Below are 72,089 nucleotides of genomic sequence, written 5' to 3'. Positions count from 1 at the left end.
TCAGAGAGAGAGAGAGAGAGAGAGAGAGAGAGAGAGAGGAGGGGAGAAGGGGGGGGACAGAGAGGACTGTGTGAGATGAACAAAGAAAATAAGTGATAGAGTGACAGATAGTAAATTAGGGTAGAAGATAAGATGATGTTATTGTTTTCCACTAGCCAAGCTTCAGTATGAATGTGTTTAGGGTTTCCTTGATGAATTTTTGTTGAGAGAGAGAGAGAGAGAATATTTTGGATAGAACAAAAGATAAGATTTGATGCTAATTAGAGGTAGATTAAAAGCCAAGATTACAGGCTGATTAGGGGTTGATTAGGGTCTATCAAGACTGAAAGCAAGAGAAAGAGACAAGAACCAACTGGGTTTTAAAAAAACCACAGATATAGTGAATCAAAGGGGTGTAGTTCTGCTATTTGAATGTTAATCCAAGTTAACATTTGCATACTTTTTTTTTTGCAGAATGCAGGTGCAGGATGTACCAAGAGAAAGAGAGATATTCACTTTCAATTGGAGGATGAATATGCACCAATGTTCAAAAGAACTGTGGAAAGAGATAATGCAATAAGATGCAGGATGCAACAATAAAGAAATGCAGGGGAAAAAAATGTGGACCTTTGGGTTGATGGGTGCATTTATCCACCCGATCCACTCACTCGAAGGCCACCACAATTTGAAGGGCTTACATCATTTGTAAAGTTTGCTTGTGAAGGCAATGAAGGATTGTATGGATACACATGCAGACTTGTCACACAAGGAATAGCAGGGGCTCATCAAACCTTGACAAATATGCAGACAAGATTACAAGGGAATATGCAATCTTTGATGGAAAAGGATAGATTATTGGCTGAGAAGGATAGAGAGAACCAGAACCTACAACAAGCAATGTCTGTCATTGAAGATGCTATGCATGCTACACACGTGCAGAATATGGAGTTACAGTCTAAAGTCAATGACTTGGAGAAGGAGAATCAAAACATAGAGAGGAAGCTCACAAAAACTTTGGAGATTGGGCCCACTTTAAAAACCAAAGGGGCACGTCGGCGCATCCGATCCGTTAAACCAATTGGCCAATTAGCCAAAGGAAGTGGACAATATCATAGACGGATATATGCTCAATCTACTACAATGAGAAATATGTTTCCTCATGCAGAGAATGATACTATTGCCAAAGTCCTTAGCAAGAATATGGTAAAAAATGCATTGGAAAATCGTAAATTCAGGGACATTGTGGATGGTGTTGCTAGTGAACGTCTTAGGGATGTGAGCAACTTGTTTACTGCTACAGATGCTCAGGGATTATGTGACAAGGTGGGAATGAGTTCTGAGTCATATAGTATGCTCTATCAACAATTGGATACAGGTTTTAAGCAAGTCTTCAATACTAAGCGAGTAATGCCTCTGCCAAAACCATTTCACGTGAAGAAGGCTCGAAAACAACTAAATGAGAAAGTTTTAGAACTAATTGGTGAGCCTACGCATCTGGAACACACACACATATTGAAGTATGGTTCCAAAGAAGTTGCCTTTGTATTGAATGCATCCAACAACTTTGTATTGGATATATGTAGGGTTCAGATTGCTATGGTCAAGTTTTACAATATGTCTATGGAAGAATGTAGAGGCAAGCTTAAGTTTGTCCTCAAACTTAATGAGAGTGAGATTATCAAGGGGCAAAAACTTGAGCGTGTGAGTATAACACTTATGAATCGAGCATTGGATCCCAACATCGATGAAAAACATCCTTTATACTTGAGTGTACAATCGGAGAATGAAATATGGTGGCTTGCAGCATTTGAAGTACCAAAGGAGGACCATGAAGTACTTAAAGTTTTTTTTAACCTCACTAATATACCCAGTGTTATTCAACAGCAAAATAATGGAGCAGTTTTACATGTTGAGGGGTTTGGGGACTATCAAGTTGAATGGTATCTTGCAGGTGATTTAAAAACATTGAAGTGTATGTTTGGTTTATCAAATGCAGCAAATGCAAAATTTCTGTGCATATACTGCATGCAAACTAGGAAGAAAGGGAAAGATGGAAAGAAAGAATGGCTTGCCAAGGCAGGACAACAGGGTGCTCCGACATGTGATCAGAAAGTCATGAGAAATGGAATGCTAATTCCAGTGGATCCAAACTGGCGCCCTATTTTGGAAATACCACTAACAAGGGTTCACTTTTGCACATTGCATTGTTTGGTTAGAATAATTGAGAAGCTAGTATATGAATATATATGCTTTGCATACAAGATGCAGCCCGTGTCAGAATCTGATGCTACATGCAAGAAGGTAGAACAAGTCCTCTCTGAAGTTGGATTGCACGGAGGCCAAGTAGAAATAAAAAAGGACGAGAAAAAATCGGGGAAGAGTGGAAATGTTCCTTGTAAACCATGCTTTGGCGGACCCAAGGCTAGGAAGTTTTTATCTCCACCTCGAGATGAGGAAGGCAATATACTAGTAAAACAACCAGAGAAGTACGAAGCATGGAAAAAGTTGCACCTTGCTGTTTCAGATTGGAGCAATGGGGGACGAACGAGGATTGCGAAGGCAGAAGTGTGGATACACCTAGATAGATTAGCAGCTCTCTTACAGAAGTTGGGGTTTATGGATGGTGATGCCAATGCATTTAAAGAGACAGCTGCTAAATTTCATAAGTCCATGGTGGAGGCATGGACTACAAATAGCATAACACACTACATGGTCAGTATTATCACCATTGCAAAAAAAAATCATCATTTCGAATTACTTTGTGTTTCTAATCTCTTTTCTTGTGCAGCATATACTTGAAGCACATGGTCCATACTTTGCAGATCAAGGAAGTTTGGCAATATGGTCAACTCAAGGCATGGAAAGATCTCACTGGCAAGCTCGCTGTGCTTTTCAAAAGGCAACTGATCATGGAGGTGGCATCAATGATTCCAATTCTATGAGGCAATTATTCCAATGGTGGTATAGGAGACTAGAGATACGATACGAGGAAAAAGAAAAGAAGTCCAAAACATCTCAAGCAGAATCTATAAGTAGGGCAATATATGAAGTGAGAAAAGCAAGATATGAAAACAGCACAGCTAGACAACGGCACGCAGAATGGTTGGCAACCCAAGAGAGAGATGGCAAAAAATGGAGACCTAGATAAAGATAATAATTTTGATGCATTTAGAGTCCACAAGAGAGCACAAGTCCCAAGGATATGACACATCAATACTCATATCTCTAACATGAGATGTCTTATAAATTTTCTTTAAAATTTCAAAGGTTTGTCACTATATTTTTCAAAGTCGATTTCGAACTTTGTTTTTTAATTATGAAAAGTCCATTTTGAAATCCTAAGACAAAGATATGAAAATTCTAAACATTGGAACATTCATTGGCCTAGAGAGAGAGGGGGGCATGAGGGGGGTGTCAGGAGATAGAGAGAGGTAGGGATGGGGTGGAGAAATGAAATGAAATGATAAATTTAAAATTCATTTACACCACAGTAAGTTTGAAAGTTTCGTATTTAAGTTGTCTCTCCTTTCATTTTTTCCCATTGCTCTCCACTCTACCCTCCACCTTTCTATCCTTCATTATCACAGCCATGGCACGTTCCAAGCTTCCTATCAAAAAGGCGCCTGCGAGAGCAAGAGCTCAACACTCTTCCAAATCTAGTGAGCGTACTGTGAGTGACAAAGATCCCCTGGTGACCGATAACGGTGGCCCTACTGCAGCCAATAATGGTGGCGCTACTGTGGCCAACAATGGTGGCCCTAGTATGGTCGATAATGATGGTTCGCCATTGTCCAGAAATGGTGGTCCACATGCTCCAGCTGCTCCACCTCCCACTACTGCTCCAACTCGTAATACACGCCCTCCAACACATAAAAAGTGAAGATGGAGACCAGGCACAGCTGCGCTACGCGAGATAAGGAAATTCCAGAAGAGTGCCGACTTGATTATTCCTAAGGCACCATTCTCCAGGTTGGTGCGAGAAATACTGCAAGATCTACAGTCAGGGCATCATCACAAGTTCTTTTCGAGGAACCAGGCAAGGAATGTGGGGCGATGGTCAAGCCAAGCCTTGCTTGCTCTCCAAGAAGCAGTTGAAAGCTACTTGATTGATCTAATGAGTGATGGTCAACTTTTAGCCGTTCATGCCCGACGTATCACTATTAAGCCCATAGATCTGGTTCTTGTTCGCCGGATCCGCAATAACAAGGATGCATTTAATCTTAATGTCAACAATATGCTTTGAGAAGCTACCTTGTAATTGGATCTATGTTTTTAGCTCAGGTTTGGTTGTAGATTGTAAGGATCTTAGTTTTGGGTTATCTTTCCAATAGACCTTCAAGTATTTGATAGTAGTGGCCTGCAAAATGGAGCTAAATTTTCCCTAGCTCTAGTCGTACTTGGTGCGATGCACTATCTACCGTGTATTTCATAGTTTCGCAATGCTAAATCCAATATGTGATATTCTATTTTGACCATGTTTCGCATTGTGTGAATTTTCAAGTTTCCAATTTTGTAAGTAGTTTTGTTGAGGATAAATTCAATGTGCAACCACGTACACGTCGGTGATCAGTTGTACATGGGCCGATGCACTATATCCTTACTATATTTAGTGGTTTGGCAACAGTATATCTGATGCGATATTCCATTTTACCCATGATTTATTTTTTGTCAATTTTTAAGTTTCCAATGTTTCGCATTGCGAGGTTGACAATACATTTAATCTGCAGTTGCACACACTCATTATCAATACATTTAATCTACAGTTGCGAGGTTGACAATACATTATCAGTGCAGTATAATGCAGTTAACGCATTTTCAAAAAAAGATTGAACCGTCAAATTTATAAATCGGAATCTGGTGAAACTTCACCCTCATGCTGGGCATTAGAAAAACTCATTTATATTAAAAATTTGGCCCCATCAGAAGCCTCTGGGTCACCTGTCCGGAGGCTCGCGTTTGGGGCCTTGAATCTGGGGATTCAGGGCCCCAGACGCGAGCCTCCGGACAGGTGATCCAGAGGCTTCTGTTGGGGCCAAAAAAATTTTGGATGGTTGATGTGTCCTTGAGGAGCCTACAGGTAAAATTTCATGTGAATCGGAGCACTGGTGATATTTTTCCTAAGCGTGGATTCATTAATTGAAATTTTAGGGTTTTTGAAAAGTTTGGCTATAAGTTTAAAGTTTCACCTCATTTTACACATTTCACTTTTGAGTTCTGAGTTCTCTCTCCTAGAAGACATGGTACGCACCAAGCAAGCGGCCCGAAGATACCCCCCTGGAAATTCCATACGGCAGCCACGTCCTCCAGCTCCACCACCACCACCACCACGCCAGCATCGCAAGCGTCGATGGAAGCCAGGCACAGTGGCTCTTCGCGAGATCCGCCACTACCAGAAGACCACTCACCTCCTGATACCGAAGGCTCCATTCCAAAAGTTGGTGCGGGAGATCATGGAGGGCATACTGATCATAAACAACAGGAACCAGTTTCCAAACACATCACGCGCGAAACAACCGGATCGCTGGACTGCCCAGGCCCTTCTCACACTACAAGAAGCTGCTGAAGCCTACCTCGTCGACTTATTTGGAGACTCAGTCTATGCAGCGGTGCATGCAAGGAGGGTCACTGTCACCGAGAGGGATCTGCGGATAGTCAAGTTCTTTCGGCGATGGAAAGATAGTCCTCGCGGAGGTCAGCAAGGATAGAGGTGTACAAACTCAAAAGCACATGGAATGTAGCTTCTGAAGACATTTTGTAAAGCCTTGGTCGTAATGGACCCCATGTAAAATTATTATTAATACAAATACAAAGTTTTTGGCGCGTCTTATTTTTGTTTAGTCACTTGATATTTGTTTTATTTACGTCGTTGAGTTATCGTTACATGCGTTCGAACAAATACATGTTGCGCACGAATTCGATAAAGCACTGTGTATTAAATTTAGGGTACGAATCGTGTTACGTATAAATTCGATAAATAAATGTAACATTCAAGTAAAAAAAAACAGTAAATGACACGTATCACAAATTACATTGCACGCGAATCCAACAAACATCAGTTTTCATTACTTGAAGAGAAGATTACAAAGTGCAGTACATCAGTGATGCGATATCAGTAGGCAATAAGTACATCTATTCTCTCCTAGGCTTCTTGGAGCTAGGCTCCCCATGGTTAGAGCTATTCTTGATCATAGGCAACAATACATTTTGCCCCAATAGTTCCTGTCTAATGACAGTGGGGTCTTCAACACCGGCAACCATGCCACGGGCCACCATGGAGAAAAGTGGGCCAGACCTAGTACTCATGAATAAGTAGAGAAGCTTCGAACGTCGAAGCAACACTACTTTCTCCAGGCTGGAGTTGGTCGGGATGGTCTTGAAGGGCCCAGCCTTTGTTAGTGCCCTCAACTTCAAGAAGTTCTCTGCAAAAGCAGGGGAGCATGTCTTATGAAATACAATAATGTCGTTGACAAGCTGCCCAACATACTCCTTCAATGCCGAGTCTTGCACCCTTCCTTGGCTACCAGATCGGCCACCCTGCCTAGATGAAAACTCATCTATATAGACAATCTCCTGCAACACACAAGTTCAGTATCAGACTCACTATGCATGGAGTGTGCTGAAGATATATAAATCATATTCATATGAAACTTAACCAGTAGGGCCTCTAGGGCATCGGGAGCACACACGTGTTTTTGTCGGGATCGGGCCCCCAGAAGTGCCCTGGCCGGAGGCTCGCGTCTGGGGGCCTGAATCTGCACGGGAGCACACACATGTGTTTTTGTCGGGATCGGGCCCCCAGAAGTGCCCTGGCCGGAGGCTCGCGTCTGGGGGCCTGAATCTGCACGGGAGCACACACATGTGTTTTTGTCGGGATCGGGCCCCCAGAAGTGCCCTGGCCGGAGGCTCGCAGATTCAGGCCCCCAGACGCGAGCCTCCGGCCAGGGCACTTCTGGGGGCCCGATCCCAACAAAAACACATGTGTGTGCTCCCGATGCCCTAGAGGCCCTACTGGTTAAGTTTCATATGAAACCGAGAACATTACCTTCTCTGCATCATCTATCTGCCGCTGTAATGGAGCATCCAGGTCTGCTCCTGCCACTGGGCTGTCCTCGTCTCTCTCCTGGGTAGGCACTGCATAGTCGGGTCGAGGACCAAACAGGCTTTCCTGCAACCGCTCGAACTCCTCATCAGAGATCTGATACTGTGGCGCCGCATCCTCAATTTGCTCCTGGATGCTCACAATGGCAGAGATATCATCGATGCTCGTGCCATCATAACGAGCCACCTCATCAACATGTGGTGGGGCATCCTGTAAATCAAAATCTATGAAATCACTAGGTGCATCATGCACCATGATACAGTATAGTTCTTCTTCCCTAAGCTCCAACAACTCTAGCACATCCTGCATGAGTAGATATTCCACCCCCTCGATGGTGATAGCATGGAGAGAAGAGAGGGGTGGCTCTTCGCTCGTGGGCATCTCATCAGGGCAGGGAGGTGGGTGCACAATGGCCAAGCTCTGTGCTGCCTCAACACTCAGATCGAGAGTAATCTCCTCAGGCTCCCTCTCAAAGTACTCTAATAGTGGCCGAGAGGGTGCGTCGATGTCCTCGTCACTGTCCTCTTGCACCTCAGTGCACATAACATATATGGCAAAGGCGGCATCCCTCTCAATGAGATCCATCGTGACGTGGTCCTGTGACGAGGTGGGCACTGCTCTAGCGCGGAGATGTTGCCCCACATGCACCAGGGCTCGACTTATCACCTTTGCATGGCTGGATCCGGCATACAAACTATACAAAAAATCCATGGGAACCCACCTGAGAGTGGAGTCGGGAATAGAGCAAGTGAGAGGGTTCACTGCATCACAAAACGATGCTAGTATACTAGAGTCAGGGTCTACAGCGGAAAGCGAGCTCTCTAGACTCAAGGTCACGCAAAACCTAGGGTATATCTGGTCCCCTATGTGCGCGTAGCATGTGGAACTGATCCATGCGGCGAAGGCGGGAGTGGTAGCCATGGCACACAAAGAGAGAAGGAATGAGAGCACAAGTGTAGGGAAGTGGAGAATGAAAGCGAAAATGAGTTTGGAGTTATAGCTTTTATGTGTCTAGGGTTTTAAATAAAGGTTCTTTATAAAGTTATTAATTCTAAAGTTTCAAATTAAAACTCTTACATTAGTTTCTTTATTTCAGTACTTTAAAGTCACTGTTAAAATTACTCATACAGACAAACGCTTCGTTCTACATTATTATATCCTCGAATATGTTTGGGTCGCTGAGTATATTCAAGTCTAACGAGAGAAAATATATAATTTTTTAAAGAAAATAAATCTAAAAGGCCTTGAAATTTCCTTTGGATCCAATTTAATATTAAAATGTAATAAACGAGCAGCAGAGATGCGCTACAATATATCATTGTGCAAAGACAATATTCTCTAGATTATAGACCTCTAACCTGCAATTTAATTATTATTTTTAACTGCACGATTGAGTAATTACAGTATGTATTATCGCACGCTTGGATCACAGTAAACTAAAATTTAAAGTACTCAGAAGTTCAAAAAAGGTATGTATTCGCTCTTTATAAAGTTTTTTTACAAGGATTCCACTATCTCAAGGATATGTGGAGAAGCACATTGTTTACATGTCATGGATTGCTCACTACGAGTCCTGACTTTTCTATTATCTAACTTGAAATAGAAGTTGTAGAGGGGCTCACTAGACATTAATTGGATTTCTTGTCTCAGAAAATAAATGGGCCAATGACTCTCTGCACTGACTACGAAAGGATTATGACCACTCCACAAGATTACCACATCTACGAGCGCTGTATGTGTGTCATCTCGGATATCTTGATCCAAGCTGATCCACTCCCCTCGCAAAAGTCGCCATCTTCTATATCGAAAGCGAACGCACAGAGTTTGTCTAGCAATGAAATACCTGTAATAAAAACAAAAATAATGGTAAGTGATCAATGCGACTAACATAACAATTCATCTAAGCGAGACCTATGTCAATTAAATCAAGGTATGCAAAGTAGTAAAAAAGTTTTACCTGAATGTAATATCAGATTGGTTGACCCTGCACTCAATCGTCTCATCAAAATGTGTTCTTTTGACTTCCCAAGACTCACCCAATAGCTGACTCATCCATTCCTCGGATGGACACTTGCATTGATAAGTAATCTTTGTTTTCTTCAAAACATCACATGAACCAAACAAATGTGCAAACAATGAGAATGGAATAAACCAATTAAGATGCACATCTTTGGAGCCTGTGGTGGGTTTCATAGCACTATTGATGTCAGATTTTATCTTCGACTTGCAAGCTCCTGACAACTCCAAGCTACCAATGAACCATTCACCACTAGACAATGGCGGCAATGGGACATGCTGCAATCTCTGGCTTTCTACCACATACAATGAATTATAAAAAAAGATATTTTGAGTGGCAAGTTGACTTGTAGAGGTATTATCATAGATCAAAGAACCTATCTCTTCATGCCAAACATGTATCTTGCCGCTTAAACATTCCACATTCTGCCATTCATGCAAAGTCGATGGATATAGAGCTGTCAATCAAACAAGACTGAATTAGAATACTGCAAAGACTTTTAAAAACAACTCTGATACAAAAGAATAATCAATGATAAAATTTAACAACTTACTGTTTTGTTTATAATTTGCAATGTTGTTCTCGTCGTGTACAGAGATTTGTTTATGCGTATAAACATGTTGAATCAACACTTCTGTTACTGCACTTGTGCCATTAAACACTTTTCTGAACTCTAGAATTCTACCTTTCCAATGTTTGCTAGGGTTTGCAACATCCTTGCGCTTGACCTTGAAACTCCCTCGAGTACTTGGGTGCATCAAAATCCAATCCATCTTATAATACTTATCACAAATCCAATTACCGCCATTATCTTTCCTATTGAAGACCTCCACTGCAAGTATGCTACTGATATTTTTCCTCCGTGAAGACATCTGTAACAACCAAATACAAAAGTTACCTATTAACATGTGTATAATTTGCAAATGTTATCTCCAAATGAAATTAAATTTAAATGGATCAATTTATAAAAGAAACATTGTACCTGTAATTTCTTTCACAAAGATCCCTAGATATGTTGAACAAGAAGTTGACTTATAGCAAGACCATTGTTCCTTCACTGACAGATTCCTGTAGTACAAAAACAAAAGAAATATTGGGTCAACACATACATATAACTTATATAGGCTTTGTCCAAATGCGTTGAAATTTAACCATGGAACAGTAGTAAAAAATGGCAATATACATGTGGCTTTCTCTGCAAAAAATCCCAAAGATATTGTAGAAGTTGAGTTCTTAATAAATCATTGTTCTTCACCCTCGGAGATTCTTGGAGTAAAAAAACAAAGGAAAGCTCAGTATGCATGTAACTTGTATACATTTTGTCTAAATGAGATAAAATTTAACAGTGGAGCAACAAAAAAACAAGACAATATACCTGTAACTTTGTTTACAGAGAAACCCTAAGATGTTGAAGAAGAAGTTGAGTGTTCAAAATCCCAAAGATGTTGTAGAAGTTGAGTTCTTAATAAATCATTGTTCTTCACCCTCGGAGATTCTTGGAGTAAAAAAACAAAGGAAAGCTCAGTATGCATGTAACTTGTATACATTTTGTCTAAACGAGATAAAATTTAACAGTGGAGCAACAAAAAAACAAGACAATATACCTGTAACTTTGTTTACAGAGAAACCCTAAGATGTTGAAGAAGAAGTTGAGTGTTCAAAATCCCAAAGATGTTGTAGAAGTTGAGTTCTTAATAAATCATTGTTCTTCACCCTCGGAGATTCTTGGAGTAAAAAAACAAAGGAAATCTCAGTATGCATGTAACTTGTATACATTTTGTCTAAACGAGATAAAATTTAACAGCGGAGCAACAAAAAAACAAGACAATATACCTGTAACTTTGTTTACAGAGAAACCCTAAGATGTTGAAGAAGAAGTTGAGTATTCAAAATGTCACTATTATTGACTGTAAGAGACTCCTAGAGCATCAAAACAAAAGAAATTACATGTCAGAGAATGCACATAACTTGCACAGGTTTTCTCCAAACGAGATAAAACTTCACCATAGAACATCTATGGAAGAGAAAAATATACCTGTAGAGTTTTGTGAAGAGAATCTTAGGGCTTTCGTAAAACAAGCTCTGCTCTCATGAAACACATGAATCTCTCTCTGTGCTTGTGCAAAGCAAATGAAATTTTACAAGGTTACAGACATGGCAAGAAACAGTGAGGCTGTAAAATTTCGTCAGGAAAGAAGAAGTGGGGAAAGAGATATGAAAAATTTGAGTTCTGCCTAAAAAAGAGGGGGAAACTGAAAAGGGGAGAAAAGAAAAGTCAAACATAAAAAATAAGAAAATGAAAATTCGAGGCACAAACTTCCAAGAAGTGACAGCTTTGTACTCCCCTTTTCCCTTATTTTATTGCTGAGGGAAGATTTGGTCCAAGATATGGCTAGAAGATTCATGTTATATGAATCTGGAATCCCAGCTCTCTCATTGGTTAGGCCTATATTTGTTTATTCACTCCTTAAGGGGCAAAAAAGAGAGTCCATATTTCTCCTAATGTGAGTGAATGAGGGAGGGAGGGAGACTTAGAATGTGTGTGTGCGTGTGAGGAGAGAGTAAGTGAGTGAGAGAACAAGAGAGAGATAGAGATAATAGGTTCTTTATATGTAGAAAGAGAGATAGAGAGAGAGAGAGAGAGAGAGAGAGAGAGATAGGGAGAGTAGGTTGTTTACTCGACTTGTACCCAAGTACTTGATTGACTTTGGGGCAAGCAAAGGGTGAGGATATTGAAGACTTATGGGCTGAAATAACTAGTCATAAACAGGGCAGCCCACTGTTATGGTCCATTTTTATGAGCAAAAATGGGATTTTTATGGTTGTAATGGAAGGAAATGACCTCTTTTCTTCAGGACATTGTTCATAAATGATCAGAAGTGCATCTTCTTGAGTTTATGCACTCATTTTGAACTTGATTATGGGATGGAATTTTCTTTTTTAAAACAGGGCTGAAGCTAAAATTATACTTTTTCAATTCATTTCATGTATCTTTGGCCCAAATCTTGGATGCATTTGAATCTATCATCAATATACTTGATCCAAAGGGTTGAAATCCATCTATGTACTTGAAATAAATGCCATTAGAACTTGTATTTGACATTCATAAATGAATTGAGAATCTGAAAATATCCTTTATGATATGATGTATGTATCCAGAGGCATTTGATGTAATCAAGATAGACTTATTCCTTCTGTTCATGTATACTAAGTACACAATGAAAAGGCTTGAACTCTTCTTCCGTACCTAAATCATTTCTAAATCCCAGATCTTATTAAACCCCAATCTATTTTCCCTTCTCGAATCTTGAATCCTAAACTCTTCTTCTGCACTAAAAGCCCCGATGGTAGACCTTCAACTCTTAACACAACGATAGTGGTGAGCCCGATGTGAAGGTCCGCTGTGGAAGAAGAAGTCCAATGGGAGAATCATCAAGTTCGGGAGGAGATGCTTTGCAACAGTTGGTTCATCCAATGCAAGAGAGCCAACAACAACAACTGCAATTTCAGCAGCAGTTGCAATTGCAACAACAACAGAGACAGGAAGAAGAGCGGATTGATGCTGCTACCATTAAGGCCTTAGAAGCAGTTGGGCATGAGCTCAAGCAATTTAATGGGCAAAATGTGTCCTCTTTTATCCTCCTCTACACTGACAAGATGGTCTTCTTTGGAGTTTCTCAACATGCCTGGAGCCGTTACTTTGCCTGCCTGGCTGTGCATGGTCTCCAAGACCAAATTCATGGTCTTTTCCAAAAAGATGTTGGATAGACTGTGTTCAAGAAGGCTCTTCGAGAAGAATTTTTCCTTGAAGATTCTAGCCTTATGACAAAGAAAGTCTTCACCGAATGGGTCGAAAGGTCCAATAAGGGTCTAACCGCTACTGCTCTTCATCGAGAATTTGAAAGCAAATTTGCCCAACTAGATCCTAATGACCAACAAGGTATGGAAAGTCAAAAGACTGAATTATTTTTAAAGGCTATAGATTCTTCTCTTCAGGAGAAATTGACTGACCGACTTGAAGACCCTGACTCTGAGTCGGGATTGAAGACTGCTTGGAGTGATGTCATTGAAGCAGTTAATATGATTGCTCGAAGAGAGCGATTGCGCCTAAGATGGGGATCAACCCCTGCAACAACTGAATCTATGAAGGAGCCTGTTCCAGTTTCTCGACCTCCTGTCTCTATGACCGAGCAATCAAGAAATTCTATTGTTCCTTCTCCAAAGAAGGATATCATGGACGAGCTAATTAAAAGCATGCGGGATCTCCATCTTAATTTAATAGAAATTAATTCTAAAGTAGAAAGGCTTGATGTAAAAGTAGAAGAAAAGGGTCAGTCAACTACCCAAAGGCCTGCACGAGAAGGATTCAAAAGACGCTGCATTTGGTGTGATAGCCTTCAGCATGACAAGAGGGAGTGCGGTGCATTCCGTGAAGCTGAAGCACAAAAATTAGTCTTTTGGAAGGATGGTAAAATTCCTGCAACCGAAACCGGGCTTCCTCTTGAGCCAAACTTCGGCAACAGTGGCATGAAAAAAAGATTGGAGGATTTGGCAACAAGAACGGCCTATGCAGTTGTTGATGCTACAACTTATGGGTTGCAAATTGAGACAACTAATGAAATTGTTAAAACATGTAAAACTAATGCAAAATATAAAGTGTGGACGCAGGCCTTGGAACGCATGGAGCAAGGCAAGGCAACTAAGGATGATTTAACCACTGCCAGTCAATGTATTCGAGGGAGAACCAGATGGTCCGAGCCTGTGGATTCATTTTCAGCTTTCGCCCGGTTAGCTAAAATTAATAATCAAGAAGCCATGATAGAAGAAAAGAGAAGAAGAGATGAAGATGTTGCCAGTCCTTCTTCTTCAGGACCAACTAAACGCATAACAAGAAGTAAACCAAACCAACAGAAGGCTGCTGAAAATCTGCCGCCACCAGAATTTGACATGGAAGATGCCCCTCAAGCAAAGAAGACAGAAGGAAAAAGAAAAAGCAAACATCCTAGTTACAAGTTGCAGTCTAACATAGAGACCGCAACAGATCTTAAACGGATCCTAGAAGAAAGGATTCTTGGAAGTAGAATTGAATTTACATTAGGTGAAATTCTCGGTATTGCAAAATGAGGATTTCATGATGTAATAATTGATGTAATTAAACGGAAAAGACAATATGTTGGTGAAGAAACTGAAGAATCTGTACATGCTTTTTTGCAAGTACTTCATTTGTATTTGCAGGATGAAGAGAAGCTGAAAACTCAAGGGATTCGATTGGAGGCAATCAAAGAATTGATTGCAGCCATTGAAGCCAAAGATGAAGACATTTTTGAAGCAGAAGCTGAAGAAGCCATAATGGTGGGAACTTCTCAATCTAAAGTGCAGCCCATGCATAAGAAAGAGACTCTTATTCACAACATGCAAGAAGAAAGTGAAACTCACTTTATTCCTAGTAGTCACTATTCCCGTACCCATTGGGCAAGGGCGACTACTGAAACTGTTGTTAAAATCGGTGAAAAAGAAACTCCATGCATTGCCCTTATAGACCATGGTTCGGAAATTAATGTTATGTCAAGAAGTCTCTACGAGAATGGTGGATGGCCCATTGATGTGGACCCAGGATGGCGCATGAAGGCAGCCAATAACTCTTCTGCCGATCTTTATGCAACGTGTCCTTATGTACAAGTTACTATTGGTAATGTAAAAGATGAATTTCATTTCTTTGTTCAAGATTCCTACAGTTATCCTATCATTCTTGGACAACCATTTATTTTTTAGTCTCGTTTAGAGACAAAGGCTCTTGATAATGTTTCATTATATGCTCGGATAAGAAGCAAGGATAATGATAAAGTTGTTCAATTCCTAACTGTCTATGTTAATCACCATCGAAATAGGGATCAATTGAGAGATCATCCTGTTCCTCCTAATGCCCGAAAATTTAAGGGTTTTCGGGTAGCGTTGCTATAAGTGGAGGCTATGGCAGTGCATCATGTCACAAAAAATTGCCTCCATATATGAAGGAGGCAAGGTCAAAAGCTAATTTGCACGTTTTTTCAGCCAATGGTATGGGCTGTTATAAACAGTTTTCAGCCATGAACAGGGCTGAAAGAAAGTATTTAAGTCATATAGAGCAAGAGCTGAAGCAAATTGATGTTTTACCTAAAGATGAAGAAATTTCAAGACTATTTAATGGGCTGAATTATAATGATACAATGACTGAAATTTATACAACCATTCATGCTGAAAATCAAGCTGAAAATTAGTCCATATAGGTTTGTACATTGGATATGTATGACATAATTCAAGAATTTGCAGATTATGAAGCTTTTGGACAGCCAATCAAGGATGAAGCAAGAGTAGAAACAAAGTATAAAACAGTTGATAAGAAGGTCAAGCCGATAGCTACTCCTCTTCCACCTGAAAGTGAAGGACTGGCAGAAAGGGTAGCCAAACAACCAAGCCTTCGTGATCCTAAAGATATTGGTCACCAATTTACAGCAGAAAGTCTACAAAAGCTGAAAATTGGTGAAGACTCTTTTCTCTTGCCATGCAGATGTTAAAGAACCATGGTAAAGCTTTTTCATTTCAGCCACATGAAATTGGCTGTGTGGATCCAAGCATTGTGGCACCAATGGTAATTTTTACGGTCCCACATGTGCCTTGGAATCTTAAACCAATTCCGGTTCCAAGGGCTCATTTGCCTAAGTTATTGGAACTTTTAAATGAAAAGATAAAAATGCGAATATTGGAGCCACCCTCAGCTCCATATTCCAACCGATGGTTTACTGTACCTAAGAAGAATGGATCTTTACGATTCATTCAAGATTTACAACCCGTCAATAAAGTCACTATTAGAAATGTTGGATCAGGACCAATTGTGGATGAGTTTGCTGAAGCTTTTGCAGGTAGGGCAATCTATTCCATGTGAGACTTATATTCAGGCTACGACCAATTTCAGCTTGCTTTGGAAAGCCGTAACATTACCACAATGAAGATGCCTCTTGGCCTAGTCCGCATGTGTACTCTACCTCAAGGGGCTACGAATTCAGTAGCTCACATGATGAATGCTATGCATAAAGTATTGAGGGATTATATTCCTCAATTGACTCTTCCTTTTCTTGATGATGTTCCAATCAAAGGATGTGAAGTTCATGAGAAAAATGAAGAACTCAATGAACTTGGATGTCGAAAGTTTGTCTCTGATCTTATTAATGATTGTGCTCAAATCTTGTCTAAATTAGAAGAAGTCCATCTTACTCTTTCAGGAGCTAAATCTGTTTTTGGAGTCGAAGAAGTCCTTGTGGTCAGACATATGTGTGGTCCATATGGCCGAAAGCCTTCTCCATCCAAAATAGATGCTATCGGCAAAATGCAAGAAGAATGTACAAATGTTTCAGAGGTGAGAAGATTTCTTGGTGCATGTGCCTTCTACCTTATTTGGATTCTACATTTTGCCCATGTTGCTGAAAGTCTTTATCAGCTTCTAAGAAAGGGCCAAAGGTTTCTATGGACAAAAGAACACACTCAGGCTATTCGGAAACTCAAGAAAATGCTGATTTTAGCCCCCACTTTAAAGAGGGCTAACTACTCTAATGGACAGCCCATTATACTCACATTGTACACAACTCCTATCGGAATAGGATGGGCAGTTGGTCAAGATGACCTTGAAGGCAACAGATATGTAATTTGCTTTGGAGCAAAGGTTCTTAATGAACGACAAAGAAGGTATGCTCAAACTAAAAGAGAACTTTGGGGAGTAGTAACTGCATTAAAATGTGGCAGGGAGTACTTCATGGGTGCACATGTTATAGTTGAGATAGATTGCCTTCCACTCTTGGGCATGATCGCCAACTGTTCCACTCCCGACATAGCCATGCTAAGATGGATAGCCTATATTAAATCTTTAAATCCTGACTTGAAACATATTGCAGGTAGAGATAATCTAGTTGTTGCTGACATGCTTTCATGTGCTAGATATATGGATAAAGAAGAAATGATGGATGAAGAAGAATCAGAGTTTATAAATAATGCTGTTAATGCAGGTACAAATCTGAAAACAGCAAGTATAGCTGAATCTAATATTGATTCAGCAGTCAAAAATGTAGGTACAACAAAAATTACAGCAAGTACAACAGGTTCAACTGCTAAAACAAATTTTTCATCAGCAAGGAAGGATGAAACAACAAAAAAAGGACAATGGATAGCTAGTAAACAGCATATTCAATGTTTTGTCATGGTTTGTTCACACTTCAAAGAAGAATATTATGCAGATGATTGGCTAAAAATTGGCCAATTTTTTAGCATTATGACAAAGAAGGAAGATTGGACTAATGAAGAGTTCAAGAGAATTAAGAGAAAAGCTTATGGTTTTTTTCTTAAAGATGGTTACCTTTGGAGGCATGCGAAAAAGAAAGAAAGGGCACTTGTTCGTGTCTTAGGAGATAAAAAGACACAAAGACAGGTCATGCAAGAATTCCATGAAAGCCTATTGGCTGGTCATAGAGGCATATGGGGCAATTTTGCCAAAATAAAAGAGAAATTTTGGTGGCAAAACATGTATAAAGACATTGAGCATTTTGTTGAGTCTTGTCATGTTTGCCAAATGTATTCTATGGTAAAGCATAGAGATGGGCTTCAACCTACCTATCCTTTATCCATTCACTATAGATGGGTTATTGATTTAGTAACCATGCCTACAGGAATTTGGAACATGAGATATCTAGTACTTGCTAGAGAAGATCTCACAAATCAAGTGGAAGGAAAGGCCTTGACAACAAAGTCCACTCATGTTGTTTGTAGATTTTTACTTGAAGAAGTATTTTGCAGGTATGGATGTGTTGCTAAAGGAACTGCTGTCAGAGGAGAATTGGATGCCGATGAGGCTCGCCATTTCTTTGCTCAATTAGGAATTAAGCTATCCCTTACTTCAGCCTACAATCCTAAAGGCAATGGTAAGAGTGAAAGAGACCATCAACAAATTCTTAAAGCTTTAGTAAAATCATGCAAAGGAAAGTTGAGGGAATGGCCTAAAATGCTACCATTCGCATTATGGGCTGATAGAACTACCCATAGTGCAGTAATAGGATATATGCCAGCTAAACTCATATATGGACAACCACCCGTTATGCCTATTGAGGAATCCATTGTCACATGGAGTATCTTGCCTTGGGATGAAGGAATGAATAGAGAAGATTTGCTGTCTTTACGCATAAGGCAACTTGAAAGAAGGCCAAAAGATGTCAAAACAGCCATTGAAAGGCTAAAAACAGCAAGACTAAAGAATAAGAAGAGGTTTAACAAGCATCATCGACTCCGTCCAAGAGCTATTCAAGAGAATGACTGGGTTCTTGTCTATGATAGTAGCTTGGACAATCAATATAGTGCTCATAGGAAGTTAGCCAAGCGATGGTTTGGACCATATGTTGTAAAAGTAGTACATAATAATGCTACTTACTCTTTGGGTGAAATGGATGGGACCATGATAAAGATTCCAATAGCTGGGAAATGAATCAAACTCTTCAAACAAAGAGAATCTTCAACTTATGAACTTGATGACTTAGATATAAGCCCTCTACTTGAAGACAAACAGGAAGAAAAAGACTTAGAGAATGAAGATGAAGAAGAAGACCCTCCTTGACCTGTAATCTTATGAAATGGCACATGTCGGAGGATGTGCAGGTTAGAAGGAGGTGAATGTCAAAGAGTTTACTGTTCAAAATATAAATCATGGGATTCTTATGAATACAGAAGAGCTTCACTGGAAGTTATATGAGAAATTTGCATACAAAATTCAGACATTGTTATCCAATAACCACCTTAGTTACACAAGTTCTTTTATAATTTTCAGTTATACCATGTATACTTATGAAAAATAAGTCTATTGGAACCTACAACTTGGTCATCTGGAAGAAATTGATAGTCTGCAAGATAAATCACATTAATTCAGGTACAAAAATATGGTCAGAACCCAAGAAAGATGCCAAAAACAACTAAAAGTCTACTATGTCCACATGGGACCTAGAGTAACAGACTTAAGTGACCAGCAAGTAACCTAGGCTGGTCAAAAAGTGACCAAGGACTGAGCAAGGAGCAGCCCGCGTTTTTCAGCGCAAAATGCGGGCTACACTGTCTGAGGCAAACTGGAGAGAGCTGGAGCTATGGTGCATGAAATGGAGCATGCAAACTGAAGATCAACAGGCCCAACTACTGAAGATGTAAATATGGTGAGAGCTCCACTTCTCTGCCTCTTTGGTCTGACAAAAATGCATGCTGAAATAGTCTATAAAAGAGGGAAATCTGAGAGAAGAGGATTCAACCTACTCTTATGCACGACTTCTCTCATTTTGTTTACCTTATTCTTGGTCCAATGAAGCCCGACTTATACCCAAGTACTTGAGTGACTTTGGGGCAAGCAAAGGGTGAGGATATTGAAGACTTATGGACTGTTATGGGCTAAAATAACCAGTCATAAACAGGACAGCCCACTGTTATGGTCCATTTTTATGAGCAAAAATGGGATTTTTATGGTTGTAATGGAAGGAAATGACCTCTTTTCTTCAGGACATTGTTCATAAATGATCAGAAGTGCATCTTCTTGAGTTTATGCACTCATTTTGAACTTGATTATGGGCTGGAATTTTCTGTTTTAAAACAGGGCTGAAGCTAAAATTATACTTTTTCAATTCATTTCATGTATCTTTGGCCCAAATCTTGGATGCATTTGAATCTATCATCAATATACTTGATCCAAAGGGTTGAAATCCATCTATGTACTTGAAATAAATGCCATTAGAACTTGCATTTGACATTCATAAATGAATTGAGAATCTGAAAATATCCTTTATGATATGATGTATGTATCCAGAGGCATTTGATGTAATCAAGATAGATTTATTCCTTCTGTTCATGTATACGAAGTACACAATGAAAAGGCTTGAACTCTTCTTCCGTACCTAAATCATTTCTAAATCCCGGACCTTATTAAACCCCAATCTATTTTCCCTTCCTGAATCTTGAATCCTAAACTCTTCTTCTGCATTAAAAGCCCCGATGGTAGACCTTCAACTCTTAACGCAACGACAACCATTTTTTTTTGTGCCTATTTCAAAATCTGGCCCAAAAATCACTCTTTTTGTCATATCTCGGGCATTTACAACCCGATTCAGGCAAGGTAAGAGTCTAACTTGGGGTTTTGGCATGCTCCGAATACGATGGTGATGTCAGATTTGCCAAATTATGATGACATAATCTTTTGCATCAGATTTCAGGTCTGAGACAGCATGTATTTCTTTGTCTATGCTTGTTTGGGCATGACTACATAACCGGTTTGATGCCTATTGCATCCCGATTGATTGGGGGATTGAAGCTACATGTAATGATATGATTTTGGCCTGATTTTGGGGCTAGAAATACACAGTTTATAAGAGTAAATGCATGCTGAATACTCTTGGGATGAAGCTATCTTTCATGCTTTGACATATGCCTATTGGTTCCGGATGTATGTCTTGGGTTATGCTATGATGTATTGATCTCATCGAGGTACGACTTTGAGCTTGTCATTGAATCCAGATGCCTTTTGGAAGCTTGAGCTTATTTCAGCCCCCACTTATTGACATTGGTATATGCTTTGACAGTGATGCTTCTTGGGTTTATGCATACCCATTGCCTACGGCTTGATGCTCATGTTATGGTTGATTACCCTATGCATACATTGAGCTTGAGTGCTCATTGAAGCTCCACCTTGGATGCATTTTGGATTATCTAGAGTGGCCTTGGATGTTACTTGGCTTGTCAAAGTTTGGATTGGGATGTATTTGATGTCTTACATGCTTACGGATGCTACACACAAATGCTCTACCGCCTACATGTTCGGGATGTACTATTGATGTATTGTCTTGGACTTATGCCATTGGCACTGTGTCTTACCTTGGCTTGAGCTCTTGAGCTCATACATATGGATTTTTTGCCAGTGGGAGCATTCTTGAATGCTTATCAGACATTGAGCAGGTGGTACTTTTATGCATTGAGCCATTACATGCCATTGAGCGGTTACAGACACTTGAGACTTTGGGACTTCTTACCTTTTGGGATGATACATCATATTTCTTGGTTCACTGTATGATTATGAGCTAAGTCTCTATTTTGGATCAATATCTTTGTGAACTGACACCTACTTGTGTCAAGTTTTGGTAGTGGCAGGAACACTTTGCCCCGTTGCCTGGGGGGTGTGCCTACTCACTGGCAGATGTTTGTATGACATACTTGGGTGTTGGATTCATGCTTATTGACCGCCATATGCTTATGCTATGCCCGCACGATGCCAGCTTTGGTCTTGGCAGTATCTGATTGCCTTGGGATCCGATTTTGGCACTGTTAGCTCTTTTTTACTGAAATCTAAAATTTATTACAACAAGCATATATGTATGGACTGACATGGATTTTTCATGCTTAAACACTCTGAAATGATGTACTTTCACTAGTACTTGGTGGGAAGCAGCTTTGGTTCCACTTTCTTTGCCATTTTTCCTTGATTTTGGTGATTTTTTTGTCATTTTCTGCAATAAACAGCAAGCAGTTTTGAACTGTCTACAGTCTTCTAGCCTGCATTATGGCGAGTTCGTCCACTGATCATGCTATTTTCAACATCACTAAGCTTGATGGTATGGATTACTCTTATTGGAAGAGCCAAATTTTGTAGGTGTTGGTGCAAAAATCTCAAATCAAACCTTTGAGGTTAAGCGGGCATCCGCCTGCAACTATGTCGCCAGATGAGGAATGGCTTGAGCTTGATGAGTTATGCAAGTCCACTATTGTATTGTTTCTCATAGAACAGGTTCACTATAATGGAAGAACAAAGTGCATGGAAGTTGTGGGAAAATATCAAAAATCTCTATGACAAGAAAAGTCCAGCGAGTCAAATGTATTGGCTGAAGCAGCTTATGGATATGTGCATGAAGGAGAATGTGACTATGTCTCCTCACTTGATCCAGTTCCATGCTATACTCAAGAACTTGACTTCGCAGGACATCACTTTTGCAGAGGATGTCACTCCTCTTTTCTTGCTTGGTACTCTTAATGAGTCATGGGATGTATTCCGCACTGCATTATGTGCCTCTACTGCTACCTTGAAATTATCTGATGTTGAGAGTGCTCTTCTGCAGGAAGAGGTTAACCGTAAGAATTTGGATGCCTCTCATGTGTCTCATGCTATGACAGTTAGAGGCAGGAATGATGGATATGGAAAGCATGGCAGTGGTAGTGGCCATGGACGGGATTCTCAAAAATCTTGGTCCAAGTCTCATGGAAAGTCACGTAGCAAATCCTGTGGCAAGAATGCAGATGTTACTTGTCACCATTGTGGGAAAAAGGGCCATATTAGGCCACAATGCCATGAATTGCGCAATGAAAGGCGCAAAGATAAGGGGAAAGACAAAGTGCAGGATAAGTCTTTTGATCGCAGCATAGTACCTGCAAAGTCCAGTGTTAAAATTGAAGAGATTAATGTTATGCAGCCTGAGAATGTTGATGATGATGATTATATCCTAGCAGCTTCTTCTAGTGCTTCGCAGATGACAGAGATACACTCTATGTATGCACAATGTTGGCTCTTAGACTCGGGTGCGTCCTTTCATGTGACACCTTGCCAAGAGTGGTTTCATTCATACCGTACTGTTTCGGGTTCTGTGCGCTTGGGTGATGATAGCTCTCTTGATATTGTGGGCATTGGTGATGTTAGGCTGCAGTTTCCTTTTGGTAGCAGTTTTGTTATGCAGGATGTACGTCATGTACTTGCTTTGACACGCAGTCTCATGTCAGTTGGACAGCTTGATGACACAGGATATCATGTATGTTTTGGAGACTCTGCATGGAAGATCACTCGTGGCAGACTTGTGATTGTGAGAGGTGCCAAGGCTAGCAGTCTCTACCCCTTGATTGTATCAGCTTCTTCCCTTGGTCGTGTTTTGTCTGTGGGTTCTATCCCACATGTATCTCTTTGGCATGCCCATTTGGGCCATATGTCTTTGAAGGGAATGAAAATGCTTTCTGGTTTGCAATACTTACCGCCCCTTGATTATGCATGTTTTGATTCATGTGAGCATTGTCTTTATGGCAGGCAGACCAGGTCTACGCATAAGAAGTCTGGTAGGCCACACATGAGTGAGCCCTTGGCATTGGTACATTCAGATGTCTGTGGGCCCATGCCTTGTCAGTCTATGGGTGGTGAAAGTATTTTGTTACGTTCATAGATGATTTTTCACGAAAAGTTTGGGCTTATCCCATTAAGCTAAAATTCGATGTCTTGGCTGTGTTTCAGAGATGGCTTGCATTGGTTGAGAACCAGTCTAGGTATAGGCTAAAATGCCTAAGGAGAGATAATGGGGGTGAGTATGTCTCATGTGCTTTTGAGCAGTTATATGATGAGAGGGGTATTAAGTGTCAGTTGATCACCCCCTACACCCCCCCCAGAATGGTTTGGCTGAGCGGATGAATAGAACCATCCAGGAGTGTGTACGCAGTATGCTTAGCCATGCAGGCCTACCACAGAGCTTTTGGACTGAGGCAGTTAGTACAGCTGTACATGTCATAAACAGATCACCCTCTAGTGGTTTGGATTTCCAGGTTGCAGAGGAGGTATGGACTAGAAAACCTCCCTCTTATGTGCATCTCCGTGTCTTTGGATGTGAGACATTTTTCCATGTGCCCAGGGACAAGAGAAGTAAGCTGGATCCCAAGAGTGTCAAATGCATTTTCCTTGGTTATGGGGATGCAGGGGAGATGCGTTATCGTCTTTGGGATCCGCAGGGCGCAGAAAGTCATCTGCAGTCATGATGTAGTCTTCCATGAAGACAAAATGCATAGGCAGCCTGAGAGATTTGTTGAGATCCGCAGAGTCATATTTCAGGAGGAGCCGAGAGCTCCCACACAGCCAGTTGAATAGCCTACAGCTGCAATAGATGCTTATGGTCAGGGTATTGGACAGGCAATTGGGCAGGCAGCAGAGCCTGCCATGAGACGGTCTATTAGAGACAGACATCCACCTGATAGATTTCAGCCCTCGATGCATTATGTCTTGGTTGCAGATGTAGGAGAGCCATTCACCTATGATGAGGCTATGCGCAGGGGTGACAGTCACTCCTGGGAGAGGGCTATGCAGTTTGAGATAGACTCCCTGCATAAGAATGACACTTGGGATTTGGTTTCCTTGCCTGTGGGCAAGAAGGCTTTGCCATGCAAGTGGGTGTACAAGCTAAAAAGTACCCCTAGACACCCCAAGTCGGCATACAAGGCTAGATTGGTAGTAAAGGTTTTTAAGCAGGAGCATGGTGTGGACTTTGATGAGAGCTTTTCTCCTGTGGTTAAGATGGCCACCCTGCGCTTAGTCTTGGCTTTGGTTTCTCAGCTTGACTTGGATTTATACCAGATGGATGTCAAGACGGCTTTCTTACATGGGGACTTGCATGATGAGATTTATATGGAGCAGCCTAAATAGAACCTGGCAGGCAGCACCTAGTGTGCAAATTGAAGAAAAGTTTTTATGGCTTGAAACAGGCACCTAGGGAGTGATATCATAATTTTGATGCCTTTATGCAGTCACAAGGCTACAGCTAGAGTGCTATGGATCCGTATCTTTACACGAAGAAAGACCGTGATGGTTCTTTATTGATTTTGGTACTCTATGTGGATGATATGCTGATAGCAGGGAAGGCTCATGATGAGCTAGATGCTCTTAAGGCTCAGCTCAAGAAGAGCTTTGAGATGAAAGATTTGGGACAGGCCGCTCACATACTTGGTATGCGCATTAGACGCGATAGGCATCAGAGACTCCTGTACTTGTCACAGAGGGAGTACATTCATAAAGTCCTTGAGCGCTTCCGCATGCAGGATGTAAAGCCTATTGGCTATCCATTGCCTTCTTATGTGAAGGTATCACAGGCTGATTGTCTGCAGATAGATGAGCAGAGGGCCGAGATGGCCAAGATTCCCTACGCATCCGCAGTGGTGGGCAGCCTTATGTATGCCATGATAGCCACTCGTCGAGATATTGCCTTTGCAGTTGGTGTTGTGGCACGCTATATGGCTACACGTGGCAAGAAGCATTGGGATGCCGTGAAGGGTATCATGAGGTACCTGAAGGGCACTGTAGATATGTGCATATGCTATGGCAGCCAAGATACAGGAGTCGTGGGGTACACTAACTCAGATTATGCAGGACATGCAGATAGTAGGAAGTCCACTTTTGGCTATGTATTCACCTATGCTGGAGGTGCTATTTCTTGGATGTCCAGGGTGCAGAAATGCACAGCCCTTTCTACTACAGAGGTCGAGTATGTTGCAGCCATTGAGGCTTGCAAGGAGGCCATTTGGTTGAGTTGTTTAATTGCTGACCTTTGTATTGATGCTAACCCTACACTACATTCGGATTCTATGAGTGCTATTCAGTTAGCCAAGAATCCGGTATTCCATGCGAAGACGAAACACATTGAGGTGAGGTATCACTTCATACGTGGGGTTGTTGAGGACAAGTCTGTTGATCTTGTCAAGATCTCGATTGATCAGAATCCTGCAGATCTGCTCACGAAAAGCCTCTCTACAGAGCGCTTTGCCTTCCTCAGGAGGTTGATGGGCATGGGATGAGATGACGCCTTTCCTCATCCTGTTGTACATGTGTACATGTTGTACTATCTTTTTTCTTTTTCTTTTCACTCCTCACCGGGGCAGATTCGCTTGCACACTACAAGTGGCGGGCGCCCATCACTGTCACTTTATTCTTTATTCTTTTAGTGATAGTTTGAATAAAGGAAGGCTTGGTCACACATTGTGACTGTTGGAGTTCCCATTTCTAGTCTCTCCCTTTCTTACTCTTGCTCTCCTGCCATAGCTCTCGAGTCCAACCTTCGATCCGTCGCTCCCTTTCAATATGATTCTCCAATGTCCTATTGTAAATGAGTATTTCATCAAACAATACTAGAACATACTTGAAGAGAAAAGACAATAAAATATTTTTCATTAAAGACTCTTGAAAAAGGTGGTTGGGGTATTGGTTAGCCCAAATGGCATCACTAAGAAATGGTATGACCCTTGTAAAGGCTATTTTAATCTCATCACCTTCTTGTGTGTGGATCTAATGATATCCTAAACTCAAGTTAATATTTGTAAAGCACTTAGCCCCCTTGAGCTCATCAAGAAAATCATCCACTCTAGGAATAGGATGCATATTCTTCATTATGATCTTATTTAGATCTCTGTAATCTATACACATTTTGAAAGATCAATTTTTCTTCTTTACTAATAAGACCAATGAAGTAAAGGACTAGGCTCAATAAAGCCCATCTCTAAAAGCTCCTTGATTTTCTTGAGCACTTCTTTGCACTCACATTTAGACAATTTGTAGGATGGCTAATTGATTGTTGGCTTGGCATGAGGCTCTAGGTCAATAGGGTGATCCACTACTCTCTTGGGAGATGTTGTTGTAGGCACCTCAAGTACTTCTCAAGTAGAGCTTTTAATGCTGAATTATCAATAGATTCCTTGTATTGATCTACTATCTCTTTGTTCAGGTGTAATCTAAAGATCTGAGAGCACTTTTTATACTCCTTTTTGAGTTGCTTAATGGTGATAAGCTAAAAATTTGACTTACTATGGATTCCTTATAGATGGATAGTTACCCACCAATGGAAAATTGCATGTATAACTACCAAAAATCCATAGTAATCCTTTCCAAAGTCATACGTCAATCACACCCAAGTACTACATCTATGGGCCCCATTTCCAAGGTAATTAAATTCACTTTTGCTTTATAGTTTTCAGCCAACTATGTGTGAACATGTGGACACATCTAGGTGCTAATTTCCTCTTTACCACTAGCTATTTAAACTTTGAATCACTACTATAAATAAGTGGGGATACAATCTATTCTATCAATAACTGACTTATGCACAAAGCTGTGTGTATTGCCACTAACTATCAAGATAAAAACATCTTTTCCATGAATGCTATCATTCATAAGAAGAGTATTGAGGCTCCTAGAACCTGTCCTACAAGCATCTATGGAGATAGGACAAAGTGTAGTTGTACTAGTAATAGGTGTTTCAATGCCACTGGATCAAAAGAGATATTGCCACCATAGTCAAATGGAAAACCATCAAGAGGATTATAAAATTGCTATTGATCAAAGTCTTCTCCAAAGTCTTCATTTTCAATATGCATAACAACAATGGTATTGTCAATTTCTTCTCCCTCGTCCTCAAGAATAATCACATTATAATTTTTGGCATTTGAATTCTTAAATTTTCACTTTGAAACATGGTTAGCATAATATTTCTCCACACACTTAAAGCATATTCCTTTTTCCTTGTTCTATTTAAAGAGGTCTATGGGATGACTTTTTATCTTGGGTTTTAAAAATTTTTGGGAGTGTTTTCAGCTTATTTATTATCCACTCTAGGATGGCTTGCTAGCCTTAAATTACTTTTGGGCCTTGATGCATTAAATTATGGATAGGTAGGTACTCAAGAGTTGCTATCTGGCATATTAACTCCACCATAATTTCCCCCAAATTGGCCTTGCCTTACATCAATCCTTTGCTTCCATAAAATGATGACTCTCTACAAAGTTGTCTAACGTAAATTGTCCAAGACCTATCTATGTCTAAATGACCCAGTGGGAGACTTGTAAACCTAATTTAATCATGTAGGATCACTATTTGAGCAGAGTGGACATTGTAGGATACTAAGACACCTGTGTATGAATTGTGGGAATCATTAAATGCCATATTCCACTTGTATTTGGTCTTGAAAATGCCATGCTTTCACTATAAGCCATGTTTCCTCCTATTAAACAACCTATAATGGATTGAAGGGTAATCTATAAACCATTGTACAAGCTCTAAATAGACCAAAATATTCAATAATAGTACCATCTTCAATCCACCACAACGATGTGCCTATATGAGGGATAAAAAAATAGGACGAGCTCCTTACATTGGATCCAAATCATCAAGAGATGAGCAAAGTCCCCCCTAGGTTAGTTGGTTGCACCCCTTTGGGATATTTAATAGTGAGGGAGGTCATCTTCCTTTTATCCCAATACTAGCCTAGCATCCACCTTTTCTCTCAATGGATATCTCACCTATAATGAAATTCTATGCTAATCAATTAGTATGATATGCATATACTTGAATCAAGACTTTTAGTTTACCATATGCAATTTAGCTTGAAAAAAAATTGTAATAAAAAATAGGGATTTACTGTAAGTAGGCAATGACTCACTACTACCACTTATGCTTTACAATGGATTGCAATTTTTTAATCAATCACAACAACACCCACTAGAGAGTTAGAGTAAAGCTTCAACTCCAATGAGATGCTATGAGCAATGTCTAGGCTAAATATAGAGATTGAAGGTGAAAAAGCTTATTGCTTTGAAATGAATGAGCATTCAAGCATGATCATAGCTTCAAATTTGCAAAAAAGGCTTATCTTTAAGTCTCCCCAACATTTGGATTGAAGTACGTCAATAGGCTTTAAAATGAGAGACCTAGACCTAAGAAAATATATCTAAGCAATACAATTAAATGCATTCACTGATGTAAGATCTTCAATGGATACCTCCTATAGCTCTCCCACGATCAATAGGTGGACATTGCTTCATTATGATCAAAATCCCCAAAATATTGCTTCAAGATTGGACTGCATAGCTCCATAATGATCCAATGGCACCCTAATGCTCCAATGTTGATTATGATGAAGCAAGATCACTTGAAATCCCTTGATTTAAGTGTCTTTAGCTCTCTTGCTTCATAAATAATCTCCACGCTTGATGAATAATAAGCTTGAAAGGTTGAAGAATGCTCCAATGCTTCAAATCTTTATTGAATCTTGAAAGATCCTTGATGTAGACAAGCTCCAAAGGTGAAATGAAGAAAAAACCCCTTAAAACTAATGAGTTTGGTTGAAGCTTTAAAAGTTGCTCTATTTATGACAATAGGGTTTCTCAAGAGAGCAATAGGAATGAAAAATAAGGTCCATGAGTATGGCTTTCTTGGGATGAGAATCAAATGGTGGAGATAGTGTAGAAGAGGATTAGGAAAATAAGATGCAGGAAGATGAAGCTTTTAGTCTGAAAAATTCAACGCAAGCTCCTTATGGTGTGGGGAACCAAGCTCTAATAGTAGTTGAAGGCATTGATGCTTGTAGAGAAAGATCTTGAGAAGAATCCACCATGGAAACTCAAGAAAGCCTAAAGGAATAAGAAGAAGACTCTCTCCAAAAAGTAATTGAGGTTAAAGATTCCACTAAGTCTACTCATCCTTCTTTCTACCAAGTTACCTTCAAATTCGCCTATAACTTGTTTGACCACAACCTGCTAGTTTGGCCATGGTTTAGCTAAATCCTCCAAGAACCTTGTTAGAGCTCCAAGATTAGCTTTTGCTTCATATAGACATTCTACAACTACCTACCATGTATCCTTTACATGCTATGCTGAATTTTCAGAGATGAAAATGGGAGAAAATGATATGGAAAATAGGAAATCAAATGGACCAAGAGCCTAAGCTCTGATACCACTTGTAATGAATGAGGTTAGGGATGAGAGAGAAAGCACAAAAGAGAGAGAAAAGAGGAGAGAGAATGAGTGATGAGGAGAGAGAAATAATAGACAAATAGGAGAGAGGTGAGAGGTGAGAGAAGCCATGAAAGTTATGAGAGAGAAGGTAAGATGAAGAGATTGTAACTATATTAATGAAGTGATGAAAAATTACAAGTCTCAATGTCTTGTATACATATGCTAGTGTGACATGGTATTATTAATAGACATCTAAAAATAATGTCTCTTCCCAGCTTCTTACAATTATGCTCGCATATTGCATGTGGCACCAACAACATGTGATATGCTTGTATCGTCTCACACATCACACATCACACATCACCATCACATCCCATGCCTAATGTATGTCCTTATGATGGGATAGCCGTATATATGCAGTGACATAATCCATGTTGTGACGCTTGTTTACAATGACATGATATCCTATAGCCCAAGACATTATAAAAATGTGGCATATTGCAATGCATGGTCTAGCTAGATGTGATCTCTCACTACATTTTCACCATGCATATGCTAGTACATAGAAGGACTCTTGATCACACTAACATGATATGCTTGATATTGGGCTATGCAAATCAATGAGATATGGTCACCCATTATATATGTACCCCCCATTATTTTAAAAAGAAGTCCCTTACAATGTTGATTTGTAAACCAATTAAGTATGGTCACTCATCATATATGTACCCCCATTATTTTAAATGGAAGTCCCTTACAAGGTTGATTTGTATTTTTTTGCATTTTGCTATGGAATACTTTGTTTTGAGGAGTCTTATTGATAGAATTTCCTCTCTTCTTTAGGAAAAAAAATAGAGAAGAAACTTCAAACTTTTTTTTGTTAGTGGAAAGCGTAAATTGTATTAAAAGAAGAGAAATTTTATTAAATATATACACATCACGTGAGGGATAACCCCTCTATTCACCTATACAAAAACATCCAAGCTTGACCTAGAGATGAGCAAAAAGTCCTACAAGGGGGCGTCTAATTTGGGAGCTATATCAAATTTTGGGAGGGTAGATGAGACATATGTGCCTAGGGGGAGTATTGTTTCTATCCTTAAACTAGACAAAGTTCCACATGGCCTCTCTTTGCTAGAGTTTGCATCAGCCCTCTTTGTGGGCTCTAAATTTCTTGAAGATTATCAAGTCTTCCTTCTTGGCTTCAACCATTGACTGATGGGTAATCAGATCTGCTGCTATTGACTACTGGTTGGGCCAACTTGAGATGGCATTTACCAAATCTCACGTCTGCTCTTCCTTCCTCCGTTGAAGGTCCTCCTTATCCTTCTTTGTAAATCTCAACCTCGACTATTGCATTATCATCTTGATTTTTGCTTTAGTAATCGCTTCACTCATCCTTATGATTTGCACATCAAAATCTCGTGTTAGTTTGGGGAATAGATGAAGAAATTTACTATTAAACATTACCTCATTTCATGCTAGCTAGATCGTCTATTGGGTGATCCCCACATGCAAGTTTAAAGTGTGGAGGGGAGACCATTGACCTCACCTAGAAAAAGATCTTTCCGAGACAGGCTATATGGGTGGAGAGTGAGGATTTCCTTATGTATCTAAAGCATGTAGGGGGTGTCATTAGGATAGTTGAGAAAGAGGAGAGGACACGTTTCTTTATCTTTATTGCACTTGCAACGGTTACTAGAGTCTACTCCTAGCTTCTTAGCCCTTACCAAGGTCCAAATCGCCTTATGGAGGGCTAGCCATAGTAGGAGGGAGATTTTGGGGGGCAGGGGAGAGATCCATATTTGCTGTGTTGTAGACCAATCTTTGATGTAGCTTCCATTAGTGTGTCAATGGAGATGTAGATTGAGAGAGAGAGAGACATAGACATAGTTATCTTCTTGGGTACTTCAAAAAAAGTGTACCACTTATTCATTTTGGATAGGTATATAGTACAATGTCCCATAAAGGGATATTCACATCCAGTGTGGGTGCGGGCATGGTGGCCCTTTATTCCCAAAAACCTCCCACCTAAAGGCAATGTGCTTAAAGGTAGTGAAAGAATCAGCTAAGTCCAAGTATGTACAAAGATGAAAACCTATACCTATCCAACTCCCATCATCTGGTAGCAACGAACAAACCACTATGCTGAAAGACCCTTTGTGAGAAGGTCTACAGGGTTATCATCTATGTGTACCTTAAAAATCTCAATGCTTTTGCTATCAAGTACCTCTCTAATGAAATGATACTTCACATTTATGTGTTTTGTCTTTGCATGAAAGACAGGATTCCGTGCTAACATGATAGCACCTTGACTATCACAATGGAGGACAGGAACCTTTATAAGTAATGCCAAGCTCTCCCACCAGATGTGTGAGCCATAAAGCCTCCTTGCATGCCTCAATGGCAGCCATATACTCTACCTCTATATAGTAGACAAGGCAACACACTTTTGTAGCATGGACATCCATGAGACTGCTTCTCCTGTGAAGATGAATATATACCCTGAAGTAGACTTCCTACAGTTTGAATGACCAACATAGTTTGCATTTGTAAAGCCAACCATAGATGCCTTTTGCTTCCCAAAGCAGATGCACAAATCTCTTGTGCCTTTAAGGTATCTCATGACATCCTTCACACTACTTCCAATGCTTTTTGCCAAGGTGTGCCATGTACCTACTTACCACTCCCGCTGCAAATGCAATGTCAAGACGTGTAGCAACCATAGCATACATCAAGTTGCCAATAGTTAAAGCAGACAAAATCTTGGCCATGTCAACCTTTTCATCATCAAATGTAGAGTTGTCCTCTGCATCGAGTTTCACATATGGAGGTAGTGGAACACCATCCGCTTTCCCCTCCTCCATATTGAAACACTACAAAATCTTGGATATATACACCTGTTGTGATAGATAGAGAAGACCCTTTAACCTATCCCTAAGTATCCACATCCCAAGAATATGATTTGCCTCACCAATATTCTTCAAGTCAAAACTTCTATGTAGGCTTTGCTTTAGGATGTCCGAGGAATGAACATCCCTCCTTGCAATTAGTGTGTCATCCACGTACAAAACCAAGAGTATCAAGCTGCCATCTACTGCCTCCTTGGTGTACAAGTAGTGATCCACTTAACTCCTATTGTAGCCTTGAGACTGCATGAATGTATCAAACTTGTGATACCACTTTCGAGAATGTATCAAAATCCTATTGTATAAGCATTGATCTACTTAACTCCTGTTGTAGCCTTGAGACTGCATGAATGTATCAAACTTGTGATACCACTCTCGAGGTGCTTGTTTCAACCCATACATACTCCTTTTGAGTTTACATACAATGTGCTCTTTTCCCTTTGCCATAAAGCCCTTTGACTTTACTGCATATAGATGTCCTCATGTAGATCACCATGTAAGAATGCAGACTTTACATCCATTTGCATTAGTTTTATATCCTCAGATGCAACCAAGCCCAAGATGGTCTGCAAAGTAGTCATTTTGACTACAGGAGAAAAGATTTCATCAAAATCAACTCCATGTTCCTACTTGTACCCCTTTGCAACAAGCAGTGCTTTGTACTTTGGTGAGGAACTAGAAGTGACTTTCAACTTATAAACCCATTTGCATGGTAGTATGTTCTACCCTTTAGGCAAACAAACCAAGTCCCAAGTACCATTCTTCTCAAGAGCTTCGATCTTTGATAGCATAGGCTTATACTATTTATGGCTATCCTTTCTGTCCATTGCTTCCTTGAAGCATGACGGTTCACGACAATCAGTTAACATGGCATAATCTGCAACATATCGAGCACTAGGGACAAACCTCTCAAATTGCCTTGAAGGTTAGGTCGATCTACAACGGAGCAAAGTTCCCACATTTTTTGGTTGTTGGGCCTACAAATCTACATTTATAACTTGCTATCTAGGTTGTCCTAGCTGTCTTATCATGTTGAGACTATGAGACATCAAGGGAAACTACTTTGCTGATCACTTTTAGTATTATCCCTTACATTTTCAAGGCCATATATAGGAGGTATTTTCTACTGTCTAGTGGGCATTCTCTACTTCAATTGGTACATCTTCCTGGAATACAACCCTTCTGACCTCCTTTGTCTTTTTGGGCTATTTGTGCATGCAATCTTCCTGGAAGATAACATCATTGCTCCATATTGCTTTCCTTTTCTTGGGATCCCATAGTCGATACCCCATTTCACCTTCATCACCATATCCTAGGAAAATACATTTGTAGGACTTTGGCTCAAGTTTGCTACATTCTTCCTTCTAGATATGCACAAATGCCTCACAACTAAACACTCCCAAATGAGCATATGAAGGTGGCTTGCCCGACCATTCTTCTTGAGGAACTTTGCCCCCCAAAGACCTATTTCGTGAAACTGATTAATCAAATGAACAGCTATCATAACAACCTTTGCCCAAAAACCATGGGGTAATGCAGCATGAGATAGCATAGTGCGGACCTTTTCCTAAATGGTCCATTTTGGGGTAGATTATGAGGGGTGTTGACTCCTTCTTTAATCCTTCACTATTAGAAAAGTCGTGAAAGACCTTAGATACATATTCCCCACCATTGTCTGAGTGAAGACACTTGAGTGTCCTGTCATATTTTCATCCAATTCCAAGAATTTCTTGAATTTATCCAAAGCCTTGTCCTTATGATAGATAGGATACACCTAGACTTTGCATGTAGGATCATCAACAAAAGTGATAAAGTACTTCTTTCCCCCTAGAGACAACGTTGGCATTTGATATACATCTAAATGTACCAACTTTAAAGGAGAAGATTTCAATAAAAGGGACTTCTTATGTGATGTATGAGCATGTTTACCATAGACACAATGATCACAATGGTCAAAATCAGCATACCTCAAATAACCCAAATGAGAAATCACTTTCATTCCTATTTGACTCATGTGTCCCAACCAGTCATGCCACCTCGGCTACTCGGTAATGGCAACAACATGGTCATGCACACTAGATATATGCAATGGATAGAGAGTATCACTCTTAGAACCAAGAGCAACTATTCTAGATTCCTTACATATCATCCATTTGCCATCTCCAAAAGTAGTGTGATAGCCTTCATCATCTGGCTGCCCTATGTTTATCAACCTCTTCTTGAGCTAGGGTACATGCCTCACATGATGGAGGGTAAACACCGAACCATGCTAAAATTTTTGCTGCACATTGCCAATGCCTGCAATATCACATGCATAGTTGTCCCCCAAGTGGACAACACCATGTTCGCCACCATTGTAGTGAGAACCACTCATGGTGTGGTGTGACATGAAAAGAAGCACCTAAATCCAAGATCCAAGTATGCATGTCATCATTGAAATCTACTACCAATGAGCATACACTAAAGCAAGAGGAGACAAAGAGTATATCACATCTACCACTGTCACTCTCATGGTTGACCACATTGACTTTCTCTATTTTGATAGTGCTCTTCTTTGCAAGCTGGTTGTGCTTTTCCTCCTCCTTGTTATCATTAGTTTTCTTACCCTTGCCTTTCTCTTTCTTCCACTTATAGCATTCCCACTTAAAGTGTCCAATCTTGTTACAATGATGGCACTCAATTTCGTTTCCACAAGATTTATTGCATCCTTTATTGTTAGATTTCCCCTTTTGGCTAAGGCCTACCTCTAGTATGCATGCATTGGATGACTTGTTTGCTGCAATATTTTGTCAATTTAGCTCTTTCATAAGCAAAGAGCTTTTTATACTTGAGTACATAAGCACTGCATTTAAGTTGCACATATCTATCCTGAAGGTATCCCAACTTTTAGGAAAAGTGCATAGCAAGAAAGTGGCCTTGGACTCATCGTCAATATTAAACTTCAAAGCAACTAGCTGGTTGAAAATCAAGTTGAACTCATTTAGATGTATAGACATGGTGTACCTTCCTTCATGTGAAGGTCCATTAACTTCTTCAACTAGTAAACCTTGTTAGGAGAATTCTTTTGAGCATACAACTCCTCAAGTCTAGTCCACATAGCATAAGCAAAGTCCAACTTCTCTATGTTGAACAACAACAATTTTGCAAAATTAACAGTTTAATAGTAGAGCACGCAAGCTCATCAAGCTCATCCCAATCCTCTTCCTCAATGTCTACTAGTTGTACCCCCTTTGTCTTGATAGGTTTTACCCATTTCTTCTGCACCAAGACATTGTAGCACTACTTCTGCCATATGGCAAAGATAGGTGCACCCTCAAGCTTCTTGATATGCAGTAGGTTGTTGCTATCATTGTTGCTAGCCACCATGATTGCAACTCAAAATGATAGGAAATGTCACCAAAGTCAAGCCCAAATTGTCACACAATTGACCAAGGGGAGATGCACAATCCAACCAGCAAGATGTTTCCAAATTATTGTATTTATTACTAATTACCTATCATATTTCAGCATTGCCAAGACATTTTAGATCGACATCATACATCACCAAATAGCATATGACAACTCTAGGAATAGATTGCTTGCAAATGGTACCTACTGTTCATAGTGTATAACATCAAAATGTCTAAATAAACTGATCTATTTCAACCTAGATATGATGCACAAAGCATATTGTGCAATCAATACTCAAGAAAATGCTATTATGTCAGTATATCAAATTAGTACTAGAGGGGTTCATCGAAAGCATACAACCCAACCAAAGTCTCTTACAGTATGGTACATGTTGCTTGCAATTTTCCACAGCCAATACAATGTTTCCAAGCTCCAGATGAAGCTCAAAACATCCCCAAAGTCATCTCCAAATGTTTAACAGTCATGGTTTATATGAATACACCATTAGTAGAACCCGAGAGGTAGCCCAAATGCATTAGGCATAGCATAAGTCTCCGTCAAAATTGCATTCATCCCCTGCTATTACAACAGACAAATCCGTGTCCTAAAATAAGTAGAATCACTACTTAAATTAAGCCAAAAGCACATCAAATCCAAAGTATATAATCTCCCAATGTGGTTGCATCACATAAGCATGTGTAGATAGGCATAGCCATTGAGCAATAACAACTCAAGATAGGGGCTACTTATAAATTTCAGATTGTCACCTATGTATTACAGCCACTAACTAAGAGTAGACCAATCAAGATCAATGCCAAGTCTTAATACCAATGTCAAGAGTGTGTACCCAATGTCCAAATCAATGCCAATGGGTTTCCAAAGCCAACAAGGAGCATCTATAGCCCATATGACTGTCAGAAAATCCAGGAAGAAAGGCGTGCAAAATAGGTGCAAATAGCATGATGTTGTACTGCTGGCATGCAGGGTGCTACTACTTGCAAGGGAGCTCTGGTCAATCACTAAGAGCTTCCTCAAGAAGCCTTGAAGCAAGGCATTGAGTGTAGAGATCACAATTTTTAATGATAATATGTGTGCAACAACTGCCTTATTGTGTGCTCAAAATGCTCTTCTAAAAAGAGCTCAAGACTGACCCAAAGAGGCCTTGAAGAAATTTCTGCAAGTCTTGCTAAATCTCTGAATTTGGAAGAGATCAACTCATACCTCATTGATGGGCTACCATTGCTGTCAAACTGCAAGCTTTACCCATTGATTTCTTCTCAAGTAAAATGCCTAAAGCCCTTTCTCCAAAAAATGCTTTGCTCAGATACTAGTTTGTTGTAGACCAATTTTTGATGGAGCTTCCATGTGTGTGTCAATGGAGATGCATATTGAGAGAGAGCACACATACACAATTATCTTCTTGGGTACTTCAAAAAATGTGTACCACTTATTCATTTTAGATACGTATATAGTACAATGTCCTGTAAGGGGACATTCACACCTAGTGTGGGTGCGGGCATGATGGCCCTTTATTCCCAACATGCTACAACCGGAATTCCCACTAATAGGCATTCCAATTTAGACCCCATCTTTTATTAAGCCTTACAATTAGGTTGGCATTTCTCTTGAAAGGGTTGGTAGGGGGAGGAGCTTTTTTGACCGCCCTATATTAGCTAGCATGAAGTTTAATTTGCTTTGGATGAGATGGGGTTTAAGCCCTTGCCATACCTCTTTCCTAATTGTTGTGAGAGTAATGTCATACTTGTTGAGTCTAAAGGCAGTTCTAAGTTCTACTTTACTTTTCCACTCTCTTTCCTCAAAGTTCCATAGGTCTACCCAAGTCCTTATACCTTTTCTATTTAGCCTAGCTGCTCTTTGGAGATCATTGTTTGAAATTCAGGGGAGGGTGATGCTGAGCCAGACCCATATCCTCTTGACAAGAGGGTAGAACCCCTTGGCTTTGAATTTATGTGGGGATAACAAGATTGTGCGTCGTGGCAAGTTTTTGAGTCCAAGACATTTATCTAGTTGGAAGGATGTAAGGTTATGGTGGAATAGGGTAGCACATTCCTCCTCAGGGTTTTCAAGACTCTTGACCATCCACTTCCCTGCTAATCTAATTGCAAGAGGCCCAAGATCTAGGATAGACAACCCCCCCTTGTGTTGTGGGGGGAGTGTGGGTTTGCCAAGCTACTTTGGATACTTTAAACTTGTTAGGGTCTCCCCCCTAGAGAAAGTTCCTATAGAGGCCCTCAAGCTAGGCAATCCAACCCTTTGAGGGGTGCCAACATGCTAAAAAGTATACGCATGTGGTGATCAATATGTGATTAAGAATGAGACACATGGAGGTGAAAGATAGTTGTACCCCTCCCCATGTTTCTAGTTTCTTTTGAATCTTGGCCATCACCCAATTCCATATTTGGTCCAAAAGAGACCGAACCCCATTGGTATGCCTAGAAGTATAAAAACTTGGCCTACGAGGATTTATTGGCACCTAGCCTCAAATATCCACTTAGAGAGTTCCTTAACTAGAGTCTTGATTCCTATTTTGGAGTGGTTGATCATAGATCCAAATGCTTCATAGAAAATTTCAAGGCACTCCCAAAAGTTGATGGCTTTTGGATCATTGTTAAGGGTGGCATTGGTGTCATTAGCAAATAAGTTTAGTAACATCTCATTGTTGACTGGGAGTTAGATGCCCCTTATTTTACCTTTGTTCCTTTGGTCTTGCAGTAGCCAACCTAGATCATTAGCTATTGCTATGGCAAACACTAGAGGACAAGGGGGCAGCCTTGCCTGATAGATCTCATGAGGGGTAGTGCATTGGTTGTTGCCCCATTTATTGCTATTCTGGTTGATGCATTCCCAAAGAGTATAGAGACAAATTTGTAAATCTATGGCTAGCACCCATACTAGGAGAGACTGCATTATAAAATCCCATTCAAGTCTATCATATACATTGTCAAAATCAAATTTTAGAAAAACAAAGTCTTGGTTTTTTTTGGTGCATATTGGAGGCCCTCCTAATAACATTGAGGATATATGTCCCCCTTAATGGATCCTTTTTGTTCTTTCCTTATCCATTTATTAAGGTTAAGCATAAGCCTTCTAGCAATGGTTTTTGCATAAATCTTATATGCTAAGGTGAGTTAAGTGATGGACCTCAAGTTTCCCAAGAGCTCCTCATCTTTCTTGTGAATTAGCTTGATCACCCCTTCATTAAGGGGGGAGGGGAGAGCTCCATAATGGATTGATTTTCACGAGACTTCCATTAGGGGAGAAAGAAGTATTTCCTCAAAATCTTGCAAGAATTTGTTAGGTAGTTTATTAATGCCTGTAGATTTGCCTTTGGCTAGGGAGTCAATTGTGTTAGCTAGTTCCACCATTTTTATATCAAAGTTGTGTAGGGGGACTAATTCCACCATTTTTATATCAAAGTCATGCAGGGTGGCTAATTCCAGAGGGATGACCTTCTTCCTATAACTAGAGACCATTGCTTTAGCAGCTATATGTTGGTTCGAGGAAATTCTAGGCTTGCTGAATATTTCATAGAAGTGCTCATAAGGCACCTCCAAATTTTCCTTATGGTTTGCTGCAAGTGACCCATCCATCTTTCTAAAGAGGGCAACTCGGTCTTTAATTAGTTTTTGTTTAAAATCTTGGTTTCATTTTGCAAAATACATTTTCTCTCTTTGGATCTAAATGGAAAAGCGCCTTGAGAAAATTTTGAATACACAAAGGCTAGAAATTCTTACCAGCAGCTGCAGCAGTTCTACAACTCTCAGCAGAGAGCTGGTCTTGCAATCGATGGCTCCCCCTTGCATTCAATCGAACAGCAGGAAGGTGAAGACAGAGTCGTTATGGACGCAGTTCTTCCAAGATCCCTCGCAGTGGTGGGACAATCGCAACAGCAAGGTTAGTTTGCCCCAGTATATTCATCTGATTACGACGTATTCAACCTCTGGAAAACATGAAATCTTGTGGGCTCTCATAGCGGCATGGATTTTCCTTTCGCCCCACTGCAACCGCAGGCCAGCGCAAGGTCTCCAGATTTCAAGCACAAACTGACAGCGGAGGTCTTGTGGTTGGATTGCCGGTACAGTCCAACCTGGCTTTTTGAAGAGCTCAGAAAGACGGAACCAATGTCCACACTTGAATTGAGCGAAGGGGAGCCTCAAGAAGAGAGAGGAGCTGTCTCTCCTGACGAGACCGCCCATGTTGTGGGACTTTTGAAGACTTGTGCAAAGCAAAAGGATCTATTCAAGGGCACAAGGCTACATGAGGATATTTGCAAATGGGGGTTACTAGAAAGAAGCCCCTATGTTGCACCCAGTTTAATAACTATGTATGCTAAATGTGGTGCTCTTGCAAAAGCACAACAAGTGCTCGATGAATGTACTGTTCATGATAGATTCTCTTGGACTGCACTGATTGCAGGATATGCACAAAATGGCCACGGTGAGGAAGCTCTAAAATGCTTTGATAAGATGCAGCATGAAGGTCACCTTCCTGATTCAGTCGCCTTTACATGTGCATTGAAAGCCTGTGCTAGTGTAGGAGCACTTGATAAGGGCGAACAAATTCATGATGATATTGTTAGATGGGGGTGGTTGAAGAAATCTGTTGTACTCGGCAGTGCTTTGGTGGACATGTACGCCAAGTGTGGTGCATTTGCAAAAGCATGGAGAGTGTTGGATGAACTTCCAGTCTGTGATGTAGTCTCTTGGAATGCTCTGATTGCAGGCTATGCACAGCATGGGCAAGGGAAGGAAGCATTGAAATGTTTTGATAAGATGCGACACGAGGGCCACTCCCCCACTGCAGTCACCTTTATTTGTGCCTTGAAAGCATGTGCAGATGTAGGAGCAGTTATAAAGGGGGAAGAAATTCATGATGAGATAAATAGATTGGGGTGGTTGGAGAGAGATGTTGTGCTTGGCAGTTCTGTGGTGAATATGTATGCCAAGTGTGGTGCATTTGCAAAAGCAGAGGGAGTGTTGTATGAGCTTCCTGTTAGGGATGTCGTCTCTTGGAGTTCGCTTATCACAGGATATGCGCAGCATGGGCAAGGTAAGGAGGCACTGAAATGTTTTGACAACATGCGATGGGAGGGTCACATTCCTGACGCAGTCACCTTTTCGAGCTCTTTGAAAGCATGTGCTGATATAGGAGCCATTGACAAGGGTAAAGAAATTCATGAAGAGATTGTTAGGCTGGGGTTGTTGGAGGGAGATGTTGTGCTGGGCAGTGCTTTGGTGGATATGTATGCCAAGTGTGGTGCATTTGCAAAAGCATGGGGAGTGTTGGACGAACTTCCAGTCTGTAATGTAGTCTCTTGGAATGGACTGATTGCAGGGTATGCACAGCATGGGCAAGGGAAGGAAGCATTGAAATGTTTCGATAAGATGCGACATCAGGGCCACTCCCCCACTGCAGTCACCTTTATTTGTGCCTTGAAGGCATGTGCAGATGTAGGAGCAGTTGTAAATGGGGAAGAAATTCATGAAGAGATTGTTAGGCTGGGGTTGTTGGAGGGAGATGTTGTGCTTGGCAATGCTCTGGTGGATATGTATGCCAAATGTGGCAGATTTACAAAAGCACGGGAAGTGTTTGATGAACTTCCTGCACGGGATGTGGTCTCTTGGACTGCACTAATTGCAGGATATGCAAGCCATGGCCATAGTGCAGATGTATTGGACTGTCTTGAACAGATGCAGTGTGAGGGTGTGTCTCCAAATGCAGGTACCTTTGTTTGCATGCTCAATGCATGCAGTCACTCCGGTCTACTGGATGAGGGCCAAATGTACTTTACAAAAATGAGTGCCAAATTTGGTGTCACACCAGATGTACAGCACCACTGTTGTATGATTGATCTCTTTGGTCGTGCAGGGGAGTTTAACAATGCTTTAGCAGTCATTGAAATGATGCCATCTAGTGATGATCTGCCAGTCTGGATGGCTTTGCTGGGTTCTTGTCGGAAGTGGAAGAATGTGAGGCTTGGGAGACTGGCTTTTGATCGTGTGCTTCAGATAGATAAGACTGCTGCTTCAGCCTACATCTGTATGTCTAATATTTATGCAGCAGCTGGGATGCAAGAGGATGCAGAGGAGATTGAAGTCATGCAAGTTGCAAATAAGGCTTGGAAGCAGAGTGCAAAAATCGAAGCATTGCAGAGGTTGGAGGGAATCTCTTGAATGAGAAGCACATGCCTGGATATTGTTGGATAGATATACTGTAGTGTGCACTGTACATATGAATAGGACACCCACCACCGCAGTGCATGATAAGAGTCTTGAAGAGATGTAATGAGGGAAGAAGCCAGATTTGTGATGTTTCAAGTGCTGGGTGTATCTGTTATGTGTTTATTGCTGAGGAGAAGAGGAATAAGCTGGTTCGCAAGGCCAAGAAGTGTGTAGTTATGGAGTATGCCGCTGAATCACAGGGCTATAGATACTATAACCTTGTAACTTGCTAGCTATGCATCAGGATGCCGAATTTGATGAGCTTGCTAGTTGGTTTTCACCATTCGTCACCACATATGATTTGCTCACTGATGTGGATAGTAATGGAGTGCAAGGACAAGCACAAGCTGGAAATTCACAAGCCTCAGCCAGTGGTTTGACTACACCAAGTTCTAGCAGCCCATGGACTTGGAGACTCAGAGCGCATGCAGGAGGCTCTAAGGTGGTTGGAAAAAAACAATAATATTACTGCAGCAAGTTAGCCCACTCCTTTTGACTTCAGGGTTTAGTTCAATGTTGAATAGCCCAGATAATCATGCAAGAGAGAGCACAAATGTATAGCCATTGGTGGATGAAATTTGTAGTTAGATGGGACTTCTGGATTAGCAGATCTTGAGCAAGAGTTGGGTGTTCAGAGAGCAGTGCCAGAGAGTAGTCTACATTCTCCATGTACATGTATTAGATACCAGTAGTGCAACATTCATACATGACAAATGTATTGCAGGAGGAGCACAAGAGGTTTTAAGATGGAGCAGAGAATCCTTAAAAGGGTAGATGCTATGAATGAGGAGATAGATGCCTTGCAGTAGCGAGGTGAGTGGACATAAGTGGACTTGCGCGGGCCAAGAATGTCATAGGATGCAAATCGGTGTACAAGATCAAGTATAATGTAGATGGGAGTGTTAGCTTTTTCAAGGCTAGCTGTCTACTATCCACATAGTGGTTGCATTAGCTATAGCCGACAAGTGGAAGATGTATCAAATGGATGTTAAAAATGCATTTGTAAATGGATAATTGGTAAAAGAACTATACATGTAGCAACCGCCAAGATATGAGGATGCTAGATTCCCACATGGTATTCTGATTTGCAGAAGGCAATCTATGGCCTGAAGCAAGTGCTTCTGGCTTGGCATTGAAGGGACATCATGATTAGTGTAGCCATGCGTCTGACTTAAGTGGTTTGCAGCTTATACTTTTGCTTTGTGTTGGTGTCCTAAGCCTCGCTTGGCACACAGAGACGTAAGGCTTTCCTTATGCCTATCCTAAGCATGGTGTCTCGGTTCCACATCCTCATTGCTTGGCATTAACTAGATTAATGTAGTCATGTATCCACCTTAAGTGGTTTGTAGCCTGTACTTTTTGCTTTGTGTTGGTTTTTGAAGCCTCGTTTGGCACATAGAGACACAAGGCTTGCCTTATGCTTGCCCTAAGCATGGTGTTTGGGTCCCATATCCTCATGGATTGGTAGTGAAGGGACACCATCATTAGTGTAGTCATGCATTTAACTTAAGTGGCTTGGAGCTTGTACGTTTTGCTTTGTATCCATGTCCCAAGTCTTACTTGGCATTGAAAGACACAAGGCTTTCCCTATATCTTTCCTAAGCATGGTGTCTAGGTCACATTCCTTAGAGCTTGGCATTGAAGGGACAACATGATTATTGTAGTCATGTGTCTAACTGAATTTGCTTTGTGTCCGTGTCCCAAGCCTTACTTGGCATTGAAAGACACAAGGCTTTCCCTATATCTTTCCTAAGCATGGTGTCTAGGTCACATTCCTTAGAGCTTGGCATTGAAGGGACAACATGATTATTGTAGTCATGTGTCTAACTGAATTGGCTTGCAGCTTGTACTTTCCGCTTTGTGTTGGTCTCTCAGGTCTGATGAGGCCTTCCTTATCGGTGCCCTTAGTATGGTGTCTAGGTTCCATGTCCTCATGGCTTGGTATTAAAGGGGCACCATGATTAGTATAGTCATATGTCAAACTTAAGTTTTTTGTAGCTTGTACTTTCTACTTTCCAAACCTAGCAAGAAAATCTTGAAAGAGATGTGGTTTGTAGGCTATATTAAATGTCAAAGTTTCTTCACTACTTTGGTTAGTATTTGTCTTCATCTTATCACATTAACTAAGAAAGGGATGTGTTTTGTTTGGAGACTCTTAGCAAAAATCTTTGGAGGCTTGAAAGAAAATGCTTGTGATAGCACCTACCTTGTGGCCTTCTCTATGGAATCTCTTGTTTCATGGTTTTTGTGGATGCATTTGATGTTATTGGTGTGATTTTATTGTAGGATGAAGTTTTCAGATGGTTCCATCTAGTTTATTATGCTAGCAAGACTTAGTGTTGAAGTTTAGAAAATTTTAGTTATAGAAAGGGAAGCTCTTGGCATGGTGTTTGCATTACAAAAATACAAGCATTAGTTGTTGGCTAACAATGCTCTTTTCCATGTGGATCACTTGACCTTGTTGTATTTATTTATTGAATAAATCTTAGCTGACAGGTCATTTAGCTCGTTGTATGCTATTGTTGCAAGAATTTAATTATTATGTAGTTCATACAACCAGCAAAGAGCATGCAACTATTCGAGCTTCACTCGTGATACGCCAGGGTGACCGTTGTGTATTTATGTCACCGACTTGTCAGTTGCAGACGCGGTTGGTACACCGCCCATGAATAATAGCTACATGATAGCTATCCTTATCTATTCTAGTTCGTGGCTCAGCTAGTATGCCACCTTAGTTAGTTGAGTTTGGTTTGAGACCCATATATAGGGTTCTTCTATTTCTTTGTACTTGAGTTCTTTTGGCTTACACAACTAAGAAGAGGAAAACTGTTTTCAGCCTCCACCCTTGTGTGTCTTCCCCCATTGTGCAAGCAAGAAAGCTTCAAGCGAGACTCCTTCCTTCTCTTCCACAATCTTGACATGGTATCAGAGCCTTGTTCGTGGTAAGGAGCTCAAGAAAGCAAGCCAAGCTCGCGGTGTTCTGGTAAGAGGAGCAGTGTTGCTTTCATTTTCTGTTTTGGGAGCAGATCTTTGCAGGTAGTACAGTCGGAAAGTGCAGGAGTGCATTGTCTCAAGTTGAGACACCCTTCGCGGTGAAGCAAGAGGGCAGTATATGCTGCGGGTGAAGGGCTTTAGCCCCCGGCGACCTTGTTTTTTTGATTTGAGGTCATTTCGGGGCCTGTTTTGGAGGCGGAAGTTTTCTGCACGTACTTAGTAAAAGGCCCAGTTTTATGCTGTGCAGCCACTGTTCTACAAGTCGGTGAATAGTTATTGTAAAAATTGCATTGTATGCTTGTGCGCAGAGACATTGGGAGTTACAGAATCATCCCTGTTGGCTGTTGATGCAAAATCGTCACTAGGAAGTGACTGTGTGGTCAAATACCACTTTCTCCAGTTTTGCAGATTTTCCCTTGTGAGGGTGAAGCTGTGGTTTTTGCAGTGACAGAATTTTTTGCAGTCTTCTGTAATGGCATGTGATTCTCTTTCACAGATTATCATTGAAAAGCTTGACAAGAACAACTTCCAAGCATGGAAGTTTAGAATGACGAATTTCCTTATGGAAAAAGGATATTGGGAATTTGTTGCAGGAAATGAAGAAGAACCAGTTCTTCCTGATGTTCCTAATCAACAGCAAATGCAGGCATTTAAAGCATGGCATGAGAGAGCTAGGAAAGTTATGTATTGGCTGTCTATTAGCATTTCAGACTCTATGATTGTGCATATTCAGGATGCAAGTACGCCAAAGGAGGCATGGGATACTTTGTCAAAAATGTATAGCACAAATACGCAAGCCAGGAAAATGCAGCTGAAGCAAGAGTTGCACAATGTGCAAAGAGAAAATATGAGCATCAACGACTACCATATGAAGGTGAAGAAGATTGCAGATGCACTTGCTTCCATTGGGTCACCAGTGGAAGATGATGATTTGTTTCTGTGACCTTGAATGGTCTAGGAAAGGATTATGCACAGTTTCGGACATCCATTTCAGTTCGTGAAAGATTTCCTGACTTTGAGGAGTTGATTGCTCTTTTAATTTCTGAGGAGCAGAGAAATGGTGGTGCATCTTCTTCAGGAGGAACTTCAAAAGAAGCTGTCTTCTACTCAAATGCTGGAAGAGGTAGAGGCAGAGGTAGAGGAGGCCGATTTGGAGGCCGTGGTAGAAATCAGAATATGCAGCAAACTCAAGAAAACCAGTCTTATGGAGGAGGACGTGGTAACTCTAGAGGCAGGGGGAGCCAAAGAGGTCGTGGTGGATGGCAAAGAGGCCAAAATACAAACAGTAATGTTGAATGCTATTATTGTGGTAAAATGGGTCATATGGCTAAAGACTGCTATAAAAAGCAGAATGACATTATGAATGGAAAACTGCAACAAGGAAATTATGCATCCTCTAGTAGACAGGGTAATGACAGAAATGAGCATTTGTTTATGGTGCAGCACATGAACAATTCTGTGATAAGTGCATAAGAAAGCAACGATGTATGGTATGTTGACTCATGTGCATCAAACCATATGACAGGTCATGCAGAATGGATGGAGGATGCAAGGAAAATGGAAAAACCAGGATTTGTGGAGATTGGTGATGATACTGCACATCCTATTGTGCAGATTGGAAAAATTTCTTTGTCTATACAGGATGGGAAAAAGAAATATATGTCCGATGTATTTTATGTCCCAAATATCACCAAGAATCTGGTTTCTGTTGGTCAAATGGTTGAGCAGAGCTTGCAGGTAAGATTTAATCCTCATGGATGCTTTGTTGAGGATATGAAAAATAAAGGTCGCTTGATAGCAAAAGGAAAGAAAAAGGACAGAATGTTTACATTGGATTCAGACACGCCTGAATTGAGTGCAGCAATGTTTGCACATGGGACTGGTGTAGTTGCAGATATTGATATTTGGCATAAACACATTGGTCATGTTAATGTACAGCGACTTAAATCAATGCAGGCCCAAAACATTGTTGTAGGATTACCCAAATTCAAGGTTGCAGAAATGCATAAGGTATGTGAAGCCTGTCAGTTTGGAAAACAGGCAAGGAAACCATTTCCTAGACATGTTCAAGAGAGTGAGAAGCCATTGGAATTAATCCACTCTGATGTGTGGACAACTAAAGCTGCATCTCTTGGAGGCTGTCATTATTTTGTCAGTTTTATTGATGACTATAGCAGAAAAGTTTGGGTGTATTTTATGAAAAAGAAAAGTGAAGTTTTTGGGCATTTCAAAACTCTTAAAGTGATGGTTGAAAAAGAAACATGCCTGCAGATAAAATGCCTAAGGTCAGATGGAGGGGGAGAGTACCTCTCAAATGAGTTTGCAAGGTTCCTACAGGAGCATGGCATAAAGCAGCAATATTCATGCAGTCATACCCCACAACAAAATGGAATTGCAGAAAGGAAAAACATGCATATTGGAGAGGTATCTCGTGCCATGCTCAATGAAAAAGACTTGTCAGATTTTTATTGGGCTGAAGCAGTTGCTACAGCAGTCTACATAATGAACATGACTCCCACTGTAGCAATACATGGAATGACTCCAGAGGAGAGGTATACTGGTAGGAAACCAGATATTTCTCATTTGAAAATTTTTGGTTGCATTGCCTATGTACATGTGCCAGATGAACTGAGATCCAAGTTGGATCCAAAAGCTGAGAAGTGCATCTTTATTGGTTACTCTCTGCAGCAAAAAGGGTATAGATGCTATAACCCTTCTACTCGTAAGTTTACAGTAAGCAGATATGTTGTTTTTGATGAGATGAGCAGCTGGTATAAACCAGTAAATGTGATTGATGATGTAGATGCATAGAATGGTAATGCTGCACAAAATTCACAGCAGCAGTCACAAAATATTAGTGGACCTGGAGCGTCCTCTAGCAGTGGTTCACATTCTTCGCCATGGACAGGCAGATTGAGATCAGGAGAATCTTCTCAAAGTAATGCAGATAGTGGTATGCAGGTATCACGAAAAGGAAAAGAGAAGGTTGATCAGCCCATGTTTGATGTGAATGCAGGTCACTCTTATGTGGATGGTGAATCCAGTGGCTCAGAACAGAGCATTGATGATGAGTTGGGTATTCCTTCTATTGTTACACCTGGAGTAAGGAAGACCAGGGATGTTTTGAGAGCACCTGGGAGTGAACCTACTTTGCACAGGTCTACGAGAACTAGATATCCTGTGGATAGGCTGAAATATGATGGATTTACAACCATTCACTATGCATATATGGTGAAAGTGATACAGGAACCAGAACCCACTTCTTTTGAGCAAGCCATGGGAAAAGAAAAATGGGAGAAAGCCATGGATGAAGAAATGGATGCCTTGGAAGCAAATGCTACATGGGAATTGGTACCTTTGCCTAAAGATAAAAATGCAATTGGCTGTAAATGGGTTTATAAGGTGAAGCACAATGCAGATGGTTCTGTGAACAGATACAAGGCAAGATTAGTAGTCAAGGGGTATGCACAAACATATGGCATTGATTATGAAGAAACATTTAGTCCGGTTGCAAGGATGGCAACCGTAAGAGCAGTCATTGCTATGGCTGCATCAAAGGGATGGTCTTTACATCAGATGGATGTAAAGAATGCCTTCTTGCATGGTGATTTGCAAGAAGAGGTCTATATGGAGCAGCCACCAGGTTATGTGCATGCTGTTCATCCCGAGTTTGTTTGCAGGTTGAAGAAAGCCTTGTATGGCTTGAAGCAAGCACCTAGAGCATGGTCTGACAAGATAGGACAATATCTTGTCACTATTGGCTTTCAGATTTCCAAGGCAGATTTCTCACTTTATGTGAGAAAAACAGAGAAATGTATTATGCTACTTGTCATTTATGTTGATGATTTGATTATGACAGGTGACAGTGATGAAGATATCCTTCATGTGAAAATGCTATTGAAGTAGAAGTTTGAGATGAAAGATTTGGGAGAGCTGCATTATTTCTTGGGCATTGAGGTGATTAGATCACCAAGTGGGATACAACTCTTGCAGAGGCAGTATGGATTGGACATACTGTCCAAATATGGGATGACAGGCTGTAAGCCTATTTCAATTCCTTTGGAGCAGAATGTGAAGCTGAGCACAGATGCAAGTGAGCTTCTAGAAGACCCTACTATGTACAGACGCATAGTAGGAAGTTTGATTTATATGACTATTACCAGGCCAGATTTGAGCTATGCTGTTGGATTGGTAAGTCAGTTTATGCAGGCTCCAAGGAAACCACATTTGGATGCGGCTAGACGCATACTCAGGTATGTGAAGCCCACATTGCAGTATGGATTATTTTATGAGACTGGGGTTCAGATACAGTTGCATGGATACACTGATGCTGATTGGGCTGGTAGTATTTCTGATAGACGATCTACCAGTGGATATGTGTTCTCTTTTGGGAGTGCTGCAGTCACTTGGAGCAGCAAGAAACAGCCTACAGTTGCCTTGTCGAGCACAAAGGCTGAGTACAGGGGTGCAGCAATGGCTGCATGTGAGGTAGCTTGGTTGCATAAGCTACTTTATGATATGCATCAGTCTACAGATGGGCCAGTTGTCATTTATTGTGACAACATGAGTAGTATACACTTGGCAAATAACCCAGTCTATCATGCTAGAACAAAGCACATTGAGGTGCATTATCACTATGTGTGAGAGAGGGTTTTACTAGGTCTTATTGATCTAGTTTATGTCAGCACAGAGGATCAGGTAGCTGACATATTCACGAAGGCATTGGGCGCAGAGAAGCTGCGCAAGTTCAGAGACCTGCTTGGTGTGCAGGAATTGGGATTGAGCTCGAGGGGGAGTGTTGAGATATCGAGCTCTACTCGTGATACGCCAGAGTGACCGTTGTGTATTTATGTCACCGACTTGTCAGTTGCAGACGCGGTTGGTACACTGCCCATGAATAATAGCTACATGATAGCTATCCTTATCTATTCTAGTTCGTGGCTCAGTTAGTATACCACCTTAGTTAGTTGAGTTTGGTTTGAGACCCATATATAGGGTTCTTCTATTTCTTTGTACTTGAGTTCTTTTGGCTTACACAACTAAGACGAGGAAAACTGTTTTCAGCCTCCACCCTTGTGTGTCTTCCCCCATTGTGCAAGCAAGAAAGCTTCAAGCGAGACTCCTTCCTTCTCTCCCACAATCTTGACAATTTCTTGAGTAGATTATAAGGCTAGGAGCAACATGCGAGAATTGATGATCAATAATTGGATGTGGGTCTTTGAACTGCAGGTGCATAATGCTAATACGTATTATGATCAACCCTTGAAGTTTCTATTGTTAGGTAGTATGCATGATTCGCTTAATTCTGATTAGTAGAGGAACCTTACTTTGTGTAATAAATCTTTTCATGTTATTTTTGGGCAGCTTTATAAAAGAGGACATGATATACTTAAAAGGTGTGCACTTGAAGAATAATGGGCAGTGCTTGAGGAGGTGCATATCAGACTTTCAAGAGGACATTTTAAAGCAAAAAGTAATGGGTTAAAAGATTTTGCAATTTAGATTATGGTGGCCCATTGTTTAAAAGATGCATACTAGTTTGCTAGGACCTTTATGATTTGTGCTAAGGAAGGGTGGTCTCAACCAAGGGATTGCATGCGGGATTATTGGATTCTACTTTATGCTAGGACCTTTATGATTTGTGCTAAGGAAGGGTGGTCTCAACCAAGGGACTGCATGCGGGATCATTCGATTCTACTTTTGGAGCTTTTCAAAAGTGGAGGATAGACTTTGTGGACCTAATTAAACCTCCAATAAAGTATATACCAAATAAGTATATTCTAGTGTGTATGGATTACTACACGAAGTGAATAGAGAGTAAGGCCCTAAAAGAAAATATTGCAAGACGTGTGGCAAGTTTTTTGTATTCCAACATTATGACTAGATTTTGGATGACCTATTGAGTTAGTGAAAGATCAAGTAAGCATTTCTTGAACAAAGTATTTGCATAACTCACTAGGAAGCATATAATACTCCACAAGAGGTCTACTCTATACCACCCATAAGCTAATGGCCAAATTGAAAGCTCTAATAAAGTTCTAATGCAGATCTTGAAAAAAATAGTGAAAGATAGTTGCACTAATAGGGATCAAAAGCTCGATTCCACATTATAGGCTTTTTGTATCGCATATAAAGTCCCATCAAGCTATGCTAGGTGTTAACTAATGATTTGGCCATGACATGCTCATGCTCTTCATCTATTTCAAAAATCCTTTATTTGTCATGTGAAGTAGTATCCTTTTGCATTTGTGCAAACAATAGTTATACTTGTATTTTTCATTGTGGAATGCCTGATTAATGAGAGTGTCAATCTTGCTTTGTGCCATAATGTATATTAAGTGATACCATGTTTCCTATTTTCAATATGTTGTTTATTATTCACAATGTTCATGGTTTGTATGTTATGGTTGTCTTTCAAGTGTTCATTGTTTTAAGTGTCTAGGTAATAGGGCCAATAACAGGGGAGTGTGGAGGGGAAATTATATTGGGTAACATTGAATAAGACATTTTAAACATTAGAGGATTTGTTTGCACTTGAAAATCAAGGAAAATCTTACCTTGAATACTATGAAATACATTGGGTAGTAGATAATAATCTTTTATGGCTTGCTAATAAAGTAATAAGGGTCTCTCTCTCTAACCTAATTTTTTTTGCAAAGTGCTCTTTTAAAAAATACACATACATATATACTCTCTCTCTCTCTCTCTCTCCACACACACACACACACACACACACACACACACACACACACACACACACACACACACACACACACACACACACACACACACACACACACACACACACACACACACACATACATGGAGCACAAGAAGTAACGTGATTGCCTTAGTAAGCTAGAAACAAAAGTTGGGTCTTTGACTTTTGAAAGATGTCAATTCGATATTCTATGAATTTGGATGGCACAATGTATGTGGTCTAGCATGGACTTCTTCTTGCAATATAGAGATATAAGGGGCATGGTTAGTAGTGCTCACACAAACATACACCTATGCACATGCGCACACATTTACCAATACTCTCTCTCTCTCTCTCTCATATGTAAATGTAGTCTACAAAACATTTGTAATGCAACCAACGTACCAATATGAAGCTCTCGTCCTCTATGTCACCATGGTTTGAAAGTGAGATGAAAAAAGAAGGAGACGGGTGATATCAATCATGAAATAACTATTTAACTACTTAAAAAAAAAACTTGTGAAACAATGAATGTTCTTATGCCAAAAATTGTAGAGAAACAAGATGATAGTGATGATATTGAGGATAGCAAGTTATTTTAATAACATGATAAATAAAGGACAAATAGCAAAGATGCACCTAGTTAGTTACAAGTTATATATACTTTGCGAATATGTTCATAACTGCTTTATGATGACTTAGTGTTTATGGTTCCAAAGGAGGTTGTCTTTGATTATAATAGGGTTGCAATAAATATTCAAGTAAAGAAAGCCATACTTATAGGGCATAGCCTTTGATTGGTACAACATAGTGCTCAAATGGTGGTGTAAGTTATAACAACAAGTTTTAAGACAATAATTGGTCATGGGTTTGCAAATTATTAATTATTCTTGTGTGATATTGGATTTTACAGATGGGAAAAATGATCAACTCCAAGAGAAGCTCTATGCAACATAATGACATGGGGGCGTGATAAGCAATGATAGCCATATCTCTCAAAGAAGAGCACCCACATCCTATTCAAGGGTAGACTACTTTATGTGACAAGAGTGCTTTATTAGCAAATTTTCTTACACACCCTTTCTGTCCCCCTTGCAACCACCTTTCTTCATAAACTACTCGTATACTGTAAGCCTCTTTTCTCAAAGTGCATTATTTAGGGATGGTAAAATGTAAGAAGATAGAATGTGCACTTCAATAGGAACCACATAAACAATAATGGTGTAGATGCAATTTCTATTTGCTTTTCTTGCAAACAAAAGAAGATGTACAATCAAAACACAACTCTCTCTATCTCTTTGTCTCTCTCAATTTCTCATTATTCCACTTGATACATTTTATTTTCTATAGGTTTGTATCGCATGAAGCAAAGACTTATAAAGTTTAGTACCATATTAGAGAATTTGGGAATCTCCCAAGTTCCACTTTCAAATAAGGAGTAAATATTTGGCCAAGTAGCTAAATCTTAACCCCATATTTGAGAGTGGGACTTGGGAGGATTGCTTATATAGTAGCTAGGGAAAATGTCACCTTAAAGTAAGGAAATAAGATTTGACCATGTGTCCAAATATTCATCACATTAGGAATTCCCAAACTTGATGAAAATTCCAAATTTTTTGAATATGTGGTTGTTTAGCATTGAAATATAATGCATTTTATATTATTCCACTCAATGTTTTGATACATTCTACATTCTATACATTCACATTAAGGAACTATATTTTTTAATATGTGCATCATGCAAAGATATTGACATAAGCATAATCACAATACATATATTGTAACTCATTGTTGGTGATTAACTATACAGTCAAGGATATTTGAAGGAAAGGTGACATAACTTGGGATACCCAAGCTAGAATTCACCAAATAAAGTGTCATTAGAAAGTAGAGTACATCATATAGAGGCTTATCCATTCGTAAAGATGACATTTTGGCCATCTAGGACAATTTATTTTGTGAGAGAACTTTGATACAACAAGTTGTTCTCTTCAAAAATTCACTTTTCTTCATGTAAAAGCCAAGGGAAGGAATTAATATATGAGGATGGCTTTCAAGTAGACTCTTTCCAATGACCTTCTTGGGATCATAGATAATGAGACCATCTTTATCCATGGAAGGCATTTCTTCCAAAACTTGAATGTTTGAACCAACATGCTTTTTTAATTGAGAAACATAGCAGATATTGACCCCCCATTTAATCCCCGCAATGTTTGGTGTTCTAAGGCAACTATGTGATTTGGGAGCTAGAAAGTGCGCGACGGAGGCTAGATTGATAGATTTTGATAACACAAAGCCACCAGTCCAATTGGATCTTGATTTGAGGCTGTTTACACCCTCAATAGAGGTGGAACTACTTGTCGACTAGTGTGAACATCAAAGATATGAGCTAGTTATTTTAATGAGGTTTAAAACTTAACAAATTGGAAAAACTTGATGATTGGGAGCAGGGGAGTGCAAATGTTTTTGTGCCCCATGGTGAGGATGACTGCCCACCATTGCACTTTGCCAAACTGATTTTATCCTTTCACTCCCTTTCATGAAAGAAAATAGACTAGATTTGGCCATTTTGCAATCCTAGAAACAACTGCCTTAGCAACAGGCTAGCAGAACAGGGTCACTAGGACTACCTTCTAAAACAGTTCTTAGAGTGCTTGAGAATGTCTTCATAGGATGTGAACAATTTCTCAAATTGTTGAGATTTGCAATCACACCTATTGTAGCCTCTTTGGATAAGGCAATCCTGGGCTAAGGATGTGCAAGCTGTAGTAATCCCATAGGCATAGAGAGAAATGCTCCATCTCTATATAACATTGTACTTGGTTGTCACTTTCACATGAGATGAATGCAATGTCATTGTCATTTTGTTAGTCAACATAGTGTACTTGTTGCTTGTCTTGTGTACTTTAGTCAAGTCTCTTAGTCTTTATCATGTCAGTGTCTACATGAGTTTAGTCTATGTCTATGAGCCACCATAGCTACCATGCTCTAGATCTTGTGTTTCCATATGGTATCAGAGTGCAACTAAGCATGGATTAGAATGTCTCACGTCCTCTATCTGATCTCTTAGCTCTCCTTCATCATTGCCCATCTCAAGGATAACTAATGACCTCATTTCTCAACTCTATCTTCATCAACCTTCCATGGCAGCCATAGCCAAACAACACATAGCTCTGATTGAGCTCTTGGATCTTGCAATAGATACATTATCTCTACACGCTTTCTTCTAAGGATCTGTTCCTGACTTCAAGGCACTTCACCCTGTCATGAAAATTATGCAAATTAGGCACCCCATAGCCTGTCATTGTCATTTTTTGAACTCGTTGTCTCATTCTGCGCCCGTGTGCCATTCGTATGCTAGCGTACTCCTTGCGTGTGTGATTTAATGTGCCATCATGGGGCTTTGGTAGCATATCTACCAAGCTTCATTTCCATCAAAAAAGTTTTGAAAATGATCAAGTATACACTGCACACAGAGTGAAAAACCAGGCTGTCCCTAGAAATCCTAATGCAGATTCCATAGCCAAAAATCAAAAGCTTCATCTCTCCTTCATTTTCTCCCTCTTGCCACTCTGATCTCACATCCTACTCAGTTTCCAACAATGACTTTGGCATCAAATCAGCAAGGAGGGGAGATCTTGGCAAATTTGGAAGCATTTCAAGAAGATTCAAGCATAGTGTCTCTTGACACTTATCCAGTGACTCTTGTCACTTGTGTCAGCTTTGGCTTACATCAGATCTGAGATTTTTGGGGCTACTCCAACACCAAATCAAGGAGGGGAATACAACATTGAAGATCCTAGAAGTTCTTAAAGACCTATCAAAGATTTTCCAAGCATTTGGATCCATAAGTATCTCTTGATACTAGTCACTTAGTGCTTTTTAGGCACTTGTGCTTGTTAACACACTCAAAGATCATTTCTTCTGCTGCTGAAATATGAGAATTTTGGAGCTGATTTGCTACTATTCCTACAACTCCAACCAGGGCAAGGACTCTCTGATAGTTCACTTTAAGGGGGTTGGGTTTCACACTTGGCAGACCTGCATTAAGCTTATCCGAATGAAGAAGGGTATTTGGGGCATCACAAGTGGCAAAGAAAAGAAGCCTCATGAGGTGGATCTTGCAGTCACTTGGAAAAAGTTTGATGATAAGGCTCAGGCCATTATCAAACTGGGGCTAGAAGATAGCTACATCCACCATGTAGATAAGTGTGTGACCTCACATGATACATAAAAGAGACTGGACACCTTGTTTGGTGCACAATCTAAGTCATCAAAGTATTGTCTCTTGATTGAAATTTTCAGGCTTGACATGAAGTCCAGCACACCACTTGCCACACATCTAAATTACATGGAAGGACTTCTAACCTAGTTTGCAGGAATCAACATTAAAATGAAAGAAGATATTTATATTGGTGTTCTACTTAAAAATTTTCCTCGTGAATATAATAATGTATTATAAAAATCTAATCAATATTCCCTAAGCTTGTTGATATCCAAGCATCACTATTCAAGGAGGAAAAGAAGCTGAAAACTAAAGAAGACCAGAGACAAACAAGTGTTATATGTTGGCAATAGGTACAAAGGCAAGAAGGACCAACTTTTCTGTGATTTTTGCAAAAGGACCGTACACACCGATAAGTTTTTCCATGCCAAAAAAAAGTCCCAAAAGGCCTAATGCTACAGTGAAAGAAGAATAAGACCATTAGGAGAAGGACAAGCCTAATCAATCCTTCTATGCCTACTCTGATAGACCGTTTTAGCCTTGTAATGTCTAAAGCCTAAATGCCTTTATCATAAGCTTGCAAAATCCTCATGTAGCCTTGTACTACAACCTTTGTATACTTTGTGAGGTAGCCTTTGTGGTAGGTATATTGCTTCCTCCTACTTTGTATTTGTGTTTTCTTCCTTTCTTTTTTTTTTTTCTTTGCAATGAGATGCATTGAAAGAGAGAGAGGAAGAGAGGAAAGGAGGGAGGGAGAAGAAGGAAGGAAGAAGAAGAGAGAATGAGAGCGAAAAAAAGAGGAAAGGTAACAACAAGAGGGAGGAAGAGAGAAATGAGATATGAAGGGAGAGGAAGAGAGAGAGAAAGGGGGAAAGGGTAAGAAAGAGAGAGAGGAAGAGAGAAATGAGATATTAAGGAAGGGAGAGAGGAGAATGAGTGAGAGAAACAACAAGGGGAGGAGAGAAACAAAGAGAGAGGCAACAAAGAAAAAGAAAGATAGAAAGAAAGAGAGGGGGAGAGAAAGAGAAACAGAGAGTGAAGGAAGAGGTGGAAGAAAAGGGTGGGTTAAGGAGAGTGAAAATAAAAGAGATAGAGGGAGGGGGAGAAAAAGGGAGGGAGCTAGGGAGAAAAGGAGAGATAGAGAAAACAATAAATAGAGAGTGAGAAAGGGAGAGAGAAAAATAGAAACATCGATAGAGAATTAGAGAGAATGGAATGATAGTAAAATAAAGGAAGACACAAAGAGAGGTGGGGAGAGAGGGTCTTTCTATATCCTTGTTTTCTAAGTTTTTTATTTTCTATCTTTCATTTTAATTGTAACAATATGCATTGAGTGAGAGTGGAGAGGAAAAGAGAGAAAGAAATAGAGAGAAGGAGGGAGGGAACGAAAAAGAAAGAAGTAAGAGTGGGAACGAAGATGGGGGAGAGAGAAACATTGAGAGAGAGAGGGGGAGAGATAAACAAAGAAGGATGAAGGGAGGAAAATAAGAAAAGAGAAAGAGAGAGAGAAAGAGGGTGGGGAGAGAAACAAATAAGGATGATGTGGGAGCTTTCACTCAACCGCCAAGACCCACGGACCACTTATTGTTTCAAGCGTTCCAAGCCGAGCACTAATGGCTACCTCTCACATAATCGACGCGCCATCCATATCTTCGGGTGTAGTGAGCTTACCTCCGTGCCGTTTGAGTTACCTCCTCTCCCGCGCACTCCAGTAGCTCCACGATCCAAGTGCAAGCTTCAAGCAAGCTCGATCCTCCCGCTCCAAGCTCCAAGCTCCATTGCCATGAGCAAGACAAGACAAGAGAAGAGAAGAGAAGAAGAGAGGAGAAGATGGAGAGTTTCTCCACCCCACGGTCCCTCACCCTCGCACACTCACTCCCTCACACTCTCGCACTCCCTCTCTCAAGCACAAGCTCAAGCAAGCAAGAACATGAAGAAGAAGAAGAAGAGGAGAGCCACTTTTGGCCACACACAAGAATGAGCTTCTCATTCACTTTTCAACTTTATATACAAAACCCTAAATCCCTTTTGGGCGGTCATCCCCTTTTCCCTTTTTTACATGGCCGGCCGTAGCCTAGGCCCTTTTTCCCATTGTCCTTCTATCTTCCTAGCTTCCTTTCCACCGCCCGTCTACATTTACAAATTGCACGGGTGAGAGCCCGGCGCTCCTTGAATTAAACCATGATGCACTTGCACTCTTTTACAAAAGTTTTGACTTGCACTTTTCCTTGTGCGCCTTTCTCCCTTATTTAGGACTCTTCTTCTTGTACATCTTTGTTTTCCGTTTCTCTTTGCCTTGGCCTTTGTCTTTGTCTTCTGCTTTAGCTTTTTCGGATTTCCCACCTTCGTTCGTTTGAGGGTTAACATGAGAGCTTTCACTCAACCGCCAAGACCCACGGACCGCTTATTGTTTCAAGCGTTCCAAGCCGAGCACTAATGGCTACCTCTCACATAACCGACGCACCATCCATATCTACGGGTGTAGTGAGCTTACCTCCGTGCCGTTCGAGTTACCTTCTCTCCCGCGCACTCCGGTGGCTCCGCGATCCAAGTGCAAGCTTCAAGCAAGCTCCATCCTCAAGATCCACACTCCAAGATTTTTTGCCGCGAGCAAGACAAGAGAAGAGAAGAGAAGAGAAGAAGAGAGGAGAAGATGGAGAGCTTCTCCTCCTCGGTCCCTCACCCTCACACACTCACTCCCTCACACTCTCACACTCCCTCTCTCAAGCACAAGCTCAAGCAAGCAAGAACAAAAAGAAGAAGAAGAAGAAGAGAAGAGATACTTTTGGCCACACACAAGAATGAGCTTCTCATTCACTTTTCAACTTTATATACAAAAACCTAAATCCCTTTTGGGTGGTCATTCCCTTTTCCCTTTTTTACATGGCCGGCCGTAGCCTAGGCCCTTTTTCCCATTGTCCTTCTATCTTCCTAGCTTCCTTTCCACCGCCCGTCTACATTTACAAATTGCATGGGTGAGAGCCCGGCGCTCCTTGAATTAAACCATGATGCGCTTGCACTCTTTTACAAAAGTTTTGACTTGCACTTTTCCTTGTGGGCCTTTCTCCCTTATTTAGGACTCTTCTCCTTGTGCGTCTTTGTCTTCCGTTTCTCTTTGCCTTGGCCTTTGTCTTTGTCTTCTGCTTTAGCTTTTTCGGATTTTTCACCTTCGTTCATTTGAGGGTTAACATTACCCCCCTCCTAGATGAGTGCTAGTCCCATGGCACTCACGGTCATAGGTAGCAGGCTGTAGCATGCACCGAAGACATGGGTGACAAGGATGCCTGTGGTTTCCGTGGAGTTGTGTTGGTGGTGGTGTGGAAGAAGGTCCTGGGGGCCTGTTGGTGGCCAAAGTGGCTGGTGGAAGGTTGTTGGAGTTGGCGGTACGGCTATTTTGTATTGGGGATTGCATTGATGGTCAGCACAAGTGTTGGTTTGTTGGGGATTCTGCACATGACGATTCTTTGCGGGCTTGTCGGATGGTAAGGGATAAGCATTCAGAGTTGGGTGTTGATGAAGATCAAGCGACACTTTCGTTGGAGTCTTCAACACCTGCAATTTGAAAACCTCTCGTGTGGTCTCTTCCTAAGGGGTAGTTCATATTTGATTAGTTTGGGAGACAGGTCGAACTCTAAGCAAGCTGAGAGTATTGTCCTGCACTTGAGGACCCAAACTGTGTATATACTTCGATGCAGATATTATGTAAGTGCCCGTGCATACTTAGATATTACGTAGTTAGAAGACCGTGGGCTAGTTTCTCGTAACAATGTGTGGACGAAGCAAAGTTGTCCATGTTGAGAAGAAGTACACGTGAAGGTATATGAGACATCCTTTGCATTGTGACTGCACGATGTAGCATAATTGAATACAGGGACACCGCACTTTCGGTAGCTGGAAGCTATTGGACTTGCTTGATGAGGACGGTGTACATTTCATGGCCAATCGTGCGGTGCTTACCACAATTGATTGCAATGGTATTAAGGCAGAGTGCAAGAGATAATTGTGCAAGTGGGTCAGGGTGACAGGTCTAACCATAGGCGAGACAAGCTCCCTAGGTATGTCCTGCCCTTGATGTGCCCTGAACAATTGTGGGTGATGCTAAAGGGCTAGGGGACTAGGGACGGAGCCAGTCGATCAAGGTCACTGGACGTACCTAATTTGAGGACCCCTAGGTGCTGTGCTGTGATTGTGGGTGCTTCTTTTTGTTCATTTCTTTTCTTTGTCTTCCTCTTTTTTTTCTCTCTTTTTTCTCTTTTTTTTCTTTTTTTTGGTTTTCTTTTTTTGTTTCTTTTTCTTGTGCTTTTTTCTTGCTTTCTTTTTTTCTTTATCTTCTCCTTTTTTTTTTGACTTGCCTGAGTACAACCATTGCAATATGTTGAGGCTATCAGCCTTTCAGTGGGTTGGAAAATGTCAAGCTTCGAAGGCTCAAGAAATGGATATTACAGTGATGATTGTGCCCTAGCCTTGTTGTTAGAGAAGCAGTTGTTGAGATGGGGAGATACACTTGAGATATTGCAAACCTCCTTGTGACACACGTGATGTTGGTACAATTGAGGTAACGATTGCCGTGAGCCAACTATAGAGCTTGACCCAGAAAGAGAGCATAGCCCATTGTGGGAGTTTTCGCTCTACCGCCAAGACCCATGGACCGCTTATTGTTTCAAGCGTTCCAAGCCGAGTACTAATGGCTACCTCTCACATAGCCGACGCGCCATCCATATCTATGGGTATAGTGAGCTTACCTCCATGCCGTTCGAGTTACCTCCTCTCCCGCTCATCCTGATAGCTCCATGATTCAAGTGCAAGCTTCAAGCAAGCTCCATCCTCAAACTCCACCCTCCAAGCTCCATTGCTGCGAGCAAAACAAGAGAAGAGAAGAGAAGAGAAGAAGAGAGGAGAAGATGGAGAGCTTCTCCTCCTCGGTCCCTCACCCTCACACACTCACTCCCTCACACTCTCACACTCCCTCTCTCAAGCACAAGCTCAAGCAAGCAAGAAGAAGAAGAAGAAGAAGAAGAAGATGATGATGATGAGAGCTACTTTTGGCCACACACAAGAATGAGCTTCTCATTCACTTTTCAACTTTATATACAAAACCCTAAATCCCTTTTGGGCGGTCATCCCCTTTTCCCCCTTTTACATGGCCTAGGCCCTTTTTCCCTTTGTCCTTCCATAGCCTAGGCCCTTTTTCCCTTTGTCCTTCTATCTTCCTAGCTTCCTTTCCACCGCCCATCTACATTTACAAATTGCACGGGTGAGAGCCCGGCGCTCTTTTACAAGATTTCAGGGTGTGCCTTTTTATTTTAAAATGCGCCTTTCTCCTTTTGTATTTGCCTTGGCCTTTTAAGGTTGCCCTTGCACTTTTGGCCTTTTCTATTATTCTTTCTTCAGTCGGGCTACCTTTTTTCCACCTTTGCCCTGCGTCTCTTTTATTTCCTTTTGCTTTCTTCGTGTTGGGGTTAACATTTTTCTTCAGTCGGGCTACCTTTTTTCCGCCTTTGCCCTGCGTCTCTTTTATTTTCTTTTTCTTTCTTCGTGTTGGGGTTAACATTACCCCCCTCCTAGATGAGTGCCAGTCCCATGGCACTCACTGTCGTAGGTAGCAGGCTGTAGCATACACCGAAGACGTGGGTGACAAGGATGCCTGTGGTTTCCATGGAGGAGTGTTGGTGGTGGTGTGGCAGAAGGTCCTGGGGGCCTATTGGTGGCCAAGGTGGTTGGTGGGAGGTGGTGGGAGTTGGTGGTAGGGCTATTCTGTGTTGGGGATTTCATTGATGTGGCCAGCACAAGTGTTGGTTTGTTGGGGATTTTGCGCATGACGATTCTTTGCGGGCTTGTCGGATGGTAAGGGATAAGCATTCAGAGTTGAGTGTTGATGAAGAGCGAACAACTCCTTATACCTGTAATTGGAAAACCTCGCATGTGGTCTCTCCTTAAGGGGTAGTACTAGTCTTCTTATCGTGCACAAGACATATTTTGATGAGTTTGGGAGACAGGTCGAACTCTAAGCAAGCCTAGAGTATTGTCTTGCACTTGAGGACCCAAACTATGGATATACTTTGGTGCAGATATTATGTGAGTGCTCGTGCATACTTAGATATTACATAGTTAGAAGACCGTGGGCCAGTTTCTCATAACAATGAGTGGATGAAGCAAAGGTGTCCATGTGGAAAAGAAGTACACGTGAAGGTACATGATACATCCTTTGCATTGTGACTGCACGACGTAGCATAATTGAATACAAGGACACCGCACTCTCAGTACATGGAAACTATTGGACTTGCTTGATGAGTACGGTATACGTTTCATGGCCAATCGTTCGGTGCTTATCACCACTGATTGCAATGGTACGAAGGCAGAGGGCAAGAGAGAGTTGTGCAAGTGGGTTAGGGTGACAGGCCTGACCATAGGCGAGACAAGCTCCCCCCGTATGTCCTGCCCTTGATGTGCCCTGAACAATTGTGGGCGATGGTAAAGGGCTAGGGAATTAGTGACGGAGTCAGTCGACCAAGGTCACTAGATGTATCTAATTTGAGGACCCCTAGGTGCTGTGCTGCAATCGTGGGTGCTTTTTTTTTTTGGACTTGCTTGAGTACAACCATTACAATATGTTGAGGCTATCAGCCTTTCAATGGGTTGGAAAATGTCAAGCTTCGAAGGCTCAGGAAATGGATAGTACAATGATGATTGTGCCCTAGCCTCGTTGTTAGAGAAGCAGTTGTTGAGATGGGGAGACACGCGTGAGATATTGCAAACCTCCTTGTGACACATGCGATGTTGGTACGATTGAGGTAACAACTACCGTGGGCCAACTATAGAGCTTGACCCAGAAAGGGAGCGTAGCCAATGAATATGCTTTGGGCTATGCAATGTGGGCGTCGGCAAGGGTGATTTTTGCTTTTGGCAGCGTGGCTTTGTCGCGGCTCTTTGTGGGGTCGATGGTCTTGCGGTGATCGGGCATTGAACACTTTCGAACAAAGACCTATATCATTCTGCATCCACTTGTCACCTTATGAGAGTACATGCGTGGTACATGCCACAATTATAATAAACCAGTGCAACGCAAGGAGACATCACTTATGTGAATTCCATGGTGTTGACTTAGATACTCAGCTCCTGCACTAGATTAGCTTTTTCTTTTGCTAAAGACATGAAATATATTAAATGCAGATATGAAAAGTTTGTACAATTGGGAAACATGTCAACGTTTAACCATTCAGAAACAAAAAGTCATGGCCAGGTAGCATTTGATAAGCCTTTTATACAATCATGGGGCTACTCAATTTGTACGAGGCGGGGCGAGTCTGGGTGGTCGGGCGACTGAGGCTCTGCTGGTACATGGCTCCCATGGGTTTGGACAGGGAACATGTCGACCGGGACATGAATGGTGTAGTCCCGGGCCGCTATCGTTTCCAGAATGTCTTTAAACAATTCATTAAATTCTTCCCTGTCCCGGGCCGCTTTTTCTGCCCTTGAACATCTGGTGCCCGAACGTACGTTGGGGGTTTGTGCCACTGGCGTTGCCACCTGCTGCACATTTCTTCGAGTCTCGTCTTTCTTGACTCGGGGATTCTTCGGCCTTCGTCCGGGACGGTGTCACTTAGGGCCTCGCTTCTTGGCATACCTCTTGAGGGTGTGCACATAGCGCTCTTGTGGAGGGGCACGTGCCACATGATCCCGTCGTCTGTGAAGAGCGTCTTTGTATGCCAGATGGCCATGGTTCTCCATGTGCTCCGTCTGGAAGCCTGCAAGATGCAATTCAAGGATTAGACCTCGATACAGGATACAACTGTTCGCACGGAAGGGATTTTAGTGTGGTTCATCAAGCGCTTATAACAAGAAGGGGAGGGGTGAGGCATGCAGTGTTTGTCGTAAAGGGATAGCCCCCATGATGATGTCTGTTTTGCCTCCAGCCATTAGCCAATATTGGCCTATGCCAAGTTGAGTGGACTGGTTGTCATGGAGTGGGATAGGGCATATCCTCGAAAGGATAGACAAAAAAGGGAAGAAGTGTATAGAAAGGGGCTGCACCCTGTCTAAACCATGAGTGGTGTTGGTTAAGGCTTTCTATGGCGGTAGTGTGGGTTGCATGCCGTTCACTTGGAGGTGGGGATGGTCACACGGCTTTTAAATGTGTGACGAGAGGAGGACTTGAGGAGCTTAGCCTGTCAGACCCAACTCTTCTCCCTGCGCTTGACTATCATTACTTGTGTGTGTTGATATTGTTTATACAAGGTGACACAAGAATCAATGTTTATTTATATACATAATGTCACTTCACGAGGATAAGAACCAATTGTAGAACTCGGGGTTGTACTGGAGCGTGGCACACGCATCTAGTATTCGCGGCAGCTTACTTAATACCGATAGATATTTTGCCACGTCGAGTAGCATGGAACCTTGACCGAGTCTACTGGCAATATGTAACTCCTCCTCAGTGAGAACCTTATCAATCAAAGGGCTCTCTAGTCTAGTTCCAGCTAAGTCTGTACCCCGAATGTCAGTTAGCACTCGAAGGGAAGTTGGTGCTAGATAGGTTGGGTCCTTTTGAGACCGCCATTTGGCCAATCGCTCCTCTGAGATTGTCATGATCGGAGCCCCTAGTTCGGCCATTGCAACGCAGTTCTCACACCAATGATGTTCAAATTGATTTTGGCCCTTTGTTAGTCACTTTAGTTACTCTATGTCCACGAGATTCGGTCAGCAGAGCACATCATTGAACGTGACAGTTAAGCGCAGTTCGTCAACCTCCTCGTCAGAGATGAGTCGCATGCGTTCATGTAAGAGCTTGTTATAGCGTTTGTCAAGATGTTCTTGCTCTTCCCATGATAGAGAAAAGGGCAAATAATCTCCAAGCTGCTCCTTTGGGATTGTGCCCATGTTCGCAAGGACGTAGACTCGTGCGAACACCTTGAGCTTAGCATCCAACTTAGTTACGCATTCTGTGACACTTCTACGTTCAACGAAGGCTTGCTCGATTGCTATCTCATGCAAAGTTCTAAGAGTTTCCTTAGGCTTTAGTATAGCTGGGGGCTTAGGCCTAGATGAGCAGGCTTGGTCAATGCTAGGATTGCTCATGCTCTTGGGGTTTCCATGTTTCTCTTGAGGCTTTGTTATTGCGTCATGGTTCTCCTTGGGTGTGATTGGTGCGACTTTGTCACCCCGTCGGGATAGTGCTATATCCATTCTTGCTTTGTCAATGCGAGTTCTATTGTCAGTGGATAGAGCGTTGCAAGCAACCATTGATGGTAACGACTGCTTTGATTTGTCGGAGCACGCGGATGTGACTGAGGTTTCACCGCTATTAGGAGAGACATTAATGGGTTCATTGGTGGATGGACTTGATGCTTTATTCCCCAGCTCTTCATCGCTCTTAGTCTCAATGCTCTTGGGGTCCACAACCACCTGCAACTGTTGTTGTTTTTGTTGTTTCCTCCTCTTTTTCTTAGTCAGTGCAGGTGCATCTAATAGCTTGGGACCTTGGGCTAAGTCGTCCGCTGATGTGCTTGGTTGGGCCTCAGCATTTCCCTTCTCTAGTGTGTCCTTGTGGGACATGACCATGGGCTGCTGAGTAGCCTTGCTAGGTTGTGAGAGCACAACTGCCTTCCTTTTTGGAGAGTTTAGCCCTTCAGCCAATTCCCTTGTGTGTAACTCCTCCAGCCTAGGATTTAGGCACTTTGGAAGCGCTGGAGTTGTCGAGGCAGTTGGTTCTGACACCTCCTCCACAGGTAGACTTCTAAGGCCATGTTCCACAAGGGGCATTGTCACAGCCAAGGGCTGTGATTGCTGTGATCCTTGATTGGAAGTGGCAGCAGCTAGTTTAGTGGACTGGCCACCGTTGGTGGATTGTGGTGTCAAGTCCCCAGGGCGATCGGAAGTGGCCGTGTTTTTTGTTGCCCTTTGAGCACTCATCTATGTAGATCGAGTATCCGTTGATCTAGCCACGGTGGATTGCATAGGCACATCCTTAGGTTGAGAGCTAAGGGTGGCGTCGTGTCCTGCCTCTTGGACATTTGGAAGCTTTGATGTAGGTCGAGATTGGGATTGAGTAGCCGCACTTGACGAGTGTTGTGCTTCCTGTGTCCGTGTAGGGGAAGAGGGTGTAGGAGACTTAGGACTCCTAAGTGGCTTTGACACTGACTTGGAGATTTGCTCGTGGCTGTTAAATGATTGTGCTATTTGCTTTGTTGAGCATTTAACCTTACCCTGAGTAATGTTGTGCCTATGATTCTTGCTATCCTCTTCGGGAATCAAAAGCTCCTTGGGCACTAGCGGCTTCTGCGTCTCCTCAACGATTACATCTGGCATCTGCTTGTCAAGCACGCTAGGCTGAGGATCTACCCTCCGATTGGTCCCATTTGGTTTCTTGATTTCGACCATGAGGGGCTCTGTCACTCCACTGTTGTTGACTTGAGACTTGGTTTTTCGCTTAGATCTCCTCCTCCGCTTCTTTGCTCTTGATACGATCTGGCCTTCAGTCGACCACAGAGGTTTAGCAAGGGGTTTTGGCACCCAAATCCATCGATTGCCTACATAATACCCTTGAGCCCAAAGCCACGCCTTGGATATCCATCGTGGCGTTGTGCTAGCTCTCATCGATGCTTGCATCTATAAGGCTTGGGCTTCTTTTGGGGTCTTCTACGATATTTGTAAGTCCAAAGCCTATCCTTGGCATTGTCTCTTGACTTTCTTGGTTCAGGCATGGCCTCACTCATTGGCTCTCGTTGTTTGACCTGTGCTTGTATTAACTCTTCCAACAAGTCCTTGCTCTCGTTAAGGGGCTTGACTGTTACGTCAACACCTTCCTTGCCTTTTCCTCGAGGTTTGCTGAGGTCACCTTGCTAAAGGTCATGACTATCCTCACACCCGATAGTGTCAAGTGTATCCTCTGAGCTACGTAGTCCACCTCACACTTGGTAGCCTTTTTGAAGGGCCTTCCTAGGAGGATTTCCTTTCCACCATTCTCGCTATTGGGAGGAACATAGAATAGGAGTGGCAAGCTTTCTGTTTCAATTGTTACAAGGATTCTGCACTTCCCTAGAAGTGATTGTGGGTGTTCCCCGTAAGGATTAAGAGTTGCATCAGTTGGTGTGAGCTCTGGTTGGCCTAGTAGGGTCTATGATTCATAGGTCAAGTTATTAAAATCTGCTCCTTCATCAATTAGAGCATCAATAGTATGCTCTCTTTTCGCAGTGAGTTTGACCCTAAGATACGCAGGTGGTACTATGTCTTCATCTTCCGGGTCTTGGCTTGTAAATTTAAGCCTTCTGACAAATGCCCTTGAGTTCTCGATTGCACGACCATATGTGGATTCTCCACCGCTGTCTTGGATCGTCAATGCAGTGCTATTCAAGGTACATCTCTCGTCAAGAGTGTCGTGTCTAGTCATCCTCGCATTTGTAGCTTGCTGAAGTTGCATTTTTCTCTGACTAGACACGATTTGAACACAATGTCTTTGTGTTCTCGTGGTGTGGCCTTTTTGCCCTTGATGGCTAGGTTGGCCCATTGATGTTCTAGGGTCTCTGTTTCTCTCTGTTCGGGTATGGGCTTTTGGTTGCTCTATTGCAAGTGAGACTCCATGCTCGTGTAGAGCCATTGCTATACTAGGGTCCAATTTGAAGGACCTGTCACAGTGCGCGTTTTCTCTCCAACCTACTTGGGGGAGGTGCAGAGGGGGCAGAGCCCCCTCTGCGGGGGTTCAGGGGGGGCAGTCCCCCCGGCCCGCAGGGTCGTTACGGTAAAAGCCATGCATAATTTGGAGGACCGTTTATAGCCGAATTTGAACCACTTACTCTAAGTTTTAGCCTGGTAATGGATCCATGATATGGTTTTGGCTCTATATGGTTTCTCGGTTAATTTCACTGTCTTTAGGTTAAAATTTGAGAAAATCTAAATTCGGCCTAACAGGTTCGAATTGCAGGGTTCGAGTGGGTCACTCGGACGGGCTGAGGTGCATGGGCCGAGGGCTAAGTTCGGACGATTTGGACGAATTCGGATGAGGTCACTCGGGCGGGCCGAGGCACTTGGGCCGAGGGCCGAATGTGGGACGTGGCCGAGGACCGAATTTGAGTCTCGGACGGGTTTTTCCTCAGACGGTCCGAGGCCGACTAGGGTTTGGCCGAGTGGACCAGGTGGTCCGAGGGCCGAGTTTGGGCCTCGGACCAGAGTCGACGTGACTCGGACGCGCCGAACGCCGTGCGTGCTTTTCTTGCCGAAGCTCGCAAAATTCGTTGTGCAAGGCGTTGGGGGTCTTCCCCCTTGTCGAGCAACCCTAGATTGGTCCTACTACTGTAGGGGGAGGTGTAGAATTACCTGGGCTAGCCAAAGATCTCCTTGATGCCGAGATTGAAGCGGATTTCCTCGCCAAGCTTTCCTCTCCTCTCCTGCTCTCCTGAAACCCTGCAATGCACACTGTGGCCTTTCTTGCCACTTCTGGCCCTTATACCCTCTCCCGGGTATGGTATTGGCACCCCCAATAACTCACTTACCGACCTTACGTATCACAAGTAAGTTTTTTATTACTTTTGCACGATTCTTGCCCTGTTTTTGCCCTGTTTTGCAACAGTAACCCTAATGCTTATTTTCTTTGTTTTTCTTTGTTTTCTCCTACTCTAATGCATCCAAATCACAAAGTAAATACCAACACTACTCCATCTCACAACCTAAATCTCAAGAAAAACAACAAACCTACTTGCCAAGGAGATCGAATACCATCTTCCACCCCCTCGCTTCCTACCTATCTCAAGCACCGGTTTGGGGGAAAACCTACTCCAATGCTCGATTCGAAGCGCGCAAGCGCTCAAGGCTTGAATCCATTTGTACTGGCAACGGAACCAAAATGTGGGAGTTTTTGCTCAACCGCCAAGACCCACGGACCGCTTATTGTTTCAAGCGCTCCAAGCCGAGCACTAATGGCTACCTCTCACATAGCTGACGTGCCATCCATATCTACAGGTGTAGTGAGCTTACCTCCATGCCGTTCGAGTTACCTCCTCTCTTGTGCACCCCGGTAGCTCCACGATCCAAGTGCAAGTTTCAAGCAAGCTCCATCCTCAAGCTCCACCCTCCAAGCTCCATTGCCACGAGCAAAACAAGAGAAGAGAAGAGAAGAGAAAAAGAGAGGAGAAGATGGAGAGCTTCTCCTCCTCGATCCCTCACCCTCACACACTCACTCCCTCACACTCTCACACACTCTCTCTCAAGCACAAGCTCAAGCAAGCAAGAAGAAGAAGAAGAAGAAGAGAGCTACTTTTGGCCACACACAAGAATGAGCTTCTCATTCACTTTTCAACTTTATATACAAAACCCTAAATCCCTTTTGGGCGGTCATCCCCTTTTCCCTTTTTTACATGGCCGGCCATAGCCTAGGCCCTTTTTTCATTTGTCCTTCTATCTTCCTAGCTTCATTTCCATCGCCCATCTACATTTACAAATTGCACGGGTGAGAGCCCGGCGCTCTTTTACAAGATTTCAGGGTGCGCCTTTTTATTTTAAAATGCGCCTTTCTCCTTTTGTATTTTCCTTGGCCTTTTAAGATTGCCCTTGCGCTTTTTGCATTTTCTCCTATTCTTTCTTCAGTTGGGCTACCTTTTTTCCGCCTTTACCCTGCGTCTCTTTTATTTCCTTTTGCTTTCTTCGTGTTGGGGTTAACATTTTTCTTCAGTCGGGCTACCTTTTTTCCGCCTTTGCCCTGCGTCTATTTTATTTTCTTTTGCTTTCTTCGTGTTGGGGTTAACACCCATGAATATGCTTTGGGCTATGCGATGTGGGCGGTCGGCAAGGGTGATTTTTGCTTTCGGCAGCGTGGCTTTGTCGCGGCTCTTTGTGGGGTCGATGGTCTTGTGGTGATCGGGCATTGAACACTTTCGCACAAGGACCTGTATTATTGTACATCCACTTGTCACTTCGTGAGAGTATATGCTCGCTTGTGTTAAGTGCATCGAATCAAATGCAATCATGATAAGACATAATTTTTCAGAATTCTATGATGTTTATTGGGATGCCTATTTCATTGCTTGTTAAGGTCGCATACATTAACGAAAAGTAACGGGAATGTGTACAAGTGGGGATCTTGCCCCTTTACTCATAAAAAAACAAAATGTTCTGGCATGCTAACTTGTCGAGCTACTTGTACATCATAGGGATTTAGTCGATAGGTACGAGGCGGGGCGGTTGGCTAGGAGACTGGGGCGGTGCTACTGCGGGGCTCCCATGAGGCTAGGCAGGGAACATGTTGGCTGGGACATGAATGGTGTAGTCCCGGGCCGCCACCGTTTCCAGAATGTCTTTAAACAATTCATTAAATTCTGCCCTATCCCTGGCCGCCTTGTCACTTCGTGAGCACCTGGTGCCCGAGTGTGCATTGGGGGTCTGTGCAACTGGCGTTGCCACATTTTGTGTGCCTCCCTGAGTGTCCGCTCCCCTGGCCTGCAGATTCTTCAGCCTTCGTCTGGGGTGGTGTCGCTTAGGCCCTCACTTCTTTGCATATTTCTTGAGAGTGGATACATAGCGTACCGGTGGAGGGGCACATGTCGCATGCTCCCATCGACTGCGGAGAGCGTCCTTACAAGCTAGCTGCCCTTGGTTCTCCATGTTTTCCTCGCGGGGGGCCTGTAAGATGTGAATCAAGGATTAGGATTTGTCACATGATAATACCATTTATATGTAAGGGATTATAGTGCAGATTATCAAGCGCATAGGATGAGAAGGGGAGGGGTGGAGCATGCAGTGATTGTTGTAGAGGGATGGCCCCCGTGATATATATTTAGCCTCCTGCCATTAGCAGATCTTGGTTCACGCCGAGTTACCTCGGCTGGCGGTCATGGATTTAGGCAGGGCTCCTCCTTGGAAGGATAGACCGGAAAGGGAAGAAGGTGTATAGAAAGGGACTATACCTTGTCTACACCATCAGAGTTGTTGGTCAAGGCTTCCTATGGCGGTAATGTGGGTTGCATGCCCTTCACTTGGAGGTGGGGATGGTCACACGGCTTTTAAATGCGTGATGAGAGGAGGACTTGAGAAGCATAGCTTGTTAGACCCAACTCTTCTCCCTGCGCTTGATTATCATTGCTTGTGTGTGTTGATATTGTTTATACATGGTGACACAAAAATCAATGTTTATTTATATACATATTTATAAATCCATGTCACTTCACGAGGATAAGAACCAATTGTAGAACTTAGGATTGTACTGGAGTGTGGCACACGCATCCAGCACTCGTGGCAGCTTACTTAGTACCGATAGATATTTTGCCACACATCGAGTAGCATGGAACCTTGTCCGAGTCTACCGGCAATGTGTAACTCCTTCTCAGTGACAACCTTATCAATCAAAGGGCTCTGTAGGCTAGTTCCAGCTAAGTTCATACCCCGAATTCCAGTTAGCACTCGAATGGAATTTGGTGCCACATAGGTTGGGTCTCTTTGAGACCGCCATATGGCCAATCGCTCCTCAGAGACTGTCATGATTCGAGCCCCTAGTTCGGCCATTGCAACGCGGTTCTCACACCAACGCTGTTCAAATTGACTTCGGCCCTTTGTTAGTCACTTTAGTTGCTCTATGTCTATGAGATTCGGTCGGCAGAGCACTTCATTGAACGTGACAGTTAAGCGCAGTTCGTCGACTTCCTCATCAGAGATGAGTCGCATGCGTTCATGTAAGAGCTTGTTATAGTGCTTGTCAAGATGTTCTTGCTCTTCCCAAGATAAGGGGAATGGTAAGTATTCTTCGAGCTTCTCCTTAGGGAATGTGCCTATGTCCGCAAGGATGTAGACACGTGCGAACACTTTGAGCTTAGCATCCAACTCAGTTAAGCATTCTATGACACTTCTATGTTCCACGAGGGCTTGCTCGGTTGCCATCTCATGCAAGGTTCTAGGAGTTTGCCTAGGCCTTCGCATAGCTGGGGGTTTAGGCCTAGATGAGCAAGATTAGTCAACGCTAGGATTGCTTATGCTCTCAAGGATTGTGCGTTTTTC

General features: G+C 41.8%; 1 protein-coding gene across 3 annotated transcripts; it reads left to right on the top strand.

The window, feature by feature from the left end:
- The first annotated feature begins 39,623 nt into the window (after positions 1-39,623).
- LOC148035503 (pentatricopeptide repeat-containing protein At5g16860-like) lies at positions 39,624-43,831 on the top strand. Of its 3 annotated transcripts, none has more exons than XM_087677463.1 (2): positions 39,624-39,865; positions 39,982-43,831. In XM_087677463.1, the coding sequence occupies exons 1-2, from the start codon at positions 39,653-39,655 to the stop codon at positions 42,142-42,144; spliced, it is 2,376 nt and encodes a 791-aa protein (XP_087533589.1). In that variant the 5' UTR covers positions 39,624-39,652; the 3' UTR covers positions 42,145-43,831. The 3 variants fall into 3 exon arrangements, with proteins under 3 accessions (XP_087533589.1, XP_087533591.1, XP_087533590.1); XM_087677465.1 differs by having other exon boundaries at positions 39,661-39,865; positions 40,388-43,828; XM_087677464.1 differs by having other exon boundaries at positions 39,738-39,865; positions 39,945-43,828.
- The last annotated feature ends 28,258 nt before the right edge of the window (positions 43,832-72,089 follow it).

This window comes from Lygodium microphyllum, chromosome 5 (assembly GCF_053477565.2).
Source record: "Lygodium microphyllum isolate KBCC chromosome 5, Lygodium_microphyllum_v1.1.10, whole genome shotgun sequence".
Taxonomy (NCBI): Eukaryota; Viridiplantae; Streptophyta; class Polypodiopsida; order Schizaeales; family Lygodiaceae; genus Lygodium; species Lygodium microphyllum.
Note: the sequence above shows the minus strand (reverse complement) of the source record. Positions and strands in the feature narration are given on the sequence as shown.

Bases quoted from the DNA above. Each gene is read 5' to 3' on its own strand.
- LOC148035503 (XM_087677463.1), top strand. From the start codon at position 39,653: ATGGAAAAGCGCCTTGAGAAAATTTTGAATACACAAAGGCTAGAAATT. The intron at 39,866-39,981 runs GTTAGTTTGCCC...CTGCAACCGCAG, and splicing joins GGGACAATCGCAACAGCAAG to GCCAGCGCAAGGTCTCCAGA.